Source organism: Tasmannia lanceolata, unplaced genomic scaffold (assembly GCF_043159265.1).
Source record: "Tasmannia lanceolata isolate RefF3 unplaced genomic scaffold, GAP_Taslan_0.1 ptg000008l, whole genome shotgun sequence".
In the NCBI taxonomy this organism is placed as follows: domain Eukaryota; kingdom Viridiplantae; phylum Streptophyta; class Magnoliopsida; order Canellales; family Winteraceae; genus Tasmannia; species Tasmannia lanceolata.
This window is the reverse complement of record NW_027518685.1, coordinates 45,771,859-45,843,947: the sequence shown is the minus strand read 5'-3', so window position 1 is coordinate 45,843,947 and position 72,089 is coordinate 45,771,859. Positions and strand designations below refer to the sequence as shown.

The 72,089-nt window shown below is 41.0% G+C and overlaps 2 protein-coding genes across 11 annotated transcripts in view; one reads left to right on the top strand and one right to left on the bottom strand.

The window, feature by feature from the left end:
- The first annotated feature begins 14,400 nt into the window (after positions 1–14,400).
- On the top strand, positions 14,401–53,069 carry LOC143885333 (Tetratricopeptide repeat (TPR)-like superfamily protein). Of its 10 annotated transcripts, none has more exons than XM_077389459.1 (5): positions 14,401–17,198; positions 17,542–17,609; positions 37,528–37,648; positions 43,304–43,388; positions 51,101–51,378. In XM_077389459.1, exon 1 carries the CDS (start codon positions 15,221–15,223, stop codon positions 17,195–17,197), a length of 1,977 nt encoding a protein of 658 aa, XP_077245574.1. In that variant the 5' UTR covers positions 14,401–15,220; the 3' UTR covers position 17,198; positions 17,542–17,609; positions 37,528–37,648; positions 43,304–43,388; positions 51,101–51,378. The 10 variants fall into 10 exon arrangements, with proteins under 10 accessions (XP_077245574.1, XP_077245573.1, XP_077245575.1 ...); XM_077389453.1 differs by lacking the exon at positions 37,528–37,648 and adding an exon at positions 52,048–53,069 and having other exon boundaries at positions 14,402–17,198; positions 17,464–17,609; positions 51,101–51,192; XM_077389455.1 differs by lacking the exon at positions 37,528–37,648 and adding an exon at positions 43,689–43,757 and having other exon boundaries at positions 14,402–17,198; positions 17,464–17,609.
- Positions 53,070–70,252: 17,183 nt separating this feature from the next.
- LOC143882993 (uncharacterized) overlaps positions 70,253–72,089 on the bottom strand; it is a 1,971-nt gene continuing 134 nt past the window's right edge. The window contains exons 1-3 of the mRNA XM_077386365.1: positions 71,641–72,089; positions 70,844–71,214; positions 70,253–70,767 (exon numbers count right to left, since the gene is read on the bottom strand). The exon at positions 71,641–72,089 is cut by the window's right edge and continues 134 nt beyond it. Of these exons, the coding sequence (XP_077242480.1) occupies positions 70,294–70,767; positions 70,844–71,214; positions 71,641–72,089 (1,294 nt within the window). The 3' untranslated portion in view covers positions 70,253–70,293. The remainder of the gene's footprint in view (positions 70,768–70,843; positions 71,215–71,640) is intronic.

Sequence of the window (72,089 nt, the reverse complement as noted above, 5' to 3'; positions counted from 1 at the left end):
TGGATTCTAAGCGATTAAATTCTCATTTCACATGATTTTAGCCCAAATTTCTTCAAAATTAGTAAAAAATAGCATTTTAACAGAGTTAGGCAATATCTCGAGAGATATCTCCAGCAGAGTCGCCAGCCTGTGGACCCCAATCCGAGAGAGGCGGGGGACGAACCCCACACTGAGTCTCAGGATCATCCACGTGAATGGAGAGCTCTACCAAGGAACTCTCGAAAGAAGGTGCCTCTCACAGTATGAGTGGCGATACAAAGGTGAGATACCTCTCAATTCGGGGACTAGCCCAGATTCGAGGCGTACCTTAAACAAAGAAGAGTCGACATCTAAGGAAGTGAGCCCTGGATCCCATACTATGCTCTGTTGCAATGGATAACCAGAGATATAAAAGAAGGTTCGTGCCTGGTTACGAATTTGGAATGTCCGAAGAGCACCTCGTCCGCCCAAGTGCAAACACCTGGTCTCTTATGCCATTTACTTATTGATTTTGAAGAGTTTTGGGCGAAAGTCATATGAAATGGGAACGAATATCTCCGAGAAGATGTCCATCTAATCATGCATGTCTCGGAGATGATTAATAAGCACACCTAAAAAAGAAATGAAATAAGTGTCACCTGAGAATAACTAGGTTATGAATGTCATACCTAATTGGTGTCTAAGTTCTGGTGTGCAAACACATGTATGCTACAGCTAAAGGTATAGGATCTGTACATGAAAGTAAGAAAACACAGCAAAACACACAACATAAATCAATTCTATATATGACTGGACAAGACAAATCCTAAAACTCTAATGCAGGACTTGACTCGTACCAAGATGGCCATCCATACCAGCTTCTCTACGTATCCCGGCCCCGGGAAGAATCAGAGTCAACGTAGTTCGATGACCTATTCTAACTACGATGCCTAACCATCTAGAACCGCTATCCTAGACTCGATCCACTAGACTCGACTGATTTTTAAAGCTTTTTGTACCATTGCTTAAATTCAAGTGAATTATAATTTTTAGGACTCTCTATATGCCCTAACTAATGCAAGTTAATTAGCCTTAAGCTAATGCAGGTGGGCCCTACATCCTATGTGTAACTAGGCTGTGCATCCTAAAGAAAACCATGGGCTTCATATGCTTCCTAGTGTAGCCATCGGTTCGACTAAATGTCTAACCGACCAACTCGAGGCCTCCTAACTCTAGAGACACTCACACGACAGGACACACCACGTCAATACAAATCAGGACAGCCTTCTAACTCTAAAACACCCCAAACGACTAGGACAGACTCCTAACTCCAGGGGAAGATCTTTTTGAAAAGGTTTTAAAGATTTTCGTATTTTTGGAAGGTTTTGAAATGCTTATCTTTAAAGGTTTGGCTGGACCTAGGATGTGGATCCCAAGCTGCACTACGTACGCTATGGAAAAGGAATCAAGCCAACGTAGTTCGGAAAAGACTTTCCTAACTACTCTTACGATGACTCAAGATTTTTGAGATTTTTTATTTTTCAGATGTTTTTGATGTTTTTGACTCAACAGGACAGAATCCTATCATCATAAGGGTAGGATAGAGTCCTGATATCCCGCAAAGGTTGGACAGCATCCTATGCTTTGCGGGGGAATGAACAGAATAACAACTCTGCAAGGGTTGGACAGCATCCTATACCTTGCAGGAGCGGATAAAAATCGCATGACTTAATGAGAGGTTGGACAAAATACTAACCTCTATGATAATAGGACAGACTCCTGAAAGATTGACTCTCTAACTAAAGACAGACTCCCTAGCTAAAGACTGACTCATATACGAAAGGACTGACTCCTAGTGCACAACCCTAAGAGGGAAGTGCAAATGAGACTAGGTTAGTCTCCTAAAAGAAATGGAGGTAAAGAAGGGTGCTAGTGAGACTGGAAAAGTCTTCTAGAAGAGAGAACACTATGAACAAAAAGACAAAGCCTGTCTCCAGAAGGTTTGACCTCTATGCTGAGACATAGCTTGTCTCCTAAAAGGGTTTGATTTTTCTGTTGAGACACAGCTTGTCTCTCTAAAAGGGGGGCTCCAGCTAACGCCATCATTGCCTTTGCAATGAGAGGGACCTAAGATTTAAAGAATATACATCTAAAAGATTGGGCCAGTCTTTTAAATGAAAGAAAAGAGTGTTACTTGGACTGAGCAAATCCCCTAATGATGGGCTTGGGCTAGCACCTTCATCGCCCTTTTGCAATGAGAAGGGATAAGATCAAATATCTGAGATACATGCCTGAAAGACTTAGAAAGTCTTCTAAAAGAAAGATGGAAATGCTATCAAGCCTAGAGATGTCTCCTAAAGATGGGCTTGGGCTAGCGCCTTCATCGCCATTTGCGATGAATGGAAGGATCTAATGACTTGAGGCTGTCTTTATAAAAGACAAAAGAAAGAAGGATACTACATGGACCAAGTAGGTTTCCCTAAAGGATGGGCTTGGGATAATTCCTTCATCGCCCTTGCAATAATTTTTTTTCTTTTTTATTATTATTATTATTATTTTTTTTTTACAATAACTAACTACCAATAAGCCAACTAACACTTTAAAGCTTCAACAATCTAACGCCTAAAGAAGAACCCTCTGAATAGAAAAATTGAAATGAAAGACCCTAAACAGAAAGATCTGAGGGTTGATCAAGGGATGCACATGGGGAATCTCTGCGGAATACTAGAGGACAAATCTAGCCTCTTTTCATCACCGCCAAGGAAGAAATCGATGTATGAAACCACCAAATCTGGTGTTGAACCAACCTTCATCCCTTTGTAGAGTGCTTGTGATCTGCATGAATGGAGGCATGCATGATCGTACTCTGATTTGACATATTCCTGAAGGTGATGAATCTTATTCCTCCGACGCCATTGTTTCCACGACCAGGCACAAGGGTAAGCAACCACTGAAAGAATGTTGTACACTGATCCTTCCCACCACTCATAAGAAGCAACAGAGTTAATCTCATCAATAAATCTGTTGAAAGCATCCTCATATACAATGTCAATAATTGCATCAGGTGGAATGTAAGGAAGATGCGAGGGTTCTCTGAAGGTATTAGGGCCCATAAAGTACATTATGTAGACATGACTTTGGGTTTCTTCTGCTCTGCTGCCGCTTCGCACCTTGGCTAAGGACAGGAGATATGGGAAAGGATGAGAACCCCGGCTTTCAATAGTATTTGAAGCTTGATAAGAATAATCTGATCCAACCAACTTGATTCTTAAAGCAGTTAACAAAACAGCTAGGATAACTAAAGTGAATGATAAGACAAATGCAAAAGGCCATGGTCCTCCAAATGTATATATAAGGTCCTCTAGGGGTGTATAGCAGTTTGGCATCCTATACTTCTCAGATACACACTTATACGGATAAGATGATTAAGTGGCTCCTCCTCGTACATATACAAAATCTGCACGATGGGGAAGAAGCTCAAGTGGGCAAGGAGAGCAAAGTGATGGGTCAGAACCATCAACATCTTTGTATGTGCCAACAGGGCACTCATTGCAAAATGTTCCATAAAGCCCTTTGGGACACCTCTTTCCTGTAGCTGTGCCCTCTTCCCCATGATGACCATCACTACTCCCATTACTTCCCCTTGTGCCAATTGTACCATTTACAGTAGCAACCTCAACAAATTCATCTCCAGTGGATATCTCAGACCAATCAAAATGAACTCTTTAATCACGATTATAATCAACATTTTATCACTCAGGTATCACCATTAAAACATTGAGATCAAATTGGATTCAAATTTAAGCAAAGAATAGATTCATTAACAAGTATCTGGTTTCGATCAAAGTCATATTATCAAATTCATAGCAAATAAAAAAAAAAATTAATCATGTACATCTATATCAAATATCTCTAACATTTATTAAATCAACATTTACAAAATGAGCAGATTAAACACATGAATGTGAATATAAGAAAATAAAATTGAAAGCAAGAACTAGTATACTATTTTCTAAATAAGATCAATACCTGGATAAGCCGATTCACGAAAATCAATGAGCAGAAAACAACCAAAGAACAGCCGCTGATGTCGGCTGGCCAGAGCTTGCTGGAGCTAGAGATTGAGGGAGGAGGTCAGCCGGAAAGTGGCCGGAATCCGGCTTGGGATGGTCGGAGAAGAAGAAAGAGATGAAGAGGGCCTAGAGATTTGGGGATTTAAAAGATTAAAAGCTAAAAATGGAAAGATCAAGGAAGAGAAAAGAGTCTATGACCAGAGGTTAGTCGGATTGCAGCCGCCATAATACCAGAGAATGACTAGAGACGAAAGGAAGATGATCGGAAAAAGGCAAGATTCTTGTAAGCCACCAAACAATGAGGAGTTAGGGTTTTTCTAGGGTTTCGGAAGGTAGATCTAGGGCTTGAGAGTTTGGATCTGAAGAACAAAGATTCAAATGAAATCAAAAGAAACAGAGAAGTGCTGGCCGAATAGATCTTGGCAGAAAAAATAAAAAATAGGCCGGAGAAAATGATCGTCGCCGGAGAAGATGATCGGATCTTGCCTAGAAATGAGCAAATCTCACTGGAATTTAAGAAAATGAAGGATCTAGTTGCAGATAGGTGGAATCTATGGATATTCGTCGAAGAAGATGACCGGTGGGTTAAGCTTTGGGTTCTAGATCGGAGAAGAAGATCGGGGAAGAAGAGATGAAGGTGTTAGGGCTCAAAATAAGGATGAAATCTTGCAGAGAAAGAGAAGTATAATGGCTTAGAGGAGTAAAAACAAACGGGATCTAGCTGGAGCTCCGACGAAATTGCCGGAGTGAAGGATCGGAGAAGAAATATGAAACCCTCTTTCTCTCTACTCTCCTCTTCTTTGGAAAATGAGATCTCTCTCTTTATACGAATTTTTTTTTGATTTTTTACAAGGAAATATGGGTGGTGATATCGGCACTACTGAAATGGATGAGCGCGCGGTTGCGCAGAAATTGATAAGCGCACGAACGAATCGTGTCTTGTCCGGCCTAGGATCGGTCCTCTCCAGGATAATTCGCCCCCCTCTTTCTGGTTTACGCTACGACCTTGCTTTGGTTCGATCACTAGGCAAACGCGCTCGGATTTTGATGAAATTTTGCAGGGACCTTGCTGGGACCCTAACCTACCTTGGGGTGAAATTTGGAGTTTTAAAACATTGGTTTGGTTAGGTTTTGTTCAAACATGGGAGGCTCAGGGTACGGTCAAAATGGGGTGTCTACAGTCAGCCGTCTGGCCGGCCCCAATCCATTGCCATCCATGTTACTTTGAGTATGTTGCTCTCTTCACAAACCCAAACTGAATCCCCTCTGACCGGTCTTCTCCTCATACTAAAAAACACAACCTATGATGTCCCTGCCTACCTGCAAAAGGCCATGCCCTGTACATCCCCTCCTCTATATACTCTGATTTTCTTCCAAAGAGGCACCCTATTTGCCATGCTTTTCGTAGCATTTTCCAGAGATGAGTGATGACGGTTGAAATCCTGCAACATATTAAAGTATAAAAGATAAACAACTCCTTTCTCCAACAGCTTAAGCTTTTGGAGAAGTTGGTAAGTTAACATGGTATCAAAGCCAAAGGTTTCGAGTTCAAACCTCCCGGATAGAAAAAATCCACATGCGATGGTCAGCCCAAAGTGGGATCACATGTACCACGTGTTTGCCAAGTGGGCCACACGTGCGGGGGAGTGTTAACGTATAAAAGACAAATAACGCCTTTCTCCAACAGCTTAAGCTTTTGGAGAAGTTGGTAAGTTAACACAACAGAAGATGGGACCTTATGCCATCCTTCATTTTTCATTTGTTCGAGGGACCCTCTGGTAATGGGCATAATGGGAATTATATGATATTAAGTTTTATGTCATCATGTGCCAAGCATCTGTGAAAGAATTCAAACAAGTGTGCCACAAAAAGCATCTGTCAAAGAGGAAGCAAATGTGAAAAAGGTGAAAATAGCACCTTCTCATTTCATTCTCCAAAACACCCTCTTCCTTGTCTTTTAGCATTCTCTTTTGCCCAGATTGATAAGGGCACCACTTTTCAAAGCATTTCTTTTGTTTATCCAAAATCAAAATCCAATGCTTCATTTATGGCTCGATGCTTTGATTAGACTGATAGCTTCTATCACCTTCTCATTTCACAAGCATTCCGTTGTGCTCATTCACATGCCTTTTGAAAATATCCACCAAATTTGATATTTGCACCCCCTTTTTGTACACACGATCCCAAGTTTCATCTGACCTTTGATGTTTGCCAAAAATTGGTGTCCCTGAGCCTCTAGTTGTCGTTCCTACCTTCCATTTTTTTTTCAAATCATTTCTTCTTTTCAATTTATTTTAGTTAAGGTACCTCTGTTTGAGGTGCGTGCCTGAAATAACTACTCTACTCAGTTGAGGTGCTTCAGTCCCTTGAGGTAAATGCCTTGGACCCTTAGCGTGCGTGCCTGATAGAGTTTTCTTGCCCATTGGGCTCCTTCTCGCCAATTTTGGCATTGGTCCATAGTGACCCATTTCATGTAGAATCGCCCATCAAGGCCTTGAGTCTATCTTCGTTGCTCGTCTTGCAAGCGACTTCATTTCGACAACCGGAATCTATGGACAACGGCAGGAAGCCTCAGTTTGAGTGTGTTGGGTGTTTTTATTGTAATTGTTTGCGGATTTTTATTGTAATCAATTTGGGAATTTTCATTGTATGCAAACATATATAGATTTTCAATCAATATAATTTTGAGGGGGCGTGCTAAGATTTGTCAAATCATATCATGATAAGATCTGATCGTTTATGATCTTGGTGGAAGTTGGTTTAGATTATGATGTGGTAGATTAGGGAAGTTGGTTTAGATTAGGATGATCTTCTTATCTTTACCTCTCCTGTTTTATCTTCAAGTGCTTATTTAAGCACTAGTCATTGTTATTTGTAAATATCCGAGATTAATAGAAAATCACAGAATTTTACAAATGGGTCCTCAGCAAAAAAATAAGATCATGTCCGCAAAAAGTCAGGTCAGCATCCTTCGAATAGTCGTGCTTCATCTTTGTGGGATTTGATACTCTAGAAATGAAAGGTGGATCTATTGGAACCTATTTTATTTCAAGTCATGCTAGTGGGGCCTAATGATGAAGAGTCATTTATTGAGAAGTAGAATAATTTAATACTAACTATGAAAGGAAATCTTTCTTTTTTATGGACTAAAGGCTGCATTTGGATTACCAGAATTAGGAATTACAATCGAAAGTGGTATCCTAATCCGACTCCTATTCCTATTACCTTTGGAAACATAATGGAAAAAAATTAAATTAAAAAAATTCAATAAAAATTTCATTCCATATCACCTATTGGGTGGGGAAATAGATTCCTTGTAACGACCTTATTCCGTCGAGTCGCTACGAGCAAAAGAACAACACAATAATCATGGAATTTTTTTTTAAAGAGGATAAGTAAGATAACCAACATCCACAACCAAAATCTTATTCCAAATTAAATAAGTCTACTATAACAAGAGATCCCTACAATAGTCATACTCCAAATGAAAAGTAAGGTTTTAACAACTAAAGTTCAAACTAAAGAAAGTCCTGAAAAAGAATAAGAACAGAAAATTACGCTAAACGTCATAGCGCAATAATCCATGACACGAACTCGCCGATCACACTATCCCTTATCCCACGGTTTCTTCGTTTGCAAACGCTCCGCCATCTAACGCCTCAACTCCTGTGGTGGAGAAAACAACGTTAGAGCAGGGTCCTCCAGAGACCGAGCGGAGTAAAAGAGACAATATAAAAAGTGCATGCAATATAATCCAAATCCTTAACAATATCTAGAAACAATAATAAAGACTGGAAAGGAATTACACTATCCATGGCAATATAAATAAAATGAATGGCAATGATGCAAGATTGTACTATGTATGCAACGAATATGTAAAATGAGACAGCACATTCCCCAAGTACATCCGGCTTTTTCCCCATTTACTTTTCTATCAGTTCTTTTCTGACCTTTCCTTTTTACCAGTGCCCTTGCTGCACGATTACCCACTACCCCTGTTCAAAGGTAGTGGCGTTATGGACTAGGATTTCGGTCTCACATTTAATGCCGAGCCGTTTCGGGGATTTTATCCCTTTTTGATGGTTTGCCAATGAAAGGCTGTATGTGCTTCTCGCGTTGGCCTTTGGACCTTAGGTCCTAGGATGATACCAACACCATTAATTTCTCCTTCACTCTCCCCATGTATGATATGCAAATGGGATTTTGAAGTACATTACATTTGCCTTCTTTTCCTGCATTCTTTCGCATAAGGGTTAGAAACAATTTATTTTTCATTTCATTTCAGGTAAACAATTAAAATAAGCTAAGCAGGTATCATTAAGACAAAATTGTATACGTAGAACTACATTGCATATGACAAATTATATCGGAAACCATTACAAAGCAAGATCTAGCTGTCACCTGCCTTCAAGTTAGAGTTGTGGATAAGAACTTGACGAGCCCCTAGAGGAGGTGGGAAGATTGGTAACCTGGCAAGGATGAGATACATACACTAAGATCTTGCTGGCATATTTAAAGTTTCAGTCAAAAGGTCCGATTGTGCAACAAAGATGGCCAATTCTTGTCTTAGCTTTCATACAGAAATCCTTACATCTATTTAACATGATCAACAGTTATAAGTTATCTAATATACGAATTTACTTATTAGTCACAGATGAAGTTTATGATCTCTATTAAAGATAAACCCAAATGTTGATCGGAGTATAAAATCAAATACAAGAGGAACCTTTGATTAATACTAGTTAGGGTCAACTGTTATTCACATGAAAATAGGACGAGACAATCTTAATTTGTGCAGTTATCAGAACGTTGTTGGGCTGAAAATCAGCAACTGTTCATCAATCAAGAAAGACAAACCGAGTCTGTGTATTTTACAAGATTTTGGAGTGTTAAAATCAGCCGTTTGCTACACTATCCTAAGAAAAGACAAGCTACTTTTGTGTGGTTATCAAAACATGTAGTATAAAAAAATCAACTGCTTGTTATACCAGAAAAGACAAATTGTTGGTGTGTAGTTATCAAAACATGAGTGTGTTCAAAACTGACAGGTTTGTGCGATGGAAATAGGAAAAGACAAGTTGATGATGTGCGGTTATCTAAACATTGAATTGTTAAATCTGCTGCATAAAAAAATACACTGCTGCCAAACATGGGAATGCCCACATCAGTAGCCTCCCTGTTCTTTTCTTTTTGGAAATGATATATTACTCCCCCCTATAAGTTACCCGAGGCAGCCCCCTGTAGTAAAAGAGGTAAACTTGTTATTACTTTAAAGGGTTGCCCAAGGAGGAAAACGGGCTGGATATATCACTTTCCGTTAGTATATTCCATTATCTTTTTCCCTCTATGTTCATTCTATTTGTCTTCCATCTTAAATATTTCCTTGATTTACAGGTTTTAGGATTACATCCGATTGAGATGTGAAGATATGGAAGAGGGCATGAGGCCATGAAGGTGAGGATAGAAAAGGTTCGAATAGGTCTGATTCATGGTGGTGTGGGGTTTTGGGTATATTATTGAATGTGCTTTGGGCACAAGATCAGAGGAAGACAAATTTGGGGTTTATTTTCTTGTTTGATTTGGGGTGGTGCATGAGTAAAACGAATTTGATTAAGCATAAATCTGGGCATGGTATTTGTAATACATGTGATGTGTAAATCCAATAATTTAAAATAAGAATACTTAGTTGCTATAGAAGAAGGATGAAGGTTGAAGAAAAGAAGGACCGATGGTTTCTTTCCTCTAATCTTTAATCTCTCCCTCTCTTTTTTCCAAGCTACTGCTGCCGTGAGAATTTTGGGCGTGAAAGCCACACGGTTGGATTTTTATGCCCTAGATTATATGTATGTATATTTTTAGTTAGTTGCCTCCTAGCTAAATTATAATAGATTGCAAGTTTCCAATTTAGTTTGGTCTCTTTTAGATCTTATCTTAGTTAATAAAAGAAGCACAATATAAATCCTTCCCTTCTTTTTTTTTATAATGGTACCCCCAATTGTGGTCCACCATTGCAAACGTACACTCCCATATTGGGAGATTGCATACAGCCCTGAAAATATGGGGAGATTTTAAATCTAAAAAAAAAATCTTGCAAAGAAATCCCTATTTATTCTCCTTTACATCTTTACTTATATACCCCTATTTTTATCTCTAAATTGGGTTTTAATTTTGGTTTAGGGATTAAAAGATGTATTTAAGTGGTCCCACTTAACAAAAAAAAAGATTATATAGGAAATAAGGGGTTGTTACATTCCTGCATTTTCCCCATTTAATTCCACCATGGTGTAATTTCTGCCCCTTCACTCTGTTCATTTTTTCGACTCAAACACTGGAATTAGAATAAGATACCGATTTTGACAATCCAAATGCATACTTAGGGTCCTATCTTCAAGGTGAAAGGAGGTAAAATTATTTTGATTAAAGATTTTATATGGCGAAAACATACTTGACAAATACTCTTATTTATAATATTAACGGAATTTTTGTATATTAGTAACCTGCTCTATCAAATCATTTACTATGTTAGGGTTCGATCTTGAAATTTGTACCATGTGCAAGCTCTATTTGTTATGGATTTTAAGAATTGTTTGTCCAAAAATGATTCCCTATTTGTTATCTCAAAGTTGAGTATAATTTTGAGTTCAATAATCAGTTTCGAACTCAAAATCAATTCTCAAAATCCAAAACAAACAGGGCCTTCTTGGACTCAAAATTGCCTTTATGTTTAATTTTGAGTTCAATCATCAGTTTTGGTCCTTTCTCATGAAATATAAGTGTTCTAGGATATTTTTTTTCTTTTTTAATCAGGATTTTTTTATAAAATAAAAATAAAAATCTTTGCCACAAAAAATTATGATATTGTTTCACTTTGAAAAACAAAACAGAGCATTTCTCGTTTTTGCATGATTTGCCATGTCTGGCAGCAAGGATATATATTTTTTTTCATGATAAATTGGTGTCACCACTTGACAGTGGGAGGAGGGAGATTTGAGATTGCACGATTGAGATGAGCCTTAGAAGTGGCTAAAAATCTAGAAAAAGTCCATCCTATTATTTTGAGTAGAGTTTTTTGTTTCTTGATTTTCAGCTGCTAATGTTTATGTGAAATGGGAGTTTTTATAGGGCTGCAACTCGAGCCGGGTTTTACCCAACCCGCATCGACCCGACCTGAAATTAGCCTGGGTTGGGTTCAGGTTTCATGGGTTTCGGGTCGAGCCAGGTTGAGCATTCAAAAGCCTGCATGAATCTCGGGTTGAGCCGGGTTTGAAGGGGCCCGACCCGACCCGAGTTACATAAGTTATAGTATGTACATTTTTTTCTATTGTTAGTTAAAAGTTAAAAGTGAAAACCCACGCACCCACTGTTACTGCATGTGAGTGTAATTTATGCTTCTATGAGTTGAGTTGATTCAAGTGTTTGATTCAGCATTGTTTAATTGTAATTACAACATTGTTTGATTCAAGTGTAATGTGAGTGTAATTTCTGCTTCTATGAGTTGAGTTGCCTTGCCAAACATGAATTTTCCTTAAAAAATTGCGTCAACATGAAAAAGCCCGACCCGACCCGAACCAACCCGAGATTTATCATGGGTAGGGCCGGGTGTGGGAATCGTGGGTTTTCCGAAAAAAAACCCGACCCGACCCGACCCGCCCGACCCGAGTTGCAGCCCTAAGTTTTTATATGGTGTAAGTAAGTATAGCCGAGTATTTTTCAAAAAGTTTTGTACGACTCAAACCATAGGATGATCCAAACTGTCCATTTCATGGCCCATAACAATTCTTAAAAAGTCAAATCTTTGTCATGCATCTTATGGTATAAGTTGTACGGTACTTTTTGAAAATTACTGGATTGTACGGGCTTACACCATATAAAATCTCGTGAAACCATATCCAAATGCAACATATATATTTTTTGCTTTCTACTCTTATTTTTAAAAGAAATTATATGGTCAAAAGCCATGAATGCATGTACAGCCCTAAAAAACAGTGGGGCCCGCATTATTTTGGTGATCCAAACCATTCATTTTGTTGGGCCATGGTGTAGATAGAATGTGGCTAGAAAACCTTGTCCATAGGATGATGCTAACCCTCCCATTTGCGAAGGTTTAAAATAGACAGCCAAATATGATAACCTCAACGAATCAAAGGGTTAGGATCATTATAGGGAGAACAGTTTTTGGTAGACCTGGCAAAATGGGACCCGTACCCGCGGGTACACCCGGCCCGCGGGGTTAAGGGTACCAATTTCATTACCCACGAAAAAAAATACCTGCACCCAACCCGTACCCGTGACCTGTAGGTGGGTCTGGGTCGGACGTTGGTGCCTGCGGGTTACCCGCCATTTGGTTTTCAACTTTTTATTTTTAAGGCCTAAACACTAAACAGTAAAAAATAGACTATGTGGGTGGGCCAACAAAACAAGTCAAACCAATCAGACCATGTGACTGGTATCTTTGGTTGTACCAAAACAAACACTTGTTAAAGTAAATGAAAAATTGTACGATGAATGGGCATATAAACATGTACTCATCATCCCATCCTTGAAATTTGATCCAACAACAGCTGACTTGTAAAGAAGCAGTTGTTGGGTTAAATATCAAGGCTTGTACATCCATTGTACCACCTTTATGTGTTCATACACCCATTCATTATATAATTTCTTTTGGTAAATTTATATATAATTTCTTCTTTAAATTTGCCAAGTTACCCGCGGGTATACCCGTACCAGCTCGGGTGGGTTCCGAGTTCATGAAAGGCTACCCGTACCAGCGCCGGTATTTCTTACCCGTACCCTCACGGGTTGTACCCTTACCCGTGCGGGTTGCCCGTTTGCCAGATCTAGTTTTTGGGCACAACCTATCTAAGTAATGGCCCAATAAATGAACGGTTTGGATCACCTTAATAATGTGGGCCCCACTGTTTTTTGGGTACATTTTTTAAAAGCAGGAGGGAGAAAATGAGGGGTAATGTCATCGGATCAATTACCAATGGGGGACAAAAATTAGGTGAAATTATCAACAGGACCCATGCTTTTCAGAAATTATCAACGGGGGACAAAATATGTCTTGTCATTAAAAGCTGGACGAAAATGCCCTTTTCTTAAGCAACACGTTTTGCTTTTCCACTTTTCCCTCTTCTCTCTTCTTTTCCTCTTTTTTTTTTCACTTTTCCATTTTCAACTTGTTTTTTTACCCTACCAGTCATCTTCTTCATCATTTTAGCTCCCATTGGAGGAGGGAAAGCTCGAAAACTTGAAACGTGAGTTCATTCCCATCTCTCTCTATATCTAGGTTTTGTTTTTCATTTGTTTTAGGGTTTTGTATTTCTTCTTCTCCCTTTCAATGGAGGATGAGGAAGATGAATCGTACGGTAGAAAGAAAAAAACGTGAAAATGAACGAGTGAAAAAAAACAGGAAGTAAAAACGTATTCATAAGGGACTTGATAAGCCCATTCGGAATTTGGTAACCCCATTTTTATACTGGATAACCACAACCCCAGAGACTTGAAAACCCCCTTCCAAAACTCTAGTACCTTTGGGCAATTTTAAGGGACTTGATAAGCCCATTCGTAAATTGCTAACCCCATTTTGATGCTAGATAACCCCAATCCCAAATACTTGAAAACCCCCTTCCAAAACTCTAGTACCCTCGGCCAATTTTCAGGGGCTTGATAAGCCCATTCTGAAATTGGTAACCCCATTTTGATACCTGATAACCCCAATCCTAGAGACTTGAAAACCCCCTTCTAAAACTCCAGTACCCTCGGCCAATTTTCAAGGACTTGATAAGCCCATTCAGAAATTGGTAACCCCATTTTTATGCTAGATAACCCCAATCCCAGAGACTTGAAAACCCCCTTCCAAAACTCTAGTATGCTTGGCCAATTTTTAGGGACTTGATCACCCCATTCGGAAATTGGTGACCCCATTTTTTATACTAGATAATTCCAATCCTAGAAACTTGAAAACCCTCTTCCAAAACTTTAGTACCCTCTGCCAATTTTCAAGCACTTGATAAGCCCATTTTGATACTAGATAACCCCAATCCCAAATACTTGAAAACCCCCTTCCAAAACTCTAGTACCCTCGGCCAATTTTCAGGGACTTGATAAGCCCATTCTGAAATTGATAACCCCATTTTGATACCTGATAACCCCAATCGTAGAGACGTGAAATCCCCCTCCCAAAGTCAAAACGTGTTGTATATGCCAAAGGGTATTTTCGTCCGGCTTTTACTGACAAGACCTCCTTTTTCCCCGTTGATAATTTTTGAAAAGCATGGGTCCTGTTGATAATTTTGCCTAATGTTTGTCGCCCATTGGTAATTGCTCCTAGAAATTATATACCTCCGAACCCTATACCTCAAGCCCATCTCTTCATCTTCTCCTAAAACTTCCTCTCTCTTCACCCCATCCGAATCATCGTCGGAACGTCTAGAAATCCTTATGGTAATCCACCATGATTATATCCGACACGCATCTTTTTTTTTTTTTTTTTTTGATTTCGAATGGTAATCCAAATATGTTAAGTATGTTGTCAATCCACTAATTTACCCTACTTTTAGTTTTTCTCAACAATCAGGACTTGGATTGCTTTCTTTGCAAATTTGGGATGTGCCTTTTTTTAATAAATTCCTTCTTCATCAGCTGTTAATGGTTTATGACTTTCATGTTGCAATGTTCTAATCCCAACGTTACATTTGCCTCTGTGATTGAATACACTTGGATATTTGCAATTCTCATTATAGATCACATCTTTAATGAAGATCTCAACAGATGCCTCCTCTTTGAAATGTCTGCTACTGTATCTCTTCAGGCCAAACATTTGTCATTTTCCCCCTTTATATTGAATATATTACTATTAGACTGTAGTTCTCATATAGGATGGGCACTCTGTGGGATTAATTTAACACTCTGGGATGAGGTAGGAATCATGTTGCGTTTCGGCCTGTAGAGAAAGGCCATGAGTCACAAAATAGAGTTCAGTAGACCTTCTGAAATTTCTCCCTTTGTGCCTTGGCATTTGAAATTCTATCAATTTCATTTTGGGATTTACTTCTATCAAGTTCACTTCCTTTTTCAGGACTTTTGAAGTTGCCAGTGTATTTGAATTTTGAAACTTTTAGCTGATTTCATGTGTCATTATTTATTTTTATATGTGGTGTTTTTGAACTGTCTTTTGGGGTTCCACCATGTTTCATTTTATCCGTTGGAGCTGCTCTCTTGCGTCTACTGCCTTAAACACCAAGAGAAGCAGTTGGGACCCACTTGCTTCACTTACTCTTGGACACCCCACTCTTGTTTTGCTTGAGAAGTGTAGAACCAGGGAACACTTTAGGCAGATCTTGGGTCAAATGATGCGAATTCATCTCATCACCCAAACCTTTCCCATGAGTAGGCTCCTTCACTTCTCTGCTGTCTTGCACCCTGAAAACTTAGACATGGCTATCCTCCTCTTCAATCACCATACTCCTCAACCCAACCTCTACATTTACAATACCATGATTTCTGCACTATCCTTCTCTTCAAAACAATCCATGGCTCTCTACAAAAACATGCTTCAATCTTTCATCTATCCTGACAAACAGACCCTTATTTTTCTACTCAAGGCCTCTAAATGCTTCTCAGAAGGGAAGCAGATTCATAGCCATGCCATTATTACAGGCTTTTCATCATATGCGTATCTGCAAAACTCGCTGATCAAGTTATATTCTGAGAATGGACGGTTGGATCTTGCTTTCCAGGTCTTCCAACAGATGCCTGAGCGAGATGTCATTTCATGGAATATCATGATTTCTGGATGCTCCAAGAATGGATGCAGCTTGGAAGCACTAGAATTGTTTCGTGAGATGGGTTATTCAGGACTCAAGCCAGATGAGTTTACTATGGTGAGTCTTCTCAGAGCTTGTGGGCAGCTGGGAGATGCACGTCATGGAAAGTCAGTTCACGCATGGATAGAGCGGGGGAAGTCCATCTGGGATTGGAACTTGATTGTGTGTAATTCCCTTTTGGATATGTATGTGAAAAGTGAGGAGTTAGAGCTAGCTCAGAGAGTTTTTGATGAACATGAAGAAAGGGATGTTATATCGTGGAATATCATTATCGCAGGGTATGCCAATGCTGGAGAAATGGAAATTGCATGCAGGCTTTTCAACCAAATGCCTTGCAGGGATCTTGTTTCATGGAATTCTCTGATTACTGGATATGCACAGAAGGGAAATTGTAGAGTTCTGTTGAAATTATTTAGTGACATGGTTGCTGAGGATGTTAAACCGGATAAAGTGACAATTGTTGGATTGGTTTGTGCGGTTGCAGAGATGGGAACTTTGAGTCAAGGGAGATGGATTCATGGGTGGGTGGTTAAAAGCCATATGAAACTAAATTCTTTTCTTGGCTCGGCTTTGATAGATATGTACTGCAAGTGTGGGAGCATTGAAAGAGCTCTTAAGGTTTTTGAGAGAGATTCTGATAGAGATGTTCTGGTATGGACTGCTATGATTTCCGGGCTTGCATTCCACGGTTATGGAAGCAAAGCTTTGGAATTGTTCTGGGAGATGCATGAAGTTGTAGTGCCAAATGGAGTAACCTTTGTTGCTGTTCTTACTGCTTGTAGTCATGGTGGAATGGTGGATCAGGGTTGTAGAATTTTCAACAGTATGAAGGAAAATTACAGTATTGAGCCAGGAGTCGAGCACTATGGGTGTTTGGTCGACCTTCTTGGACGAGCAGGGAGGCTAACAGAGGCGAAAGACGTGATCGAGAAGATGCCAATGAAACCAAGCAGGTCTATCTGGGGAGCAATATTGAGTGCTTGTAAAGCTCATGGAAACGTGAAACTAGCAGAAATTGCTTTAAAGGAGTTGTTGAAATTGGAGCCTGAGAAGGAGGGTGGTTATGTTTTGTTGTCTAATATATATGCTTCATGTGGGAGGTGGAGCTATTCAGATAGAATTAGAGAAATCATGGAAAGCAGAGGTGTCAAGAAGATTGCGGGTTGCAGTTATGTAGTTGTCAGTGGAGTTGTTCATCAGTTTGTTGCTGTGGACAAGGGGCACCCGAGATGGGTAGATATCTATAGCATATTGAACATCTTGAACAAAGAGATGAGATTTGGTGTAGAGACCTCTTCCAAATTGATGCAACATTTGCTATTCACTCATCTAGATTGAGGTTAGTATTATTACATTTGAATTCTGTATTATTTGTAAAGATGCCATTTATTTTTTCTTGGATTTGCAATAGGTAGAACTTTTCAAACTTATTACTTTCATCATGCCATATTTCAAGATTGGATTGAGATGCCAATTTGCTATATACTGTTTAACTAGCATATTCATTGGCAAGCTACCATTCTTCTAGTTTAAGCTATGCTGAAATTTGCCATAACTTTCAAGAACATTTGTTAACTAGTGATTTTACTTTCATTATTTTTTAGGTAACCATTGATTTTTCTTCGGAAATAGCTGAGCAATCACATAGAAGCACCTCACATATTCGTAGTGTCATTTCTCAGATGAGATCAGGTGCAGATATCTCTTCCAAGATTATCCAACAGTTGCCATTCAGTCATCTGGATTTTAGGTTTGTATCATTCCATTTGAGTTTTTTATTTTTTGCAAAGATTCCATTTATTTTTCCTGGATCTGCAATAGCTGGAAACGTTCAAGCGTATTGTTTTCATCATACCATAATTCATGATTGGATTGATATGCCAATTTCCTATATACTGTTAACTAATATATTCATCCGCGGGCTACCATTCTTCGAGTTAAAGTTATGCTGAAATTTTCCGTAACTTTCAAGAACATTTGGCAACTAGTGATTTTTACTTTCATAATTTCTGAGGTAGCCATTGATTTTGCTTCGGAAATAGCGGAGCAGTCGCATAGAAGCACCTCACATATCTGAATGGCTTCTCACCGTTTCTAAGACTTCAGAAAACAAAAGAAGACAAGAGACAAATTAAGCATACTTTCTAATGGAACTCAGAGAGTAAGTGTTACCACCTACGTTGCATCAGTACGGCTACGAATGTCGGAGTTAACATAAAAAAAGGATTAGTGGATTCACTAATATTTTAATCATTTCTAAATTTATTTCTTTTACATGTTAATATGGTTATAATAGGTAATATATTGGAATTTTTTGTAGGCTAAGTAAATATAATATTCTATAAAGAACATTTGGCAACCAGTGATTTTACTCTCATGATTTTTGAGGTAGCCATTGATTTTACTTCAGAATTTGCTGAGCAATCGCATATTGTTAGTGTCATTTGTCATCTGAATAGACTGAATGGCTTCTTACCGTTTCTAGGATTTCAGAAAACAAAAGAAGAGGAGACAAATTAAGCATACTTTCTATTAGAAGGAGAACCCGGGAAGTCAGTGTTACCACGCACATAGTTGTCAAACTCTTACGAGTCGTACGAGTCAACTCCTGGGTCGAGTTGGTGCAAACCCGGAGGCTCGTGATTTCTACATGACCTTTAAGAACTCAATGGAACTAACTTTCACAACTCATATACTCATATCCATGCCCGAAATAAACAAGCAAATGATAAAGTGAATAATAGCAACTTACAGATTCATAAAGTTAGCTCTTGTTAGACGTATATACCCTTCATTAAGGGTATTTCAGTCATTCATTTTATTAAATATAATAAAAAAACACACTTTCGTGGGAGGGGGGAGTAACTCTCTCATTCTTATGACTCTCTTTCTCTCTGTCTCGTGTATCTCTCTCTCCCTCACTCGTGTATCTCTCTCTCTCTCTCTCTCTCTCTCACACACACACACACACACACACTCTTACACCATGTAATATAACATGGTATCAGAACTTCAAGCTAAGATCATCCTAAAAAAAAAAAACCCTAACACTCCACCCGTATCCCCTCTCCTCAAATCCCAAAACCCTTACTTCAGAAAACCCAAACCCAAACCCAACCATAGCCACCACGACTAGAAGTGACCCAAATCAATTCCTAATATACCCAAATCAATTCTCAAAACCCACACCTAAACCCAACCATAACCACCACCACTAGAAGTGACCCAAACCAATTCCTAATATACCTAAATCAATTCCCAAAAGCCAAATCCAAGCCTAACCATAACCATTGGAAGTGACCCAAATCAATTTCCAATATAACTAAATCAATTCCCAAAACCCTTTTACATGATGCGCATAACCCAAAATCCAATTTCTTGATTTCGTATACCCAAAACTCAAAACTTTTGTGCGCATATCCCGAGAAAAAAAACTCTTTCTTTTGCAAATCCTAAACCTAGCCGTGACACCTACCACCTAAACTTAACCCTAACCACTTGCACCCCTTTCCTCCACTCAACCCTAACCCTAACTCCTCAAACCAGTCCACAAATTCCTTTTTTTTCATGGTTTAAACTTGTTTCTTCTCTATATTTTATTCCATCGTTGGTTCCGGGCAGTTTGTTGGTGTCTCTCCTCTCTTTCTTCTATGTTTTTGGGGTATTCTTGCTTCTTTATTTGTCTTGGAACCTCGTCTTGGTGCCTTCGAACGTGATTTGTTAGTGGATTTGATTGTATATTGAGTGTCGGTAGATCTGGAAGTGGTGGTGATTGTGTCGTTGGTTGTGAGTGATTACTGTTGGTGTCTTTATCGGTTGTGGGTGACTATCCGTGGTAGATGTGGTGGTGCTTATTAGATGATGGTTAGTGGTGATCATTCTTGTTGTTTCCTCTTCACATGAAAAATGTACAGTTGGTTGTTGGAGATTTATCAGTGATTGGTTGATTGTTGGTTGATGATTGTGTTGTTGACTATTGGTTGTTGGTAGTGGATGATTATTGTTGGTGGTTTATTGGTGTTCATCTGTGGTGGCCATATGTTCGATTCTGTTGCCTCTTGGTTGTTTGAATATGTCCCTCGAGACTTGGTGCTCTCTATGTGTGCTTTCGGTGCATTGTTGGTCATGATTTGGTGATTGGTTGTTGGTGGTTCTCAGATTCTTTACCGGCTGTTCTCTTATTGGTGGAATTTGTTGTTGGTTGTTCTTGCCATTATTATTACGATTGCAGATTGTTGTAGTTGGTGGTTATTATGGCTTCAGAAGATTCCTCATCAAAGACGATGGTTGATGAGGCCATTCTTCTCCCTTCATCCCATTCATCTAGTGCTCCTTATACTCATGTAGAGGCTCCTCTACAGATGACCTCCATAAAGTTTGATGGGCAAAATTATCCTCCTTGGCGGAGGGCAGTTCGTACATATCTCCTTTGTAGGGGTAAAGTTCGTTTTATTGAGAGTGCCTCCCCAGCCACCATAGATCCCTCCTATGCGAGATGGGAACAGAAGGATGCCATGATTCGTTCTTTTCTATGGAGTGCTATGGAACCCCAGGTGGCTGCTAATATGATGTATCTTGATTCCTCTAAGGAGGTTTGGGACCATGCAACAACTTTGTACTCTGGCGCTGATAACGTCACACGGATGCGTGATCTTTTCTCTGACTGGCTTGTTTTCAATTGTGGGGAGATGACCACTGCAGATCATTACAGTTCTTATGTGGCTCTTTGTTAGCAGCTTGACCTGCTCATGCCATTCACAGTAGATCCTGTTGTTTTTGCCAAGCGTCAGGAGAATTTACGTGTTGTTCGCTATCTTGACTCTCTAGCCCCGACTATTTTCAACTACGCCAACAGATCGTCGGCTCCGGCTCTCTTCCGTCTCTTGCTGACACATTCTCTCATGTACAACGTATGAGGGCTACTCCGGCCAGTGCTTCGCATATTGATGGGTCTGCACTTGCTACTTATACTGGTGGTGATCGGGGACGTGGTTTTGGTAGGTTTGGTCATGGTCGTGGCTGTGGCTATGACGGTCTTGGCCGTGGTCGTGATTCAGGGGGAGTTCATGGTCGTGGGTCTCGTTATTGTACCCATTGTCGTATGGATGGCCACATTATTGATTATTGTTATGATCTACATCCAGAGCTCCGTCGCCGCCATAATTCTACTGCTTTGGTAGCTGCTTCTGATGATACCCACCCTCCCCACCCTGCTCCTACTGCATCCCCTTCCGGTGACTTCATGGTGGATAGTTGTGCTGACTATGAGGAACTTCTGCGCATCCGTGATAAAGGCAAGCAGCCTATGGCCACATTCGCTCAACCATGTATCTCGTCCTGTTTTCTTTCTGGTTCTACCCCTGGATCATGGCTTATTGATTCAGGGGCATGTCACCACTTGACTGCTAATTCTCATATTCTTCCGTCCTTCCAGGCAGATATCTTTAGGCTCCCTCCTACTGTTACATTGGCAGGTGGAACCAAGTCCCTTGTCTCTGGGGTTGGTATGGTGTCCATCTCTAATGATATTCATTTATCTTCAGTTCTGCATATTCCTTCATTTCCTATTAATTTGCTATTTGTACGTCAATTAACTAAATCTTTAAATTGTTATGTTTCTTTCTTTCTATCTTATTGTATATTTCAGGATCTGAAGACTGTGACGAGGATTGGATTGGGCCGTGAGGTTGGTGGCTTGTATTATCTTGATTTGACCACAGCTGGTGTTGCTCTTCGAACATTTGTTGATGCTTATCAGTGGCACTGTCGATTGGGTCACCCACCCTGTAGAGTAGTTTCAGAAATCTCCTTTTCTTACTAGTTCTGTTGAGGAGTTGTCGTGTGAGTTGGGAAAACACCATCGAGTGTCCTTCCCTTCGCGTGGTAGTCGTAGGTCGTCGCGCCCATTTGAACTTGTTCATTCAGATGTTTGGGGCCTGGCACAAACTCTTTCTTTATCTGGTTTTCAGTACTTTATTGTCTTTGTTGATGATTATTCTCGTGCAACATGGTTATTTTTGTTGAAAGATAAATCTGAAGTATTCAATGCATTTAAGTTATTTTACTTTGAGGTAGAAAATCAATGTAAGTCTTCAATTTCTTGTTTGTGTACTGACAATGCAAAAGAATACTTTTCTAGCTCTAATGGTTTTAATGACTTTCTTGCTTCACAAGGAATTATGCATCAATCTTCCTGTGCTCACACGTCCCAAGAGAATGGTGTTGCTAAGAGGAAGTTACGATACTTATTAGATATGATTCGTACGCTTATGTTCCAGATGAGAGTTCCTAAACATTTTTGGGCGATGCAGCTCTTACAGCTTGCTTTCTAGCGAATCGTCTGCCTTCTTCTATTTTATCTAGTAGTACTCCGTTTTCTGTTTTGTTTCCTTCAGGTGATCCATTTTCCTTGACTAGTGTTTTGCCCACAACCTAAGCCCTGGTTGCGACCATGGTTTTAAATTTCGACCGAAATTTCAGATTTCGGTGAGGAACGAAACCGAAACGTACCGAAATCGAAATTCCTGAAATTTACCAAATTTCGAAAATTTCGTCGAACTTTATAATAAAATATTAATTTTTTAGTCCGTTAAAGAATTTTGATCGAAATTACCGAAATTTCGATTGCAATTTCTTCCAGAAAAATGGGATTTCACCCGTTAATACCAAATTTTGCCAAAAATTTTGAGATTTCGACTGAAATTTCGGTTTCGGATAATTCCAAAATTCTAGCCGAAACCGAAATTTAAAACCATGGTCGTGACAAATTGGACTCTCGAGCGAAAAAATGTGTCTTTTTGGGTTACTCTTGTATTTAAAAAAGATACAAGTGTTATAGTCCTCACCTGCAGAAAACATATGTTTATGCCGATGTGACATTCTTTGAGGATACTTCTTATTTTAGAGAGGGTTAATAGAGAGAAAAAAGAGGGTGAGAATGAGAGAAGTGAGTAGAGAGAGAGAGAGAGAGAGAGAGAGAGAGGGAAAACGCATGCCCTAGGCATGTGGGAGGGAGAGGGCCGTCGGCTCCTTTTTCTTCTTTCACAAATTATTTTCAAAACTAGGACACTTTCTCCCATTTATTCATATTTATATGCTTCTTTTGGTGAACCCTCTTTGATAACACCACTTATCAAGTGAAAAGACTGCCCTACCCCTGAAACAAAGGAAAATAAGCTCGTAAGGGCATAATAGGAAAAATAGGATAAACAAATTAAATAAGGGATAAATGGTGTGTACAATGGTGGGTTCTAGATGATGAGGACATCCCCTACATCTAAGCATATCATATAAACATAAATAAGTCCTACAATCCTCAATAAAAATAAAATAACAAGTTCAATAATGGAAAGAGAACGATCCAATGGCCGGATCACATCACAAGTCGAGTCGAGTCACTGGGCTTTCGAGGTGAGTCGCATGGGTGACTTGCAAATTGTCAAACTCTTACGAGTCGTAAGAGTCAACTCCTGAGTAAAGTCGAGTCGTTGGGCTTTCGAGGTGAGTTGCATGAGTGACTCTCCTTTGTTGAAGATTCCTCCAAGACGTTTGGTGACTCGAACGAGTCGCTGGGAGTCAACTTGAAAAAATAACTCTTATGAGTCAAGTCGAGTCACTGGGCCTGGGCTGTCTTGTTTTGATGGTTGAAAACTTGGAAGTTGAAACTTAGAACTTAATTATTTTTGTGCATGCAAGTTACAAGCGTATAATTGTTTATAGTTTTGGCTTAATGCTTTATCTATGTGCTATTGGGTTATATTTTTTTTAAATGCTTATTCTTTTGATATATTATTATATTTTTTGAACTAAATTTCTGTTCTTGTCAAAAACTCTTACGAGTCACGAGTCAAAAATTCAAAAAATCGAGTCCCGGGTTGACAACTATGACCACGTACGTTGCATCAGTATGGGTACGAATGTCGGAATCCGACATGACTATTGAGCGTCAGATCCAGTTAACATTAAAAAGAATGATACGTGGATTCACTAATATTTTAATCAATTCTAAATTTATTTCTTTTAAATGTTCATATGGTTATAATAGGTAATATATTGGAAGTTCTTGTAGGTTAAGTAAATAAAATATTTTATTTTCATATAAGAAATTTATTATTAAAATAAAAAAAACTCAAAACATGCGATAATTATAAATTTGTTATAGTAGCATTTAGAAAATCAAAGATAAAGGAGACCTGGAAGTATTGCAGTCAATCCTAAAGTATTGGAATCCAACATGTGTTTGACGTGGGTAGTCAGCCATTTGTTAGAATCCATGCAACATAGGTTACCACCCCGGACTCTATGAGCTTACTTTAATAGCACTTCCAAAAATGGCATGATTTGTCCTTCATTAAAAAGGGAACGAAGCAAAACTGCTTTTGTTGACGTAATTGAGACCATAGTTGCTAGAGTGGGAAGCAAGTGCGAGAAGCGATGTGGGAAGTGAGGGGTTTAGAAAAGAGAAAATGCGGGAAGCGAAAAACTCTAAAGAAAGTAAAGAGAAAATGTTTTGAGAAGCGTAATTGAAAGTCAAAGTGAAGCATATACTAAGCCTCATTGGATGCGAACAAGTACATAGAGTAGGATTGTAGTAGGTCAGGGAGGAATAATTAAGGTAAGGACTACAAGTTGACAAGAAGACTTTGCGACTAATTAGACTTACAAGTTTTAGGAAATGTTGTATACATAGAGTAGGATTGTAGTAGGTCAGGGAGGAATAGTTAACTTAAAAAGTAACATGCCCCAATAGTGTCCACATTTGGAATACACTATAGTCATGCTTAGATGTAGTGCTCAGTTGGTGTGGAACTAGTGACAAACTGACATGTCATGTAATACCCGGTGAAAATAACAGTTATTTATGCATAAAAACTATTCACATGTTACTATTCCTCTCAGTTTTGCCTATAAATAGAGCAGCCAGGAAGAGAAAAGGAAGAAAGAGAAAGAAAAGGGAGGAAGAGAGGGAGAAGAAGGAAAAGGCTAGGAGAATCACTTCTCCCTGATCGTTGTCATCTTCAAGGTCAAGCATCTTCAAATTCTCACTTCTCAGGTTTGACAAGGCAGGTGATTGCTAGACTCGACTGGTGTCTTTTCTCAATCAAAGTGATAGAGATATGATTATATGTTGTTTTATTCAGATATTTCTTATCCGTTTTACTTTAAATATTCATTGTTTACATTTGGAAAATATCAAATCATATTTGTTTAAAATGATGAAATGTGTTTCTGTGGGACACGATCCCGCGAGTGGGGAATGGCCCGTGAGCCGCCTCCCTCTCTTGGTCTCTCGTACCCACGCGAATGACGTGTGCCATATTTTTATATTATTGATTTAATTCATCTTTTTCATGAACTTGGGGATCACTAAAGCAATCCGAATTTCACGCAAAAGAGAATGACAGAGTCGCCACCTAAATGAGAGATCTAGGACCTATAATTGACCAGAAATCTAGATTCGTTACCTAATTACGAGAATGGAAGGTATGGGGAGTTACCACCACATGCACCATTCTTGCCCGATAATCCGGTCTTCAATTCCAAAAGTTAACTCTCTTGAATTTCTTTTAAATGGCTTATTTAACTCTATATTAATGTGTGAACTATATGACATGCATCCTAAGATCTAATTTTAATGCATTTCCTAATGTGTATCTTGATTTTCTTAATTCGTTTGATTTCAATATATGTGAAAGTTTTCCTAAAATTCTAATTTGGGGAAAAGTCCTAAGTGATTTAATCAATTTTAATTTAAGGTTTTAAATGATGAAAGAAAATAAAAACTACCCTAAAAAACCCCACTGATTGTGTGTGGGGCCGACTCGTGCTCGGTATGCCTTTCAAAGCATCCAAAGCTACCTACGTATCCAAGCCCCACTGGAATCAGAGTTGATCGTAGTTCGGTGCCTGAACTAAACTACATGCCTAAGACATCTAGGACACCAATCTAGACTGGAAGGACTGTTTCAACAGTTTTCAAGAGATTATTTAATTCAAGTTGAGTAGATTTTATTATCCTAGGACTCCATCTAAGATGCTATATGGTCTTATCTAAGTGCAAGACATCCCTTAGACTAATGCAGGTGAACCTACATCCTAGGTAACTAGGCTTGTCCTATGGGAAAAAAATGGTAACTAGTGTAACTAGATCTATGACTCAATTCCTAATAATAACAATCGGTCGTGATGAGGCTGAACTCCCTAACTCTAGGACACCCTAAAACCTAGAACATGACATGACATAAGTGTTCCTAAAGGGGCTCTAAAGTCTCTTACGGTGGAGACCGCAATCCAACGGTTCCGAAAGACATGGGATAAATTGATTCAATTTGTTGAAGTTAATGATTTTCAGTTCCTTAAAGGTTTCCGAATCCTAAAATCTAAGGAATACCAATGGCTCTAATATTGGCAAGTTTCCGCCTTGAGTTGCATCCATGGAAGGGAATCATGCTTTCCACCCTTGAAAATTTAGCACGTAAGTTATAATATGTTATTGTCTGGCATATTTCTCAGGATTTTCGTGGACAATGGACCTCAGAGCCAATAACATACTATAATTTAAATGCGCAAATCATCGAGAATTGATCGCAATTAGGATACGATTATGAATACAATCTTGGCGGTTAAACTATCTTACCTAGGCCATTTTACAAAGGAAATCTATGACCCCTAAGGTTTCTGTTTCAACGGCTTAAGGAATGAATACATGATATAAAATCAAAGTTTTCATGAGGTTTATGATTAATTTCGATTTTTAAGAGATTTTATCAATTTCAAATCAAGTGGGTGATTTTACATAGCAACCCATTGCAAAAGAATCCCAAACAAGTTGAAATTTATACAGTAACATGATATGGACGAATATAGCTTACTGAGAAAATTGCCTGGATTCATATGATAATTTGCTATTAATTTCTGATTTAATAATATTGAGACCAGATTGTTTGAATTACAAAGAAACCCTTAGAAATCGAACTCCAAATCAATTACAATTTTGACAGTAATAAGGAATGAATGAATATAGCATACTGTGAAAATGTCATGAATTTTGAATACGATTTACTATCAATTTCCGATTTTTAAAAGATTCAAGTCAGATCATGGATTTACACAGTATCTTATAATAAATCTAGTCCAAATAATCTCACATTTTTACAGTAGTTTCATCTTGACAAGAGACGATTACTGTAACATTTTCATGAATTTTGGAGGTGATTTACTATCAATATTGGATCTCACAAAATCAGACTATTTCGAAAGAAAAATCACAAACACATGGTTGCTAACATCCTAAAATGATGGAAAAATCATATTTGATATAAAATGAATTATAAGATTTTCTACCAAAATTTCAGAATCTAAAAATTAAAATTCCTCCATAAAATCGATTTTAAAAGGAAAAAAGATCAATATGCTTTCTTGTAATCAAAATCCGTTTATTATGAATAAATAAAAAATTATATCAAAACATTGTAAAAACCTTTGAAATTTTTTTTCTAATGTTCCAGTAACCTAAGTTACTCGTTTGTAAAGAAAAGGTTTGAAATTTATTTAATTTGATATAAAAAGAATTATGGCACGCAAAACTGGGCATTGATTAGAAAACAGTAAAGAAAATATTTTTTTTCAAAATTTTATTTCGTGAAAAATTCAATTTATAATTAAACTTAAACTCTGGAAAATTTCATTAATTTTCAAAATCATTTGATATTCATTAAAAATAGGCTAAATTTAAAATAATTTAAATTCGGACTAAATAAATTTGAAAAAATATGAAAATTTTTGAGTGATCTAAAAACCCTAAAAAACCACTGGAAATAAAATTTCACAAAGTTTGGACTTAATTTGATATACTCTTGGTTTCATTCATCGAGAAATAACCCTTTTCGGGGTTATTTTTCGAAAAATAGAACGAAAGATGAAATGATCAAACCGTGGCTGAAAATTAAGTTTCCAGTGGTTTTTTTTATTTTATATTAAACTCAGAAAATATCAGTTTTTTTAAAAATCCATGTTTTCAAACACTTGCTTTGAAAACCCGATTCAAATCCATATTGAATAAAGAATGAAAGAAAATCATTATTAAATGGTGGGGGGAAATTAATTTTCCCATAAAATTCTGGATTTTGAAAACTTATTATTTATTTTATAACATACTGAAATTTCATTGAAAAATTCATTGATTTAAATCATATACGAAAATAAAAACCCTAGCATGCTTTTCTACTTTTGATATTACAAAGATGAAGGAACCCACCGTTGATCGCGCTCATTCTCTCTAGGATGCGTAGATCCGAGGTATACGCTTTGTCGCACCCTTTTATACGCTCTAGAAACCCCAAAGAATCATAAACTAGCCTCCAATATGTTGAATGTAATGAATATGTGAAAGTTGTGAAGAACCAAGTGGAAAAGATGAACACAAAAGCAACAAAAGATAGGAATGAATTCGAAGGAGGAAGAGAGAGATGGATCAATTTTCTAGAGAAAGGCCAAAGGTTGTGCTTGCTTTGTTTTTATAGAAAAAGTTAGGGTTAGATTGGATTTGGAAGTTTCCAATGTGAGGACTCCTACCTTTAATTAGTTTCTAATTTGTGCTTTGACTCTCATTCTTTGATTTTCATATTGAACTTATTTCTAAACCTTATTTCTTGCAAGCTAAGAAATGCTAAATTACACAATGGAGATCCTTCAAGATCAATCTAGAAGCATTTTCACATAGGAAACTAGCTTTTATGAATGATTTTCGTCCAAAAAGGGGTCCCCGAAGTTTGAGCTCGTTTTTGACCTATTTAGAGGGTGATTCAGGAAAAGTCATAAACTAGAAAGTTGTAGATCTTTTCGAGATGTTCGAAACATGTATAATTGCAAATTTTTTGGACGAGAAGGTAAAACGTTATGACTATTTTACTAACCTGACCATACTAGCCCTTTCTAATTATAACTCTTATTTTCTTTATTATTTTTTTCAAAACAAATATGATGTCACCAACCACGTCATCCCATGTTGGATGTTTTTGCATCTGGCCTCCCCATGTGGGGAGCCCACTTATGTGGCCGACCCACATGGGTGGGTCCACATGGACCCCCACCTTGTGGGCTTTAGCCCAATGGGCCTTATGACATGTATTTTGGTTTTTTTTTTCAATGAAAATTCAATAAAATCCTTTAAATTCAAATTTTTTATTAATGAACTCAATACATATGACATTTATGGTGCACCCTCGACATATGGTCGAACCACCCCCTTTAGAAGAAATAATTTTTCGGACCAAAATGCACCTGTTTGATCATTACGCACCCATAGGCGACTAAAATGACCTTAAATTGGATTGCCCCCAAAGGAAAAAGTTAAAAATAGAAAGTCTTCATGGTCAAATCTAAAAAAATAGAAAGTTTTAAAGTTTGCTTCTTTTGGTGGGTGATATCAAACAGGATCACTTGGAATCCCCTGAAAATGCCCAAAATGCCCTCGACACAAAATTTTCAAATCAAACGAAACCCCTGAGAAATTTCAAATTTAGCAGGTTTTCCAAAATTCATGAAATGACTCGTGACTCCTTAGACACACTCTAGAGATCAAATGAAACACATTGGAAATGACCAAATTACCCCCGAGGTGCAAAAATAGGCAAAAATGAGGGAAACCCTGAGAAACAAAAAATAACAGTTTTTCCTACTTGATTGGAAACTTGAATTCTCATCTTTCGGAGACTAATGGAACCCCCTAGAGACCTTCGTGATTGCGAATCAACTTCAAAACACTTAAAATGAGGTGAAATTCAACCTAAAATGCAAGAATGCCTAACCTAATGCAGATGACTGACACAGACCAAACAAACCTTTCGCTACTTAAAGCGTAGCAAAATGAGGGTGTCTACAGTTTCATTCTGGAGAATGAAATGAAATGTTGGATTTCATATGCATGAAAAGTTTGAACGAAAATGAGAAATGAAAGAAATGGAAGAGGTAAATGTACGAGTTTCTCTCTCGTGTGACGTGTTTGTACCTCTGAGCCTTCGAATTACCCAAAAGCGGAAGCGGGTCAAGTCCAAAGCGGACAATACGAGGGTGAGGAGGATCGTTACAGGAAACTTTAGAAATAGAAACAGTTGGAAACTATTGGGCTTTAAATGGTTTGTTTTACTATTTGGTTAAATTGTTTCTATTAAAAAAATCCTATTAGTATTAGTTTTAAATTCACATTATGTTTTATACAAAATACTGCGTATTTTTATAGTACTGTCTCTTATTATTGATTTCAGTTACTTGTCGAAGCTTTTATATACCTGCTCTCCTAACCCACTTTTTCCCACCAGGATTTGAAAATTTGGATGAGGGAGTATTTCTCAATGAGGAACCTTAGTTATGAGAAGTGTGAAAGCAACTTGAGGAAATACGGAAATGATGAACCTAGTCAATCTCCTCAAATGTAAAAATGTTTTAAATATGTCATACTTGGGATTTTTGTAAATTCGGGACTGCGTAATTACAGAAATAAATATGTTTTGTTGCCCGTAGCGATCCGTGCAGTAAAAATCCGGGTCGTTACAGTTGGTATCAAAGCTGTATCTTCTCTAGTAGGGTGTGTTGGTCCCACACCGGAAGCGGAGAGAAAAAGTTCTCGGGCTATTTGTGTAGATCCCTCACCTTCCCTGTGTAGAGGCGTCTTCTGCGGAAAAATAAAACCAGGATGGCTGCAGTCTAGAACGAGACAATATCAGAGCCACCAGAATTAGTCTGTGAGGAACCTGATTGCACGAGTCTTGGGTATGTCTTAGGAAAGGGGTTAGATAGATGAAACATAGACAATAGATCGAGCTTGAAATATATCTAATCCTCCGTGTGTTCGTCTTACAGATGCAGAATGTAACCATTTCTTGTTGTTACGATTATGGTAGAACCATTTTCTCCTAAGAGTATGGAGAGGAGTTTCGGGGACGAAATTCTTTTAAGGGTGGTACAATGTAATACCCGGTAAAAATAACAGTTATTATGCATAAAATCTATTCACATGTTACTATTCCCCTTAGTTTTTCCTGTAAATAGAGCAGCCAGGAAGAGAAAAGGAAGAAAGATAAATAAAAGGGAGGAAGAGAGGGAGAAGAAGGAAAAGGCTAGGAGAATCACTTCTCCCTGATCGTTGTCATCTTCAAGGTCAAGCATCTTCAAATTCCCACTTCTCAGGTTTGATAAGGCTGGTGATAGCTAGACTCAGCTCGTATAATTATCAATTAATGTGATTGAGATTGTGATAAGTATCTTGTTATTTTATTTCATGTCAAGACTAATTCCATTTTTGTGGTTTGTTTTACTCTCCGGTTAAATTGTTTCTATTAAAAAAATCCTATTAGTATTAGTTTTAAATTCACATTATATTCTACACAAAATACTGCATATTTTTATAGAACTGTCTCTTATTATTGATTTCAGCTACTTGTCGAAGCTTCTATATACCTGCTCTCCTAACCCACTTTTTTCCACTAGGATTTGAAAATTTGGATGCAGGAGTATATGTCAATGAGGAGCCTTAGTTATGAAAAGTGTGAAAGCAACTTTGGGAAATACAAAAATGATGAACCTAGTCAATCTCCTTAGATGTAGAAAGGTTTTAAATATGTCATACTTGGGATTTTTGTAAATTGAGGATGTAATTTAACATTCCGCTGTGTAATTACAGGAATAAATATGTTTTGCTGCCCGTAGCGATCCGTGCAGTAAAAATCCGGGTCGTTACAGTTGTGGTATCAGAGCTAGGCTAGGTTTAGTCAGTGAGGAACCTGGATTGAGTATTGGGTAGGTCTTAGAAATGGGTTACGCATCACAATTGAATACACATCCCTTACATGTATGAAAACACCCACCAACGTTGATCACTTAGATGACATTAAATAAAATGTACCAACCCACCCTAACTTATTGTCTGTTGCATTAAGGATGATATCTCTCATAATAACACATGATTGGAATTATTTATCAGATGTATCAAAGGAGGAGAGCTGCTAACCAGGGTAATGCCCTTGAAAATGATGGACCTGATCCAGCTGCGGCTTCTAATCAGGGTGGGTTGCAGATGCTTGCGACGATTCTGCAGCAGAATCAGGCTTCCCTCCAGGCTATTACAGCTTGCCTTGCTGCTCGCCAGGAATCGAGGCCACGTGACAATGCCTCTCTAGTGCATCGCCACTTCCGAGACTATCAACCATCTGAGTTCATTGGAGTAGGCGACCCCTTGGCGACATATCATTGGCTTATAGAAATAGAGGGGATTTTGCTGTGATGGAGTCCACCGACACTCAGAGGATACATCTTGCTTCCTTCCTACTGAAGGGAGAGGCAGGTGTCTGGTGGCGGAATGTGGTTCAGAACTATCCCGCAGTCAAGACTGAGACTTGGGAGCAGTTCAAATCCCGCATCAACAATCAGTTCTTTCCTGTGCGTGTCAGAGATTAGTTGGCAGGGCAGTTCGCAAATCTTAAGCAAGGGGCGTTATTGATGGCTCAGTATGGGGCCAAGTTCAGGGGGCTTTCACATTTTACACCGGGATATGCAGCTATCGAGGCAGACCGGGTTCAGAAATTTGTTAGCAGACTTCGCCCTTCTATCCAGGTGAGTATCATTAACCTAGCTTCTCGGACTTTGGCTGAGGCCTGTGAGAAGGCAGAAGTGGCGGAGGACTGCGTAAAATTAGTACAGGCAGCCAGATCGCAATCGTTTGCTAGCAAGAATGAGGGACCCCCACTAAAGAAGGCCAAGACTGAGGCAAGTTTAGGGCAGTCTAAGGTGTTGTGCCCTCATTGTGGGAAAGTTCATGTCAGGCAGTGCTGGAGAACGTTGAACGTATGTTACCATTGTGGAGATCCTAACCACAGGAGGAAGGACTGCCCAAAAACCTCGCAGTATGCTCAGCCTCGTCCTTCATCCAGCAGCAGAACCAAGGGAAGGGAAATCAGTACCGTTCTCTGACATAAGACAAAATTGCGCCTCAGGGAGCTGAGAGACGTTTCTTTGCACTCGTTAATGGCACTACTGAGGCAGCAGATGCGGCGGCTGAAGGTCAGGATTTTAATTAATGTTTTCCTTTGTTATTTTATTCTTGTTGTAATTACAAGCTATGTTTAGCATTGGCGTAGGAACGATAGGTCTTAATTCTGGGGGGATCATACGAGTAGAGTATTGGCCTAGGGTAGAAATTCGTAGAGTTTTCACATCCGTGATTAGTACTTCAGAATTTTGGATATGAAATAGTAGGATTTGTAAGAGAGATAAGATCTGTGGAGCTTAGGGAGTTTAAAAATGATTTCATTAATGTCGGAAGAAAATGATTAAACCTCTTGCGCTTAAGATCACTTTATAATAGGGTTTTGAGGATAACCCGAAGGAGTTGAAGATTTAGATGGATTTCATGGGAAGTCAATTGTTAATCACAATTGGAGCTGGCAAAGTAGAGGGAATGATTTTAAATTGTCTATTGGATGGTAAATATTAATGTACCAAGAGGTGCGATCATAGTAGAAAGATAATTCTTGATGTTTGATTTTTTACGTGATTATAAGATTGTTGATGAAAATATATGAGTATGTTTATGAAATTTGATGATTATGAGAATGAAAATGCACCAAGATTTTATCAATGAAAGAATTCTTGACTTGTGAAAATTTCCTCTACACATGGTGGCATTTTAGAGATAGTATATTGCTATATCTAACGATCTTGTCATAAAATTGTTGAAAATTCAGGATGGCTCGCACAAAGTTTACCCCAAGGAAATTTACCAACTAGACTCACTTCAGATATTTCCCTTCCGAGGAGACCGAGCCCGAAGAAGAGATGCAAATCCCAGTTAATGCTAAACCCTTAAAACAGAAATATAGGGATCATTCTTTAGATTCGGAAGAAGAACTAGAGGAGGATCCGGAAGAAGAACCAGAGGAGGATCCGGAAGAAGAATCGGAAGAGGAACCAGAAGAAGAACTTGAGGAAGAAATTCCCGAACTTGAAAGGGAAGCATCAATAGAAAGGATTGTCCATATTATCTCATCCGATTCTGAGAGTTCATGGAGGAGGGAAGATCAGGTATCACTTCACTCAGAAGAAGAGGTCACTAGTGCAAGGAGGAAGAGGCCAAGGATCGAAGTAATCGAAGGAGAGTCAGTAGGCGATAAGTATTCGAGCACTGAAGGTTTCTTAAACTTTGGTATTTTAGGTTAAAAATTTAGACCTATCATATTAATGTAGTTTCAATTCATGAACTCTCATTTGTTTATGTCGGGGGTAGAAAAAAATATATAAGTAAAATCAATTCAACTTGGAGTGCTGAATTTCGGGGACGAAATTCCCTTTAAGGCAGATGGAATGTAATACGTGACCCCGGCAAGGGTCGGTAATGAAAAAAAAAGGATTAAATAAAAAAGGAAAAAGTAAAATTTCGGGGACGAAATTCTTTTAAGGGGGATGGAATGTAATGCCCGACCCCACCAAAGGTCGGTGAAATTGGTAAAAATATAATTTAATCTTGGCCGTAGATTCCTCGATCGAATATCAATGGTTTAGATCTTCGATTTGAGCCTTTCGATCCGTTGCATCCATAATTGGACCCTTAGGATTGCCGATCGAACTCGAGTAGACATCAGATCATGTCACTCGAGCATCGATCTTGTTTGATTTTAAAAGATCAGAAGAGTTAGTAAATCTATTGACCATATTCAATTATCCTAAAAACAATCACTCAATTTAATCTTGAGATTTTCCATAGAAAATATCTTCCCAAATCCACATAGATTGGACAAATTTGCCATAATGAGAAAGTGTGCCCAATCATGGGATTTGCTTAGATGGCAAATCTCCCATGGTTGACTTTCTTTCCCTCCTTTTTGGTAATCATAGGTGGCACATAAAACATTTGGAAAGATATTCAACTTTCAAAATCTAAATTAAAGGAGGGAGATATTCTTTTTTTATTTATTTTCGTCATTTTTATTGTAGCTTAAATTCGAGACATCAAATCTTGTCTGTTTGACTTGATTTTGGTCTCATTAGATAGGTTTTTCGATTCCCTATCCAACGAGCAGAAGATCAAGCAATTTGGACATGATTTGATGAAGTTATGGCCCATTTACCATTATGGTATGGGTCAAATACGGGATTTATGTTTTAGGACTCTTTTCAAGCAGGTTTAAAGATGTTTTATGTTATTTAAATTAGAAAATAAATTAGTAGGATTGTGTATATCTTCCAAATATTAAAGAGTTGACTTTGCTTTTCTCATTTTAGTAAGCCATGCTAGTACATCATATTTCAGGCATTTTTAATTATAACTGAAACTTAAAATCCTTGGAGGGAAAACCAAAAGGGAAAGCCAGCACAATAAATGAGAAATCACTTAAATCATGTATGAGAATTAGGAATCAAAATGAAAGAAAGAAATCTTTGATTTGAAAGAGAAAAAGAGAGGGAAAAGAAAAATAGAAAGACATTATAAATAACTTAAGCTCTCCCCTTAGGTTGGAAAAAAATTCGTCAAAGGGGAGAGAGAGAGAGAGAGAGAGAGAGGAGTTTGTACGCGTGGCCGGTCTTGCTTGGACTTGTAGAGGAAAGGCTCAATGGATTTCTTCATCCACAAGTAAGTAGCTTTCTCCCCTCTTTTGTTCATGTCCATATGATTAAACAATGGTTTTCATTAGTTCCAGGGTGTATTACACCTTCACGTTCATACATGTGCACTCTTGGTTTTCAGCATATATATATATATATATATACCAATTAGGGTATTTTCATAAAACCGATGATTTTCATATAGATGTACTGTTGATTTTGGTGTACCTATACATATTCATATCAATCAAATGATTTTGACTGTAGTGTGTACCCATTAAAAATAATGATTTCTATGTATGTGTACGGATGATTTCAATGTGTATATCTGTATTAGTATTAATCCAAAATTTTGGCAGTTAAAGTATATTTAGAAAATCAATGATATTTATGCATGTGTACATTTAATTTCGATGTGTATATATGTATTAGTATTAATCCCAGATTTTGACAGTTAAAATATATTAATAAGATCAATGATTTTTGTGTATGTCTACTGTTGGTTTTCGGTGTGTGTGTGTGTGTGTATGTGCGCGCGCGCACATTCGTATTAATCCAAGATTTGTCAGTTAAAGCATACTCATTAAATCGGTGATTTTCGTATACATATACAAATACTACTGTACATTAATTCATAAATTTTGCCAGTACTTGTATGCTTATAATATTGTAGATGAATCTTTTAATTTTCGTCAGTAATAGTATGCCTATTGTGATGTGTATAAATCCACATTTCATCAGCACTTGGACATCCATATGAACGCGTCTATTTTGTCAGTACTTGTATACTCGTACAAAAATATTTATAAAGCATTTGATTCCATTAGTAATGTATACTCATACTAGAGTATATGAATCCTTTGATTTCCTCCCATACTTGTATGTCTTCACCAGTTTACATATGTATGTAGTTTGGATCCCAAAACAGACCCGTTTTGCACGCCGTAAATGTGTGTTTTGCATTCCAAAAGCAGGACAACAGTGTAGTATGTTTATGTGTGTGATTGTGTCCCAAAAACGGGGCAGTGGTTTAGTATATTTGTGTGTCTGATTGCATCCCAAAAACGGGACAGCAGTGATCAATGTCTGTCTACGTGCTTTATGCCCAAAAACAGGGAGCTCCTAGCATTTGTCTGCGTGTGTTGATGCCCAAAACAGGTAGTGCATGTGTGTGGACTTTTGTGCCAAAACTCGGCAGCATTTAGGCATTCTAAGTGTGTGCTTTAGTGCATGTGTGCAGCAAGGGCAAATATACATGAAATTGGGACCCTCAAAACGGGACCGCACTATGTTGTAAGCTTGTGGGTATTTTGAGTCCCATCTTGAGACAAAATCCAGACATGTGTGTGTGTTTGGAGAACTTAATCATAAAACAAAATTTGACATTGCTTACACCCTATCACTTGACTCCAGGACCGTCGCACTCCACTCCCTTATCGGAGCCGTTCCATTCGTTCACATCCGTAAGTAAAAATGGTAGGTGATAGCTAGACTCGACTGGTATCTTTTCTCAATGAAAGTGATGGGGATATGATTATATGTTGTTTTATTCAGATATTTCTTATCTGTTTACTTCAAATATTCATTGTTTACATTTGGGAAATATCAAATCATATTTGTTTCAAAATGATGAAATGTGTTTCATTCTGGAAAATGAAATGAAATGTTGGATTTCATATGCACGAAAATTTTGAACGAAAATGAGAAATGAAAGAAATGGAAGAGGTAAATGTACGATAGTCTCTCTCGTGTGAGGTGTTTGCACCTCTGAGCCGTAGACTTACTCAAAAGAGGAAGCGGACCAAGTCCAAAGCAGATAATACGAGGGTGAGGCGGATCGTTACGGGAAACTACAGAAATAGAAACAGTTGGAAACTATTGGGCTTTAAATGATTTGCTTTACTATCTGGTTAAATTGTTTCTATTAAAAAAATCCTATTAGTATTAGTTTTAAATTCACATTATGTTCTATACAAAATACTGCGTATTTTTATAGAACTGTCTCTTATTATTGATTTTAGCTACTTGTCGAAGCTTCTATATACCTGCTCTCCTAACCCATTTTTTCCCACCAGGATTTGAAAATTTGGATGCGGGGGTATTTGTCAATGAGGAACCTTAGTTATGAGAAGTGTGAAAGCAACTTGAGGAAATACGGAAATGATGAATCTAGTCAATCTCCTCAGATGTAAAAAGGTTTTAAATATGTCATACTTGGGATTTTTGTAAATGCAGGATGTAATTTAACCTTCCGCTGTGTAATTACAGGAATAAATATGTTTTGTTGCTCGTAGCGATCCGTGCAGTAAAAATCCGGGTCGTTACAGTTGGTATCAATGCTGTATCTCCTCTAGTAGGGTGTGTTGGTCCCACACCGGAAGCAGAGAGAAAAAGTTCTCGGGCTATTTGTGTAGATCCCCACCTTCCCTGTGTAGATCCCCATCATTTCATTGGGGATGGAAACAGAAACATTTTGTCGTTTTGTGTAGGTTTCAGCTGAAATTTATAACCATGCCCACAATTTACCTTCCTCACATTGTGCCTAATGGCACAAAAGTCATCCTCATATAACTCCACCAACATATCAAAAATATTCACCATCACCGACATTTGCTGCTCAATTATGATTGTTCGCTTTATATTGAAGGACGAAGGTGAATTCTTGTACGTACGCAACCCACCACACATGCCAACTATTCAACTTGTGCTTCCCATTTATGTGCTTCGATGCCTCATGTTGAAGTAGTGAATGAACTCAATTTGAAGCAAGTAATTCCACCTATGACGGAGGGCCTGGATAATGGCTTACAACTCCATGTCGTGAGTAGAGTATTTATGTTTGGTATTCCACCTATGACGACATAGATGCATCACAATCCACCTTGAGTATTTATCAAAATCTGATAATGCAAAAATTGATGCCTCTGAGTTTTGCTTTGCCCAATGGAAGCTCTTCTTTACCTTTACAATCCACTTGAATGGCCCACAAACCATCTTAATGGGTGTAATAACAGGACTGGATTTTCTATCAAACCGTCTGTAAAGAGTTGCTAGAACAACCCAGGAATGGATGCTCTCTAACCTTTGGCTATTTGACCATCTTTTGATCAACCATACGACATTGTCTATCTGCTTGAAGCTTATCCTTATCTCATAAGGAATGCGCCCAACCATATGGCGATACATTTTGACATTAATCCTTTTCTTTTAAACTCATTAAACCCCTTGAGCCAAGTATTATTTTGCCAAATTAGTTTGATCATGTTGGCGGAGGGATCCAAGCCCGTAATTTGACAATCCACCTTGAGTATTTATCAAAATCTGATAATGCAAGAATTGATGCCTCTGAGTGTTGCTTTGCCCAATGGAAGCTCTTCTTTACCTTTACAATCCACTTGAATGGCCCACAAAGCATCTTAATGGGTGTAATAACAGGACTGGATTTTCTATCAAACCGTCTGTAACTAGAACAACCCAGGAATGGATGCTCTCTGAAGTTTGGTTATTTGACCATCTTTTGATCAACCATACGACGTTGTCTATCTGCTTGAAGCTTATCCTTATCTCATGAGGAATGCGCCCAACCGTATGGCGATACTTGTTGACATTAATCCTTTTCTTTTAAACTCATTAAACCCCTTGAGCCAAGTATTATTTGGCCAAATTAGTTTCAAAATATAGTTTCAAAATATTGACGGGGGGATCCAAGCCCATAATTTGAGAAACAGAGTGTTAGGAACCCGTGAGCTCAAATAATACTTGACTTGCCGGAGGACGGTGATGAGGCAAGGTTTTTCACTGTGGCTCGACCAACTGACAGAAAGACTGAGGCCCTAGTGACGCCACTCACAAGATTGTCCTTTATCCTCTTCTTCGAGGAATATTCTGTTCTTGCCTCAAGTTAACAAAAACTAACAAACTTTCTTTGGTAGATCTTGATTGGTTCTCAGAGGATAGGAATGGCTGCGACCGTCAGATAGTCTCCTTTTCCGATTACCGAGTTATGAGTCACCATCTTCTCGATAGCCGAGGGTTCCTGCTACTACACGCTGCCCATGGAAGAGTAAATGCATTTTCAAGCACCAACAACAAAACCTTATAAGAATTTCCTCCAAAATCAATTTGGAAATCCATCCCCTAAGTGCTATCCTCTTGAATCTCGATCCATGAGCAGGCAATGTTCAAGTGCGTGAGAGACAAGGTTGTAGTCATAACCCTTACCAATTGGCTGTCTTTTGGCCATGGTTGTGAAAATTCGAGGCGTCCAACACGGAAGCCTACCACCTTAACTGACTCAGCTGTGTGGACTCAATCCGTGTCGTTGTTGGGAGCATGGTTTTAAATTTCAATCGAGACCGAAACCGAAATCGAAATCGGGTATACCCAAATGGTATATTTTTTCGGCCGAAATTTCGTTTTTCCGAAATTTTGCCCGAAAATCTCGCTTTTATAAATTAAATAATATTTTTCCGAAATTTTAGGTAATTTCGGCCGGAATTCAGCACGTAATTAAGTAATATTTTCTTATGTTTACTGGATTTTGGGGGCTACCGAAATGGGTACCAAAACCGAAATTTAAAACCATGGTTGAGAGATAGGTGGGGGTGGCACCAATTGAGGAGAAGATGAGAGAGCACCGCTTAAGATGATTTGGACATATCCAACGTAGGCCTTTGGATGCTTCGGTGAGAAGAGGCGACTCGTGCCTGATGGGGCACAAATACGGCTACGCTCCCAGGTATCGCCATGTGTCATCCATGCACGAGCAGAGCCCAACCATCATGAAGAATGGCGTTGGAAAACGGCAAAGACCACACATTCACGACACGTGTCGCCCTCTCGCCGCCCAAGCCTCATCATCACAAATTATGGAAGGAAATGACCACCAAAGCCATGCGCGCCGGCAAAGTAGGAGGACTGCCCAATCCTGCGAAAGAAGGTTTTCTCTCCATAATGATGAAAGGGGCCGCGCGCCTCCCTTTAAAAGGGAGGAAAATGAAGAACAGGAGAGGCCCTTTCGCTGAAAAGAGGACTTTACCCATTCTCCACTCTGGACACCGGAAAAAGAGGCGAGGCAACAACAGAGGAGGCTAGGAACCCAATCCTACTCTCCCTGCTAGTCCCCTCCGACCTACTCACTCACACACCCAGAAAAGAGCCCGCGTGCTGCCCCTGGTAACCCTGATCGAAACTCCCTTCCCTCTCTCGCTGTTCTTTATATTGATTGGTCGAAGGATCTGACTTGGGTGTCGAAGTGGTCGTCCGGGACCCACCCCGGACCCCCTGACCCCCTTTGTGATTGCAGACCCCGCGGAGGTCCTCTACCAACCGCGCAATCGCAGACCCGGATTCAGACGCCATCAGTGCCGAATTGGTGGAGTAAAAAGAGTTAGGGGTAGACCGAAAATAACTTGGGTAGAAACAGTGAGGAAAGACTTGATAGCTAGGAACATAACAGTGAACATGACCTTGGATAGGATAGAATGGAAGAAAATGATCCACGTAGAAGAACCTAACTAGAACGAGGATTAGAGCCGGGTAGATTCCTTTTACATTCTTCATGAATTTTTTTTTCTAAAGGATTCATTTAGCCGACCCCAACTAGTTTGGGACGAAGGCTTTGTTGAGTTGTGAGTTGTGAGTTGTGGTTGGGAGATAGAAGGTATATGACCTATGGAGAGCTCTGTCAGCAAGTCAGCTGTTATTACATACATGATTGTAGCAAACACATTCAGAATAGGGTTTCCACCACAAGGTGCACTGTGGTCACTGTGGAGTTGAATCTTGTGACTTACTATGAAAAGAGGAGTTCTCAATATGGTTGGGAAAACCCATGAATTTTAGTTTTCGCTGAGCTTGCATACTACTATGTAAGGCTGCACTAGTATTCACAGTCCTGTAGTTTATCCCTTGTCTTTACACCAGTCAAATGCAAACTAAACTGGTACAAAGTAGCAGGAAGTTGGTCACTGGCTTATTACCATAAATAGAAGTCCGCTAGTAGTGGACTGTTCTAATTAGGTAACAGAGCTCAATGCCTGAATTCATCGAGTGTTCCTCCTCTTAATCCAATTCCATTCAATTCCAGCTACCTCACTCTTGGGCCCCAAAAAGCGAACCCATTCCTTTAGCTTCAGGTCCTTCTCCAAAGTATTAGTGAGGACAGATGGGAACACGTTTTTGAACATGTACTAGCTCCAAGAATACTGCTCAAGTGTGTCTAAAAGTCTAACTGTTCTCGTGTCAAGTTCTGAGCAGACTTCCTGTGGGTTTGGTGAGCTGCCTTGGAGTTTGCTGTCCAAGGACAGGAGGAGAACTTCCAAGGTCTAGAATTTAAGTTTCCCACTAATAAACTCCAGAATTGGTTTACCTTGCAGGTGTTTCTTAGTTCTGAATAAGAGATTGTACGATTCAAGAGCTAACAGAGAAGACAAGGGAGTTTGAGGACGGAGCTATAACAGTTGGCCGGACCTTGGGCAAATTCAGGTAGGTACTACCTTGGAATTTAGCTATGGATTCACTTAGTTTCAGGAGGTTCTGAGAATGTAGAAGCTTAAATTTTCGTTCCCGGGCCATTGCAGGAAACCTACATCAATGGGTAATGGCCTGGATCAACGTCAATGGTTATGGGCTGTTTAAATAGGCTTATTAAGTCCTGGGGTCTACCCATCCCCAATGAGAACAGTTCTAGTGGGTATTGTTCATGGACAATTCACCTCAGGAGGTTGAGCGCTTGAATAGCTCACTCCCAATGTTCAAATCCGCTTCAATTAAGGTGGCTGAGCTTTCTGAAACAATACCACGAGCACTCCATAGATTTTTTCCAGATCCGACCATGTCTCAACCGGATCAAACAATATGGCATTCATTGTTTCAATTCCAGCATCAGACGACTGTGCTCTCAATGAACGGGAATGGCTATAGCCAAAACCTCAAAATTGATCATGAATTCAATTGGATAACTGGATTCCATGACAGATTTGTCTTGAGGTTGTTTCTGTATACCATTAGTAGACTTGAAAGGCTAGCTACAGACTTAAATTCTTTTGTAAGTCATGGCACACAAGAATCTCAATGAATAAAATTACCTAGAATTTATTGAATTGAAAATTGGACAGGTCGACTACCACAGATCAGTCATAAGACAATTTCCTTTAACAAAATGTAGATGGGTGAAGATAACCAAAATTTAGATGAGATTTTCTATTGAGGGGACAACAGAAAACAACTGAATTATACAAAACGAGTTCCTGCTTGGAACAAGGTAGTGAATGGACAGGATCAGAAGAAAGGTACTCTCGTACGTACTTCTGAAGTCCTCTTCAAGGTTTTCTGCTAACAGAAGTCTGAACTCTACGTCTTCCTCAGCTCTTATCAATGCAGCTCCCCCTTCAAATCTTCCTTAGATTTCTTTTAAGGCCTCATTAGGGATATTGGTAAAGACTGAATTGCCCCTTGTTTCATTTTATTTGTGCAAGGGGGATCCTTGGACAGAATTGTGTAAGATCTCCTTGGTGTTTCAGCTCGGCGGCAACTATTCTCCTTGGGCAGCAACCATATGGTGTGACTTGAGCCGCTCTGATTCCAACGCCACGGCTGCGTCCTCAATACTCTTCCATACCCTTTGCATCCAATCCATCAAGAATCTAAATTTTGGGTTATGAAGGGAGAATTTCCTGATGAAGCAAAAGATTTAAGTAGTCACTACTTGTTTGGGTAATTTGTGTTAGTCAAACTGCACCTATTACTATGAGTATTTGTGGAAATTGGATTTTAGTATGTTTGCTATTGCCGTATTCTTTTTAGTTCAATAGCATATAGTGAGTTGTATTACATTTGTTTTGTTTCCAGGTGTTCTTCGGGTGATGTTACAAACAATGATGCTTATTATGAGAAAGCTTTGGAAGTTTCCAACAAAAGATCTTCTCATGCTAAGGTGATCTCAATTCTGTACACCCATCATTATTTATACATTTCTATTTTGGTTCTCACTAGCTTTGCTTACTTGACAACGATCTCGTAGTGCATACAATAGGGGGACTATGAAACATCCAAAATTCTTTGGTATTTCATTTTGAAGCTTGATCTTGTCAATTGTTTTTTATTTCCAGTTGGATAGGTTTTTTTTTTTTTTTTTTCATAATGAATTTTCCTAGACCTATCTTTACTTGACTTCATCGACTTCTTTTGGTGTTGAATAATGTTACTGATCTTGCTTTTATAACAATTAATTCAGGAATTTGCAATGGCTACAAATTCTTTGTATCTTGATGGCTGGTTTGCACTTGGTGCTGCTGCACTGAAGGTAGAACATTTATTTTTTCCATTACATTGTGTAGACACCCCATTTTGACCGAACCCTAATAGCGTCGTTAGGATAAAAACCCTATCAAACTAGTGTTTTAGTGTCCCCAATTTGTTCCTGGAATAAGTCAGGGTCTCATTTAGGTCCCAATAAATTTTCATCCGAATCCGTCGTGGTTTGCCTAGCAAACGAGTGAAGTTTGTAGTGTAGTGTAGGAATAAGGGTGGCGTTTTAGTCAGAAAATGGGGTGTGATGGAGCCTGGAAAGCCAGTTCAAATTTACTGCGTTGGGGCTGTCTAGGGAGATATACGGGTGTGCAGATTAATGTGTAACATAATCAGAGGGTGCATTATCCGGGAGCAGGGCAATTTGGTAAATAGGGAAGATTCTTTTCTTCGTTTTCAAGTTATGTTTAAGACAGAATCTGAATTAATGAAAGTTTAAGAGCTAGGATTAGTTGAAGGAAATCATTAGGAAGCTTCCTTCCTAGGTGGTTAAGGTTTCTTTGATCTTAATCCTTGAACAAAAAGGTGATTTGAAGGGTTAAGATCAAAGGAGGAGAAGATATTTTTCAAAATTTTTTCCTTTTGTTATTTACTTGGGCATCCCCTGCCAGTATAAAAAGTCTTAAAAATACACTAGAGGTGGGCTGTCCATAGAAAGGGAGGGGGGCCGAATGCATAATTTTCCCTTGGGCTTGTCTTACCCGAGACCCCCCTTTGTAAAGTAAGATTTTTAAAAAAATACACTAGAGGTGGGCTGTCTAAGTAGAGAGGAGGGGGTCAAATATATCATTTCCTTTTATACAAAACCCAACGAAATAGGGTTTTGAGAGGAGCTCATTTTTGTGAGAAAATTACAGAGCAGAGAGTGGGAGAGAATGAGAGTCTCCTTCTCCGGTCATTTAGCTGGAGCTCCGGCAAATCCCATCCCCACAACCACCGGCCACCACCATCTCTCCCATCTCCATTAGCTATCAATTTCAACCCCAAACCCTCTTCAGTTACCCCTCACCATCATCTCCAACCAAGCACCTCCGACCACCATTTTTTCCGGCGAAACCCCCATCATTTCCATCATTTTCTTTCCCATCCATCATCGTCTTCACCAACAGTAGCCACATCCTCCATTTCTCTTACCTGCAAACCCATTCCACCATCTCCTTCTTCACATCCCCATTAAATTCGGTCATCACCCTAAACCCATCTCCACCCCATTCCGGCCGCAACCACCATTAAATCCGACCCCACCACAACCATCTGCAACCCTCATCCCATTTCTATCAAATCCATTTCAAAACCCTCTTCATCAAAACCCTCTTCTCCGTTCGAATTCTCGCCGGAATCCGGCCAAGCCACCACCTCCAATTCACAAACCCATTTTCTAAATCAACCCCCTCCATCCTCCATTAAATCCGTCCCCACCTTCATTAGCAATTATCCACACCTCCAAAACCCATTCCTAAAACCTATCCTTTGTTTATTCAAAACCCATATTCAAGCCCAATTCCACCAACCATATCTCAGCCACCATTGTCAAGACCCTAAACCTTATTTCATTTGTTGAGAAAAATCAGCAGAGAGGAGCTGTAACAAAAGGGGTTTTCCCATTTTTTAGAAAAGCAGAAAGAGGGAAAAAGCAGAGAAGGCAAAGAAAAAAAGAAGAAGAGGGAGTCAGCCATTGTTGGAGCTCCAACTCTGGCCTCCCAAGCTCCCACTCCGATCACTATATTTTTATCATCACCCTCTTTGGATTTCATTAGCAGAATCAGGTAATTCCATCTCCCTCTCATTTTTACTTATGATTAGATCATAAATGAAGACAATGATGCAAGTTTTAGTTCTGTGTGTTACATGCTTGTGATCTTTCAAGAAATTAAGACTCCTCTCCTCTGTTCTTTGTGGAAAATGGTATTATCATGTTCTGTCTTGATAATTGCACGAGTTTACCTTATGTTACCAGTGAAACAAGATAAGGTTGGTGTCATAGGAATTACCTTGTCGTTTCATCTCTTTTAATTGTTTTTATCACAGGCTGTTTCCAAATTATAAGAGCATTTGATGGCTCTGTGTATAATAAAAAGGAAGGCAGGTTGATACCATGGTGAAAGCATGGCTGTGAGAGTGTCATTTCCATAAGACATTCATTAGAGACTGATATTCCCACAACCATGTTTTACTTATGGAGAATTTTCTTTAGTTGATTAATTGTTAACCATATACCCATCTGTGATTTTTACTGAATGTGTCTTAGCCTTCTATGGAGCATGTAATCTAATCATTCAAGAAAGCAAGCTTAGTTCTATTGTTTTTATTTCTCTAATCTAATTGTGATGCTTAAATGTACCTTGGGTTTGGTGTAGCTCTTGTTCATGAGAGGGTCTTGAGTTTTCAGTATGGGTTCTGAAGCCATTTCTAATGTTTTGTTGGGTGTATGATCTTCATAATGATTGGTGTCATAGTCAAATAGAAAATGAACTAGATATCCTTTTGTAGGCAATTTTCGAGAAAAAGCATTAGTGCAGCCATGGTTTACCATATCCATTGTCCTAGCTTGTATGGTTTGTTCACTTGGAATGGATATTAATTTAGCTATGTTCTGGATAATAGTAAAGATGTCCCAATATGGAGATGCTACCATCGGTGCAACAAAAGTAGTTCTCATAGCTATGTTTGATATAGTGTATGCCTGCAACAGGGGTAACATCTGGACAACTGAGTTAAATTTTCAACATGAACATTGACTTTATTTCTCTCAATTTTAGATGCGTAGAATATGGGAATGTGTGTAAGTCTATGAAAGTGTAAATGGGTGAGTGTGTGTAAGTCTGTGAAAGTGTAAATGTGAATGTGTGTGAGCAAATGGGTTTAGAGATCAGTTAATGCATAATACCAACCCATAATTCAGTCCTTATTTTGCACAGTCCAGATTACCATCCGCAGTCCAGATTACAATCCAATCTATGTTCTGTGTGATACAAGGTCAGCTTGTTCACCCAAGATTCAACCCATATTCAGCCCCCCATTTTTAAGCACAATTCAGCCCATGTTTAAGCACATTTCAGCCCCTGTTTGAGGCGCAAATCTGTCCACAGTTTGGCCCCAGTTTTGGCAAATCTGTCCACAGTTTGGCCCCAGTTTTTGGCACAACTCTGTCCGCAGTTTGGCCCCAGTTTTGGCACAAATCTGTCCATAGATTAAGCCCCAGTTTTGGTTCAATTCTGTCCATTGTTTAGCCCCAGTTTTTGGCATAAATCTGTCCCATAGTTTAGCCCCGGTTTTATGCACATTCTTAAGCACATTTCAGTCCCATTTTTAAGCACATTTCAGCCCTTAGTTTTAGCACAATTCAGCCCTCATTTCAGCCCCTCTTTTGCGTGCCATCAAATCTTTGTGCCATAATGTCCCTGCACTGTGCTTTGAGAAAGTATTTAATTGTTTTTAATGCCGTGTCACGGACTTATAATCCTTTATTTTGTTTATTTTCCCTTGTCATTGGTCTGTTACTTTCAATATTTAGAAAACAAGATGAAGTTTTGGGTAGACTGGTGTATCTCACATGGAGTAGGGTCACTCTTTTATATGGAAACTTCATTGCTATATCTGACATTCAAATTTTTTTATAAACATGGTGATATGATCGTGAATTGATCATCTTAGCAGAAAATTGAATGGTTAAGTCAATATGTTTTTAGCTATGTTGATCAGCTAGGGCTATTAAACTTGCATGGGTCAAAATGCATATGGTTTTAACTTGTATCTGCACCATTGGAAATGGTATTAGTTCAGCCCTGTTTCGGATAATAGTGTCGATGTCACCATGTAGCGTACTGTATGCTCTTGTATGTTCATTTTCTTTCATAAGAAATTTTCCAGTTTGCATAGTGAAGGAAGGTTAATGCTTTGTGATGGAGTGTTTATACATATGCATGGGTTGTGGTTTTGATTGGCAATATTATTATATATCTGAAGGTATTTCAATGTCTCTTAGCACTTTAAATTTTTTTTAGCAGTTGGTACAGTCATAATTGTGTTTGGTTGTCTAGAACTGTAATCGAATCATTATCTTTTAGGATTCTTGTTACTATTAAGATCTGATAATGTCGTTCTGTTATTGAAAATGATTCTACTGGTTCCTTAGTTTTAGAAATGAAAATCTAGGGATTATTGTTTCTCTTCTAGGTTCCAATATGCATGCAATCAGATTCCGTACTTATAATTGTTTATCAAAATGATTAGGTTAGGATCATTTTCTTCCAACTCATATTCCAAATTTTATTTATATATGTCGATGTGGTTAGGTATTGTTTAGGTTCTCAATGGTTAGCTTATGTCTGATTCCTGATGATACTTTTTATAATTTGAGAAGTGAATTAAGATTAAGACTTGACTGTCTAAACCAATTTAGTTAGCATATTGAAGTGGCAGGAATAATGAAAATGTCATTTAAACCTATTCTTTTCTTTCACATTGTCCATTCTGAGATTTGCTTAGTCTCATCTTTTTTCTTTTTTATCATTTCATGGGCCATGAAGGCGCTAGCCCAAGCCCATCCTTAGGGGACTTGCTCAGTCCAAGTAGCGTACCCCTCCTTTGTATAGTAGACTTGCCTAGCCTTTTAGGTGCCTTTTAGATATTAGAACCCTTCTCATTGCAAGGGCAATGAAAGAGTTATCTAGAGCCCCACTAGGAGACACGCTTTGTCTCATTTAGGCAGCTCTCCTTGGAGACAAGCCTTGTCGTTTAGAGCCCATCCATTAGGGAGTCTGCTTCAGTAAAGAGTTTTCATATAGGAGGCATGCCTTGCCTGATTTATAGAGCCCCTATTTGGAGACAAGCCCTGTCTCATTTAGAGAGTTTCCCCTTTAATAGGCTTACCTAGCCTCATATTAGAGCGACCTTTTCCTCTAGAGCGAGGCTTTGAATTGTTTGCCTCCCTTCTGTAACATTGCAACGTTTAGCAGTCTATTTCATAGACTGTTAGTTTATCCTTGGCTTAGGAGTTAGTCCTTTAGAGTCGTTGTCCCTTTCTTTGTTATTAGAGCCTTGCTGGCTTGGGATCTTAGATCCTTTTCATTGTTCTTGGGACTCGTCTACTTGTTTGTGGATTGTTGCATTTTGTTTTGGAATACTAGTTTGTTGGTTTGGGGTTTCCTTTTTACCCTAAGGGTTTTACCTTAGGGTGTTGCTTTGTGTGTTCCCTTTGGCCTTTGATCAAAAGGGTGAAAGTATTTAAAATTTTAAAATCCATAAACTTTGAAATCATTTACAATCACAAGAACATTGAGATCATTTGAATTTACAAAAACATTGGAAAACTTTAAACTCCAAAAACATCAGAAATTTAAAACATAAAAAACATTTGAAAGCTTAAAAGCCATCTAAAGTGTTGAGTGTTTTTAGAAGCGTAGTTTAGGAAGTTTCTTTCGAACTACGTTGGCTTGATCCTCTTCCACGAGGTACGTAGTGCAGCTTGGGATTTTTATCCCAAGTCCAGCCAAGCTTTTGTAAATAACATTGAAAATCTTTTTCTTGAATAAAAAACTTTAAAACCTTGTTTTCAAAAAGCTCTTCCTCTAGAGTTAGGAGTTTGATCTAGATAGAAGTTTTTTAGAGTTAGGAGTTTGTCCTTGTTTTGTTGTGTGTTTGTTTTGTATTTGTGTTAGAGTTAGGAGTTTGTTACGCCTCCGTCCGATCAGTTGGCGATTCACATTGCCGACTGATGACTAGGTCTAGGATGTGTTAGTGATCTCATTATTTTCCTTAGGACACATAGCTTAGTTACACATAGGTTGTAGGAACCACCTGCATTAGCCTAGGGCTAACCTGCATTTAGTTAGGGCATATAGGGTGTCCTAAAATCCCCAATCCATTGGAATTTAAATAATTGCACAAGAAGCTTTAATAACTAGTCCGGTCTTTTAAGTCGAGTCTAGGATAGAGGGTTTAGATGTCTTAGGCATCATAGCTTAGAATAGGGCGAAGAACTACGTTGCCTTGATTCTCGTGGAGGCGGGGATACGTAGGCTCCTTTGGATGAACATCAGATCATCTAAAGACTCGGGATACATTTACGGTATGTTGTTAGCACTTTAGGGTTTGTGTTTGTATTTTGATGATGATTTTTGCATAGGATCTTGATAGTGTGCGTTCATTTCTTTGATTACTTACATGTTTAGCTGTAATATTTACCTGTTTGTTTAGTTTGATCATATGTTTAGTTGCATCTCATTTATCCAGTTTATTGTATTTGATATATCTTGAGCAGACCTTATACCTATAGCTGTAGTATGCATGCGTTTGCACATTAGAACCTAGACACCAATTAGGTATGACATTCATAACCTAGCTATTCTTAGGTGATACTTCTTCCATTTATTTTGTACAGGCTTATTATTTTATCCCCGGGTCATGCATGTTTAGGTAGACATTTACTCAGGGATATTTGTTCCCATTTCATGTGATTTTCGCCCAAAACTCTTCAAGGTTAATAAATAAATGGCATAAGATACCAAGTGTTCGCACTCGGGCGAATTGGGGGTGCTCTTCGGACCTTCTCCATTCGTCACCAGGCACGAACCTTTTGTATCTCTGGTTATCCATTGCAACAGAGCATTTGTTTTTGGTTCCATGGTGTATCCATGGATGACGACTCTGAGTTATTTTTAGGTACGTCTTGGTTTTGAACCCTGGTTCTGAATCAAGAAGTATCTCATTCATTTTGTATCGCCACTCGTGCTATGCTATGAGGGTGGCATCATTTCGAGAGTTCCTTGGTAGAGCTCTACTTCACATTGTGGAGATCTTTGAGGATTGCCGGCGATCTCGTGTCCTCCGCACTCGTCCTCTTCGGATCAGGGTCCACACATTGGTTCTTGGTTATTTGGATTTGGGCATAAATGTTTATTACACTATGGATTTTATTATATGGGCTTAAGGCAACTCAAAACATACTTTATGCATGGCTTGCTACTTGTGTTATTTTATAGTTGTGCCATACAAACTTGGATGCGTTTTTGTTCAAGAACTACAAGGAGTCTCTAAAACTTGGATGTGGGACACATGCATTTTACTTTATCATAAAATAATAAGCATTCATGGAATTATCTAGAAGTGTCTTGTACTAGTTTTTTTGTATGTGTCCGATGCATGTTCCTATCTACTCGATATTGTTGCACCTTTTGCTCAATTTTTGTCTTGACTCTAAATTTATTGAAGATTTTAAATTTTTTTTGAGTTAATGCTCTCATAATTTTTTTTTAAGAATAAGCACTAGGTGACATATCCAAGATTATGTAGCCACAACAATATTTAGTTTGGATTGATGTGTCTCATTTGATGCAGACTCGGGATATTGACATGGCGCTTGAAGGGTTTACTCGTGCTATGCTACTTGATCCTGATAATGGAGAGCCTTGGAATAACATTGTTTGCTTGTATGTTTAGAAAAAACTATAAACCATAATTTGTTGTTTTGCTTTCATTGGTTTACTTTGGATTCTTTCTCAATCTTTAGGTTTCTCTTTGCAAAGTTACTAGTAAGTGATCTTGTACTTTTTTCTCTTCCAAACATGCACCTTTATAATTGACCAAAAGTATTGTTTAATGGCTTGGGTTCTTTATATCTATGGTCAAAATTTGCATTTGAATTATTTAAGAAATGGATTAAAATGTTTTTCATGAGAATATGCACGACGGATTAACATGTTTTCATGAGAGTTTTATGACTACAATATTAAATTTCTGCGCCAATTTGGCATCCAAGCTCAATGACATTATTGGTGCTTTAATGCCACATGCATTTAGCAGCTCTAGCCTTGATGAACATCGTGGCACTCTATTAAAATCTCTTTGGACGAGTTCATGTCTACCAGCTAACCACAAGGGATTCCCTTATGAGGTTTCAAATGTGACGGGTGATAAATTGATCTTCCCTATTGTGGATTTTTTTATCCCACTTGGAGATTCGATAAGGCCTCTCTTGGGAAGACCACCATTTGTAAATGTCACCAATATCTTTCTCCTAATGTAGTTGAAACATTTTTTCTAGAGGGGTTGTAAATTGGAGAGGAAGGTTCCTATGGTTGACTAAAAATAGTTGTGCAAAATTGAGGGCATTTGTGCTTCAAAGATTTTCAAAAATTTGTTTCGTCTATGAGGAAATGTTGGAGGAAGATTGTGACTACCAATCTAGTCTTTATTCTGTTACCTTGGCTAAAATCCCATCTTCTTTTGATGATTCCAAACACAGGTTGACTTGTGTTGTGTATCTAATGTGTTTGATGTTTAAGTGCATGTGAAGGAGATCATTCTCTCAAACACTAGAAGTCAAGAAAAAGCATGCATCAAGGCTTGAACCTAGAATGGAGATCTTGAGAAGCCAAACACAAGAAGGCGGCCTGGACAACTCATGAAGACCGTGGATGCCAAAGGAGTTGATCCATGACAAAGAACTTGAAGCAATGAAGACCATTTAAAGACTTAGTGATTTTCAATTTCAAAGTAGTTTGTAAATTCCAATCTCACTTAGGGTTTTTAGAGGCACCAAAAGACACCCTAGTAGGTCCTATGCAGGTTAAATAGACCATGGACAAAATGCCTAAGATCCCCAAGAAGCATGGTTATAATTGGACCTCAAATAGTGGACCAGATGATGGACTAGAGCTCTGCCCGATCATCTGATTTGCAACAGATCTCACTTAGGGTTTTTAGAGGCACCAAAAGACACCCTAGTAGGTCCTATGTACGTTAAATAGACCATGGACAAAATGCCTAAGACCCCCAAGAAGTATGGTTAAAATTGGACCTCAAATAGTGGACCAGATGATGGACTAGAGCTCTGCCCAATCATCTGGTTTACAACATATGATGGACCAGAGCTCTGTCCGATCATCTGGCTTGTAACAAATTGCATTTTTGCTCTCTGGTGCAAAGCAGATGTCTAGTGCAACAAAATATAGCTGTTGGAGGTATAACGAATAGTTGATTTTTGGGGCTCAAAATTATGGTTTTGCCCCTCAACGGCTAGTTTTGATCTTCAACTATATATATGAGTTTAAACACTCATTTAAATTCATCCAAAAACTCCTAAGCTTACTAAACACTCTCTTGAGTTGGAAAAACATTTGTGCCTCTTTGAACCTCAAAGTGAGATTTGCACATAAGATTTCGATTGTATATCTTTATTGTATATCTTTTATGCTTCGTTGTACACCCTTTGTAAAGGGATATATGTTTCTTTCTTCTAAGATTGTAAAAAGGCAAGTGTGGAGATGCATAGATATCTCCGGAGCGAGTGTGAAGACGCAGAGCTATCTCGGTTTGTAATTGGGTTGATTCCGCTCCGTTAAGGGAATTAGTTTAGTAAAGCCATCAAGAATTCCTAGGTGGAGTGGAGTAGGCCTTGGTGTGGATCCTTGGACCGAACCACTTAAAAATCTCTGGTGCACTCTTTCCTTATCTCTTTACTTTTAATTGTGTGCTTTTGTTTTCTAGCTTACGTTGTGCATTGAATGTTTTATTTTGTTCTTGTTTTTCTAAGTTGGATTTAACTAGGGTAAAAGTTTTTGAAAACCCAATTCAGCCCCCTGTCGGGATGCCATCTAAGGCCTCATAGAATTTCATCTAGGCTCCAAAATAGCCAAATGCTATAATAAAAAGGTCCTCAATTCAAAATAAGAACTAAATAAATAAAAAATCCCTAAGAACAACATAATGTCACGGTGGCTATGGGTAGCAATTTCAGTGCTGCACCATCATACAATGTGGCTAGTGAAAACTTTGAAATCCTGTTCCCTTTTTCTTTGAACATTTGTGAATATTGCCGAGCTCCTGCTAAACTATAGTTTTGGTGATTGTCAAAAGATTCAGAGTTTGACCATATTCCCAACATTGCCATGAAGCATGAGTGTAAAGATCTGAAATCATCAAATAGGGATCACCATGTTCGCAATCCAAACCAAACTCAATTATCATGGACTAGCTATTGTTCTAATCAACGGATTGTTTTTTGCAAACCAAATACCCTTCATAAGAATGTATTACCGAACCACTCTAATAGTTCTAGTATAAAGTGCCTCTTGCAATTTCCATTGAACCTTTATTTGCAAAGGACTTTGATTTTTCTGAAGTGTTTCCATAAGTTTGATGGATGGTTTCTCCTCTGATATGGTAGAGAAGACCTGGTTAAGGGATTGTGTGAGTTGACTTCAACTAAGGGAAGCTTCAAGTCTCAAGAATGATCCATCCACTCTGAGTCCACGACGGGTGCATGGAATGGCAAATATTTTCTTTGGGGCTGTGTAACCTACAATTCTTCTGCATTTAACCATGAGTAGGATGTTGTTGGACAGGTCCCTTTTTAGCTTCTGCTTGTAATTGAATGTTTACTCCATATTATTATCTATAACCAATGCTTTTGGATATTGATTTAGAATTGTCTTATATATATGGAGAGGAAGGGGGATGAGGATCTCAGACGAGCAAAATGCACAGCCTCATGTCGTTACTAGGTCTTCCAAGTACATATTATTTTCACCCCTTGTCCTTGACCCAAGAATATCGAATCCAGATACTCAAGGTTCTTTTGCTGTTCGTTCTTTCTTCACAGCATGTTCAAGGGAAAAAAAAGAAAGATATACACTTCAAAAGACTCTCAAAAACCGTCGCTCCTGGACAAGTGACGGCCTTTGCTTGGAAGATGGCAACTATAAAGATTAACACATGTACTTGACTCAGTGAAGGAAAACATGCATTTATAGATGGTGTAGATCACCTTGTGGTACATTGTCCTTTCGCTATGGGTTTTTTTTTTTTTGATGACGTAGGATGTCCCCACCCCCTTCGGGAGTAGGACTAGTCCCTACGGATACACGCAACGACCCACTCACCACGGGTATCAGGTAAGTCGGAGGCGGGATTCAAACACTCGTCAATAGGGAGCAAACCCATGACTTTATGCCGAAGAGCCAACGCCTCGGTGGGTGTCTCCATTATCAGATGCTTCAGACTGTCTTGGGTATTTCAGCGGTCAATCAAGAGCATCATTCTACATTGGGCTGGAGGACCCTTTGGTAAATTAGAAAAAATACTTTGGTGCTTGGTACCTTATGTAGTGACTTGGCACTTTCCTTCGCTTCCGGTTGTTGGTCCATTTCCGCATATCCCATATAGTGTGACAAACCCTCACCCTCTACCAAGCATTTGCATCGACCTGTGTGTCCTGAGATGGAGAAGGTTGTGACACAACCTTTGGCCAAGTCTCATTCCTTTTTCATAGGGCATTGTACGGGCCATGTTGCGAGCGAGATTCAGTAAGTTCTGTTCTTAGCCGAATGACTACCAGAACCATCAAAACAGAATGCTCTCGAGTCAACTCAACAACACATTCCTCGGCAAGGATATCAGGCGATAGGGTAGCAAACAGCCAACCCGTCTATAACATGTTTTTCTTGGCGTAAAAAACAAATGGAAGGAGAGAAACAACTGAATCTTCAAAAGAAAAAAAAAAGGTGATTGGGAAGGATAGTGCTAGAGATTATTAAAATAGATCTCAGGTGAAGAAATGACAAGAATTTCACATGAGGCATACTTAGAAACTGGAGTGCTATTATACGAGAAAAAGGTTTGGAAAATAGAGTTATTCTCAAGTAGCGCCTCCCCCCTAGTAGATAGATCAAGCTTAACTTTGACGGAAGTTCTAAAGGCAATACAGGTCGTGCGGGTATTGGCATTATATTTTGTCACTAAGGGCAACATTTTTTATTTTTTTTTGAATGATAACAATTTTATTAACAAACAAAAGGATTACAGGCAAAGATTCCAGGGACAAGATTTAGGGATGCCAAATCCAAGTGGTAATCCCAGATATCGGATCGGCAACTCCTGTACCTTACAACCCAAAATCCCAGCATATTGTTGCACATAGAGAGGAACAATATTAATCCCCATGATGGCACTTTTATTGAAATTTATATAGAGACCGGACGCATTTTGAACCATCTAAACAGTTGCTTCAGATTTCGCACTTCCGAGAAACCACCTTTAATGAACATCAGTGTATCGTCCACGAACTGTAAATGAGTGATGGGCGAATGATGATGCAGATGGTTTCAATCCCCAAAAGTAGCCTTTGCTTTCCGCATGAGAGATGAGCATACTTAGGGCTTCCACAACCAAAATGATTAAGGGGATAGAGGGTCACCTTGTCGAACACCGCGACCATTGCGAAAATAACACCGCGGCCATTGTGAAAATAACCAGAAGAAACCCCGTTGAATAAGATGGAAAAAGATGCCGTGGATAAGCATGATGTTATCCATTTTCTCCATTTCTCGCCAAACCTCATACGCCTCATGATGTAATCAAGAACAGACTAACTACATGATCATAGGCCTTTTCCAAACCAACATTAACAATAATCCCGCTTTCGCCCGCTCGCTTCATAGAATCCAAAATCTCATTAGCGATGAGGACACCATCGAGGATTTGTTGCTGTTGAACGAAAGCACCTTGAAATTTTGATATGATTTTGCACATCACTGAACAGATCTTTCGCGTGAGAACTTTTGCCAACAATTTGTATATGCCGTGGAAGAGGCTAATAGGCCGAAAATCGCTGATCACCACAGCACCCTCTTTCTTCGGTATAAGGGTTAAGAAGGTTGTATTTGCAGCCCTATTTAGAAAGGCCTCGCTCATGAAATTCCATAAAAAAAGCCATCACATCCCCTTTTATGGTCTCCCAGTATCTGCTATAAAAAGCCATGGAAAAACCATCGGGTCCCGGGGCTTTGTCTTTCGTTAGAGATCAAAGCGCCTCTTCAACTTCCTCCATGGTGAAAGGTGTTACGTGCCTAATCGGCCGTAACGGAAATAAACAAAATAAAAGAGAAATAGAGGGGGGGAATGGTTGATTCGAGGCAACCGGACCTCCTAGCCGCTCGATTCAAGAGGAACCATGACTCTCCAAAACAAAGTCTCCCTTGCTGTTAATTATCTTCTCTTTTCTCCTTTCATTAGATTACTACTACATAAATACAAGCAAGAGGGAGTGCCACATTACATGCATACTTACCCACTAACAAGACACATCATAAGTAACTAACTCCCACTACCCTAAACACATTAGCCACAACTAATGGCCATTACAGTAAAACACACACCCAGCACTATGCACTAACTAACCCCATATACAACATAATAAAATACACATAACATTCCTTTCCCCTTACCAACGACCTTGTCCTCAAGGTCAAATTATTGGAGAAAAACTTATTCCACCAGGGTCCCAAATCTTAATGGTCGCGATCAGTTGAACCTCGCCTCCAAAATCCACAATGATCAAAGTTGGGACGAAATAAGATTTTTCATGAAGCCGCTTCAAAATGATGAAATGATCATGATGATCCTTGGTGGTGTCTTCAGCAAAACTATTCTTGTCATCGTCGATTCTCACATCTTTCTCCACATGAACATCAACACTTTCAAGATTTAACATTTCTCCTTTTATACGCATTTCTTTGATCTTTGCTGATTTTTTTCAAGCTTTCCGCAAATTGCCGGTGTTCTTCCATCATTTTCAAAAAAAGCACTTTAATTTGCTAGAAATCATCACGTAGAGATTCCAAAATCTCTGAAGGTGCAGGATCTACGGCTCTGATACCAAATGTTAGGTACCTTACCGATACGCCAAAAGCTCCAGAGCTGATGGAACGCGTTAGGCAAGGCCCTTTAAACCTGTCCCATACCAGACTGGGTCCCAGCCCTTCCCATACCAAGGTAGGCCCCCACTCAGGACCGTAAGATACCACTACGCTTCCGAATCCGCCATTCTCGGCGGCCCACTCTGTGACGGCTTTCACTCTGGCCTTTTTTCCAGGTAGCCCTTTCCACAGGTCGCCCCTTCCGCGGCGGCCACTCTGTGGCAACTTCACTCTGACGGCTTTGACTCTAGCTTTTTTTTTCACTAGGTAGCCCTTTCCAGGTAGTCCTCTCCACAGGTTGCCCCTTCCGTGACTCGAACATGGGACGTGGTGGCTGCTCTGATACCAATTGTTACGTGCCTAATCGGCCATAACCGAAAGAAACAAAATAGAAGAGAAATAGATGGGAGGAATCGTTGATTCGAGGCAACCAGACCTCCTAGCGGCTCGATTCGAGAGGAACCATGAGTCTCCAAAACAAAGTCTCCCTTGCTGTAAATTATCTTCCTCCCATTTCATTATATTACAACTACTTAAATACTAACACAAAGTATTTACACATCACCCATCCACTTCCCCACTTACAACACACACCATCAACAACTAACACCCACTACCCTAAACACATACCCCATAACTAACACCCATAACTCTAAAAACACATTCCCACAACTAGATAGTAATTAGATTATAACTACCCCTATACACCATAATTATACGCACATAACATTTATCTGTTACATGCCTAATCGGCCGTAACGAAAATAAACAAAATAAAGAGAAATAGAGGGGGAATGGTTGATTCGAGGCAACTAGACCTCCTAATAGCTCGATTCGAGAGGAACCATGACCCTCCAAACAAAGTTGCCTTTGCTGTTTTAAAATTCATCTTCCTCCCATTTCATTATATTACAACTACTTAAATACTAACACAAAGTAGTTACACATCACCCATCCACTTCCCCACTTACAACACACACCATCAACAACTAACACCCACTACCCTAAACACATACACCATAACTAACACCCATAACTCTAAAAACACATTCCCACAACTAGATAGTAATTAGATTATAACTACCCATATACACCGTATAATACGCACATAACATTCCTTCCCCCTTAGAATCGACCTTGTCCTCAAGGTCGAATTATTGTAGAAAAGATTGTATTCCGCCGGGGTCCCAAATCTTGTTGGACACACTTAGATTGAGAAACACGGTCAACTTTAGACCTCTGTTTTCTTCAAAAGTAATGACCGTGATCTTTTGAACCCTTCTTTCAAAATTTGTTGCTCTGAAAGTTGGAAGAGAATATAATTTTTCATCCTCGTCGCCATTGATTTTCACAATTTTCTCTACATGAGAATCAACTTTCTCATGATTTAACTTTTCTCGGTCTTTACGTATTTCTTTGATCTCTTTGCTGATTTTTTCCAATCCTTCCGTGATTCGCCAGTGCTCCTCCATCATTTTAAAAAACTTCACTTTGATTTGCTAAAAATCATCGCGTAGGGATTCCAAAAGCTCTGACGGCACAGCCATGGCATAGGATCTACCGCTCTGATACCAATTTGTTACGTGCCTAATCGGCCGTAACAAAAATAAACAAAATAAAGAGAAATAGAGGGGGGAATGGTTGATTCGAGGCAACCGGACCTCATAATGGCTCGATTCGAGAGGAACCATGACCCTCCAAAACAAAGTTGCCTTTGCTGTTTTAAAATTCATCTTCCTCCAATTTCATTATATTACAACTACTTAAATACTAACACAAAGTAGTTACACATCACCCATCCACTTCCCCACTTACAACACACACCATCAACAACTAACACCCACTACCCTAAACACATACACCATAACTAACACCCATAACTCTAAAAACACATTCCCACAACTAGATAGTAATTAGATTATAACTACCCATATACACCATAATTATACGCACATAACATTTATCTGTTATGTGCCTAATCGGCCGTAACGAAAATAAACAAAATAAAGAGAAATAGAGGGGGGAATGGTTGATTCGAGGCAACCAGACCTCTTAATGGCTCGATTCGAGAGGAACCATGACCCTCCAAACAAAGTTGCCTTTGCTGTTTTAAAATTCATCTTCCTCCCATTTCATTATATTACAACTACTTAAATACTAACACAAAGTAGTTACACATCACCCATCCACTTCCCCACTTACAACACACACCATCAACAACTAACACCCACTACCCTAAATACATACACCATAACTAACACCCATAACTCTAAAAACACATTCCCACAACTAGATAGTAATTAGATTATAACTACCCATATACAGCGTATAATACGCACATAACATTCCTTCCCCCTTAGAATCGGCCTTGTCCCTCAAGGTCGAATTACTGTAGAAAAGATTGTATTCCGCCGGGGTCCCAAATCTTGTTGGACACACTTAGATTGAGAAACACGGTTAACTTTAGACCTCTGTTTTCTTCAAAAGTAATGACCGTGATCTTTCGAACCCTTCTTTCAAAATTGTTGCTCTGAAAGTTGGAAGGGAATATAATTTTTCATCCTCGTCGTCATTAATTTTCACAATTTTCTCTACATGAGATTCAACTTTCTCATGATTTAACTTTTCTCGGTCTTTACGTATTTCTTTGATCTCTTTGCTGATTTTTTTCCAAGCCTTCCATGATTCGCTAGTGCTCCTCCATCATTTTAAAAAACTTCACTTTGATTTGCCGGAAATCATCGCGTAGGGATTCCAAAAGCTCTGACGGCACAGCCATAGCGTAGGATCTACCGCTCTGATACCAATTTGTTACGTGCCTAATCGGCCGTAACGAAAATAAACAAAATAAAGAGAAATAGAGGGGGGAATGGTTGATTCGAGGCAACCGGACCTCCTAATGGCTCGATTCGAGAGGAACCATGACCCTCCAAAACAAAGTTGCCTTTGCTGTTTTAAAATTCATCTTCCTCCCATTTCATTGTATTACAACTACTTAAATACTAACACAAAGTAGTTACACATCACCCATCCACTTCCCCACTTACAACACACACCATCAACAACTAACACCCACTATCCTAAACACATACACCATAACTAACACCCGTAACTCTAAAAACACATTCCCACAACTAGATAGTAATTAGATTATAACTACCCATATACACCATAATTATACACACATAACAAAAGGTCTCTCCAACCACTTAGAAGTCCCGCTGGGGATTGTTTTAAAGTTCAACCCCTCCATCTTCGGGCGCCAATTGTGGTGATTTGCATAGAAATCACTATAGAATGATATAATGTGATTTTTAATAATAGATTTATCCTCCACCATATAATCGTTCACTTCAAGGCAATTAATGGTGTTTTTGCGCCAACGTGCACTTGCCATTTTATGGAAGAAATGGGTAGGGTATTCCTGTCCCCAGCAATTAACCAGAGAGCATTAGACTTTTGCCTCCATCTAATTTCTTGACAGCAGAGAATTTCTTCGTATTCCATCAGTAACTCTTCTCTTCTCTGTTGATCATCATTCCCAATGACATTTATCTTCATTCCGTTCCAGTGACCCAAAAATTCTGACCTGATTTCATCCTTACAACGCTCTTTTCTTTGGTTTTCAAGCTTCGCCCATTCCTTTATCTTACCCTTGGGATATTTAATTTTTTGGCAGGGATATACCCCTTGCATCCCTCGAAATCACACGCACTCCACCAATCACGGACACGCCCATCAAATCCATCGATTTCACACAAAGACATATCCATCTTGAAAGGCCTGGGATCGTCTGAAGGCTCCACCATCTCCAAAAGTAATGGATTATGGTAGGATGTTGGTTTTGGCAGTGCCCGCTGAGCAATGATTGGGAACAATTCATCCCATTCATTAGTGGTGAGGACTCGATCCAATCTAGATTTAATGAGTCTGTCTCAATTGTTCGACCACGTGAACTTAGCGCCCTCCAAAGACAGATCAATGAGTTCGCAGCCCAATATAAAATCAGAGAGTTTCCTCGTCATTTTTTGTGACTCTCCCCGGCATATTCTTCTAAAAAGGGAATCGGATTGTATTGAAGTCCCCACCAATGATCCATGGACCCGGCCAGCCATCACATATGGATTGAAGTTCAGTCCACAACGCCCTCCTTTCCCTTGGTTTTGCCGGCCCATAGACAGCCATCATCAGCCATTTCCAGTCTTGCCTGGCCGGTTGATATATGATCAAGATGCAGTGTTCTCGAATTTTGATATCCGCCACACGAAACAGACTCTCCTTCCAGATTATAATAATCTCACCGGCCGTACCTCTTGCTGCCTTGGCCTCCCACATTCTGTTTCCCCTTCCCCATATCTCATTAATAATTGACTCAAGTCACCGTAGATAACTTTGATTCAAAACTGGCGATAATGTCCGGTTTCCGCCTCCGGCAAAGATCTTTAACGACCAATTTTTTCCTCTCCGACCACAAACCCCTGACATTCTAGAATATAATCTTCATTTTGAGTTATATTCACCCAACCCTTGATGACCAGATGACGCTACCTATCGCAGCGCCCTCAGCTCCTGCAAATCCCGTCCAGCTTTTTTCGAATTAGAGTTTGACGGCCTTCCCTGGTTCTCAATTTCAAGAAACATGTCATGCGTTTTGAGGATGTCATCCTGATATTGGATCCCTAAATCAAACCCCATATCAGTCATTGCAACAAGTTCATCCGATACACCGTCATCACCACCATTATTTAGACCTTCTTCCCCTCTTTGCAGACATAAGCTGATGTTTTTCCGGAGGCCTTTATCCAGAATATCACCAGATGAAGAGTATTCCGCATTTGATGATGGTCTTCCCATACGGCAAGACCGATTTTGGAATTAGGATCTGATGGGGTATAAAAACAGCAGCCAATTAGCTGTCGACACGTGGCCCAAGTATGGCCCACTGCAAACCCCGCGTCAGCAGGGGTAGCTTGGTAATTACAGCGAAGTAGGTGAGCTCGAACCTATCGCTGACCGACAACTGTCTTGGAGTAATAACTCCTCAACTACCCCCGTTTACCTCTATAAAAGGGCTTCCAAAGCTCATAAACAGGGTAATAACTTCTGACCCACCACTCTAAAAATTAGCTCTGCACTCCTGTCCATACTGACTTTAGTGTCGAAGGGCCTGTCCGGAGCAACACTCTGGGTTGGTCATTCTGACCTCGTTTGCTCTTTATGCAGGGCTTAGCTACTCAACTCCCTCACCTCGGCTTCTTGGGTCCCCCAGCTCGGCTCTGACGTCACTGTCATATCTGTTATCGATTTTAGGCCTAACAGATTGGCGCCATCCGTGGGACCTCGAACTAAAAGCTGTTCAGATCCCCTTACAAAAATGGCGGGACGGAGGAACGCTCGAGTACCAACTGCACGGACTACTCGAGCCGTGCTACCTCGCGGGACTCGTAGTGAGCGAATCGCCTCACAGGTGGTGGCTCCTTCTGCTACGGCCGAACTAAGTCCGGCTCATTCAGACCACCTCAATCCTACTCCTACTCCGGACCAAGTTCAAGCTCTCTTTCAGCAGATGACCGCCCTCGTCGGTCAGTACCAGCAGCTTATCCAAGCGCCTCCCCAGCCCCCTCCAGAAGCTTCATGACATGCCCAAGAAAGGTCAAATATCCACAGGCGAGAGTCAGCGCGCCATGGTGAGGACCGAACTCACCACTCCACGAGACAAGTTCACCACTCCAGAGCTCAGTACGCTCACACCGAACCCCACCGCCGCCGGAGATCGCGATCCCGCTCTGCACGAAAGCATCGAGCCCAGGAAAACCGCGCGCCACAGGAAAAACTCCGACCTCATCGTAGGAGTCCGGAAAGCTAGTCCGGCTCCATGGCGAGCCAATCCGTGGAGAGAAACAGGTCACTGGACCGCCCAGACCGTAGAGCTGATCCGATGCTACGGAGGATGGAAGAGATGGACCACCGAATAGAAGAGCTGGCGAAGGATCAGAGCCGGCCCGCTTCTAGGGCGTTCTCAAGCAGAACGCCATTCACCGACTACGTCATGAGTGCCCCAGCACCCAGAGGGTTTAAAATACCAACAATCCCACAGTATGATGGGACCTTTGACCCTGTGGACCACTTGGAGACGTTCAGGACAATGATGCTCCTCCACGGCGCGTCAGACGGCTTCCTCTGCAGAGGATTTCCGACCACACTGACTGGTGCGGCCAGGGACTGGTACTCAAGGATCAGACCGAACTCCATCAGCAACTTCGATGACTTCGGGGAAGATCTGGTCCGCCACTTCATGAGCAGCCGTAGGCCAAGGAAAACGACAGCATCCTTGATGGCCTTGCGGCAGGAGGATAATGAACCTCTGAAAGCCTTCGCCAGCCGCTTCAACAGGGAGGCACTCCAAGTGCCGAATCTAGATCCCTCAGCCGCTACAAATGCGCTTCTCGCGAGTGCTAGATCTAATGATTTCCGCCGAGCAGTGGCCTGCCGGAATCCGCGCTCTCTAGCAGATCTAATGGCCGGGGCAGAGGAATATATATCAGTGGAAGAAACACTGGCTGCCCTAGACTCAAATCGGAGGAGAACCTCTGAGGACAAGAATCCTACTAAACAGCGTAGGGATGACAAGGCCGTCAAAAGAAAAAAGTCCCCCCAGAGGAGGGAGGAGAACTTCACCCCTCTCAACACCTCCCGGAGACACATACTGGCCGCTATCAGTGGAGAAGAGTTCGTGAGGTGGCCGGCCAAAATGCTCTCCAAGGGAAACAGAAGAGACAAATCAAAGTACTGTCGGTTCCACAGGGACCACGGTCACGACACGGACGAATGCTGGCAGCTCAAGGAAGAAATCGAACAGTTGATTGGCCGGGGCTATCTGAAAAAATACATCCGAAGTGACGGCCACAGAAGTGAGCGCAAAGGGAAAAGTCCCCAGGGCCGGAGCCCTCGGCGGTCACCACCGCCCCCTGCTCGGGGTCAATCTCCTCCGCCATCCAGTCCACCACCAGAGGCACACCGATCACAGCCAAGGGGAGTCATCGGCACGATTATGGGCGGACCCGCCGCTGGGGGCACATCATCGGCCGCCAGAAAAGCATATGCATGCCGAGTCAACGCCGTGCACACATGCAGCAAGAGGATGAGGACGGAGAATGAGATCTCCTTTTCAGATGCGAATCTCGACAATTTGATACTGCATCACGACGACGCACTGGTCATAACCATGCTCGTCCCGAACTGGGAGTTGAAGAAAATCCTGGTCGACAATGGGAGATCGGCCGATATTTTGTACTATCATGCTTTCGAGAGAATGATGATAGGAGATGACCGCCTCAGGCCGGCGAACTCAGATCTATTCGGTTTCTCGGGAGAGGTCGTCAAAGTGGAGGGACAGATTGAACTCCCAGTCCTCGTCAGAGAGCCGCCCTGCCAAGCTTTTACCATGGTTAACTTCCTGGTAGTGAGGGCCACTTTGGTCTATAACTCTATCTTGGGACGACCTGGCCAGAACCTGATCCGCGCCGTCGCGTCGGCGTATCACCAGAAGATAAAGTTTATTACACCAAACGGCGTAGGAGAAGTCCGGGGGGATCAGCCGCAATCCAGGGAGTGCTATGCAATGGCACTCAAGGGAAAAAACGAGGCGGAATCGCTCCCGATTGAGTTACTCGATCTGAGGGATGAAGCTCAGGGAACTCAGCCCGCCGAAGACCTCATCTCCATCACCTTGTGCAAAAATGATGATGAGAAGGTCGTTCAGATCGGCTCCTCTCTAGACAGCGGCACCCGGCACAGCCTCACCCAATTTCTTCAGGACAACGCAGATGTCTTCGCGTGGGTTCCTGTTGACATGCCCGGCATAGACCCAGAAGTCAGCGCACACAGGCTTGGTGTCGACCCTACCTGCAGGCCGGTGAAGCAGAAAAGAAGACACTTCGCCCTCGAAAGGCGGCAGACGATTAAAGAAGAAGTGGAGAGGCTCCTGAGAGCTGACTTCATTCGAGAAATCCAATACCCGGACTGGTTGGCAAACGTAGTCCTAGTAAAGAGGACAAATGGAAAGTGGAGGACCTGCGTTGATTTCACTAATCTGAACAAGGCCTGTCCCAAAGACAGCTAACCGCTCCCAAAAATCGATCAGCTCATCGATGCCACCGCAGGTCACGAACTACTGAGCTTCATGGACACCTTCTCCGGGTACAACCAAATCAGGATGTACGAGTCCGACATACCAAAGACTTCTTTTGTGACGGATCAGGGGACATACTGCTACCGTGTCATGCCCTTCGGCTTAAAAAATGCCGGAGCCACGTATCAAAGGCTCGTGAACAGACTCTTTCGGAACCAGATCGGCCGCAACATGGAAGTTTATGTCGACGATATGCTGGTCAAAAGTCGAAGTGCACAGGATCACGTCTCCGACTTGAAAGAGACATTTCAGGTCCTGAGAGAACATAGCTCAATCCCACCAAGTGCACCTTCGGCGTCCACTCAGGAAAGTTCTTGGGGTTTATGGTAAGCCAGAGAGGGATAGAGGCCAATCCAGAGAAGATCAAGGCCGTGGTGGAGCTCACTCCACCGAAAACAGTCAGAGAAGTGCAACGGCTGACAGGAATGGTGGCCGCTTTAGGGCGCTTCGTCTCAAAATCCGCCGAGAGGTGCCTGCCCTTTTTCCACGCGGTCAAAGGACTCAAGACCACGCCCTGGACAGAGGAGTGCCAGGCCGCGTTCGAAGAGCTAAAGCAGTATTTGTCCTCTCGACCACTGTTAACAAAACCAGAACCGGGTGAGGAACTACTCCTATATCTGTCAGTGAGCCACATGGCTCTAGCAGCTGTCCTAGTTCGTGAAGAGCACAGCCAGCAAAAACCGGTCTACTATGTTAGCAAAGTACTGCACGATGCCGAAGTCAGATACCCAGCAGGTCGAGAAGTTGGCCTACGCCTTGATCATGGCAGCCAGGAAGTTGAGGCCGTACTTTCAAGCTCACACCATAAAGGTCCTGACTGATCAGCCACTCCGGCAAGTTCTCCATAAGCCAGACACCTCGGGACGACTCGTCAAATGGGCTGTGGAGCTTAGCGAATTCGATATCCAGTACACGCCAAGACCAGCAATCAAGGCTCAAGTACTAGCAGACTTCGTGGCAGAATGCACCATCCCCCAGCAGATCACCGAACCCGAAATTGCCCAAACCCCAGCTGAGGATAAGGTAATCACAAATGAGGAACGACCAGAAGATAGAACTGAAGAAGAAATCATCTCCGTACCAGCGGGATAGGATCCATCGCCTGCCGAACCGCTCTGGGAAGTATACGTCGACGGATCTTCAAACAAGGGTGGCTGTGGAGCCGGACTGGTTTTAACCGGGCCGGACAACTTCACTACAGACTACGCCCTGAGGTTCGGATTTTGCGCATCCAACAATGAAGCTGAATACGAAGCCCTCCTCGCCGGAATGAATCTTGTAGTCCAGACCGGCGCCCAAATACTGAAAGCTTACTGTGACTCTCAGCTGGTTGCAAACCAGATTCAAGGGGTCTATGAGGCCCGCGACGAGCGCATGATCAAATACCTCTCCAAGGTCCACCAGTTATCCACCAAGTTTAAAAGTTTTGAGGTCATCAGAATCCCTAGAACGGAAAATGCAAAAGCAGATGTGCTGTCTAAGCTGGCCGCGTCCGGATAGACAACTCTCGGGAATATATGTATGGAATTTCTCCAGAAATCCAGTATCGAGAATAAGGCCGTTGAAGTGATGCAGGTGGAGCACGAGTCCTCCTGGATGGACGAGATCATCAACTACCTACGTAGTGGGAAACTACCCGAAGCCAAGAAAGAAGCCCGCAAAGTGACACAAAGAGCGGCCCGATTTTCCCTGGATGGTGAGAACCTCTTCAAAAGGTCCTACACCCTCCCATACCTAAAGTGCCTCCGACCCAGTGATGCCACGTACGCCTTGCATGAGACGCACGAAGGTATTTGCGGCGAGCATCTGGGGGGCAAGGCTCTGACGATCAAAGTGTTGCTGAGAGGTCTGTACTGGCCCACGTTAAGACAATACTCACTGACCCTGGTCAAGAAGTGCGAGAGATGCCAGAAGTTCTCTCCCACCATTCACCAGCCTGCTGTGTCTATGGCCCCGATCATCAGCCCACTCCCCTTCGCAGTTTGGGGGATGGACATCTTGGACCCCTTTCCACCGGCCTCCGGAAGGCGCACGTTCGTAGTAGTGGCCATCGATTATTTTACCAAGTGGGTGGAGGCTGAACCTCTAGGCCACATCACAGAGCAGAATGTACAGAACTTCTTTTGGAAGTCAGTGGTTTGCAGATTCGGGATCCCACGCATCTTGATAACAGATAACGGTAACCAGTTCGACTATCGGAACTTCCGGAAGTTTTGCTCCGACTTGAAAATCGAGCAGAGGTTTACTTCAGTAGCGCACCCGCAGACTAATGGGTAGCCAGAAGTGACGAACAGAATCCTGCTTCAGGGAATTAAAAAGAGGCTGGATGATAAGGCTGGCCGATGGGCAGATGAGCTTTATCATGTCCTGTGGGCGTATCGCACCACCCCGCGCACATCAACGGGTGAATCGCCATTCAACCTGTCCTTTGGAACCGAGGCAGTAATACCAGTCGATGTAGGCACCCCGTCTCCTAGAGTCACCAACTTCAGCGAGCAGCTCAATGATAATGGGCTTCGGGAGAACCTCGACTTGCTGGAAGAAGCCGGGAAGAGTCTCGAATCAGGGTCGCGGCTTACAAGCAGAAAGTGTCCAACTATCATGATTCGAGGATACGCCCCAGAGAATTTCGAGCAAGGGATTTAGTCCTAAGAAAAGCTGCTATCTCCCAGCCGAAGAAGGTCGGAAAACTTTCTCCGACCTGGGAGGGACCGTATCGAGTGAAAGAGGTGATTCGCCCGGGTAGTTATAGGCTGGAAACGCTGGAGGAACACCTATTACCCCATGCATGGAACTCCAAGAATCTCCGGAAATACTATCAATAGCCAATCGCCGGGCGTAAAAGGTGACTTTGTAAATATAAATATTGTTGAAAATGTGAATGATATAGAGACCCTTTTGCAGATCTCCGCGTACTCTTGGAAACCCAGTTCACTAAAACTAGGGTAGTCGACGCTTGGTTCGCCACGGCTCGTCTCCGCAAAGACCGGGAGTGCACTCCTGGTCCGGGACCACTCCGGATGCAAAAACCAAAGCTCCTCGGAAACCCAGTTCACTAAAACTAGGGTACTCGAAACTTGGTTCGCCACGGCTCGTCTCCGCAAAGACCGGGAGCACACTCCTGGTCCGGATGCAAAAACCAAAGCTCCTTGGAAACCCAATTCGCTAAAACTAGGGTACTCGACGCTTGGTTCGCCACGGGTCGTCTCCGCAAAGACCGGGAGCGCACTCCTGGTCCGGGACCAGTCCGGATGCAAAAACCAAAGCTCTTCAGAAACCCAGTTCGTTAAAACTAGGGTACTCGACGCTTGGTTTGCCACGGCTTGTCTCCGCAAAGACCAGGAGCGCACTCCTGGTCCGGGACCAGTCCAGATGCAAAAACCAAAGCTCCTTGGAAACCCAATTCGCTAAAACAAGGGTACTCGACGCTTGGCTCGCCACGACTCGTCTCCGCAAAGACCGGGAGTGCACTCCTGGTCCGAATGAAAAAACCATAGCTCCTCAGAAACCCAGTTCGCTAAAACTAGGGTACTCGACGCTTGGTTCACCACGGCTCGTCTCCGCAAAGACCGGGAGCGCACTCCTGGTCTGGGACCAATCCGGATGCAAAAACCAAAGCTCCTCAGAAACCCAGTTCGCTAAAACTAGGGTACTCGACGCTTGGTTCACCACGGCTCGTCTCCGCAAAGACCGGGAGCGCACTCTTGGTCCGGGACCAGTCCGGATGTAAAAACCAAAACTCCTCAGAAACCCAGTTCGCTAAAACTAGGGTACTCGACGCTTGGTTCTCCACGGCTCGTCTCCGCAAAGACCGGGAGCGCACTCCTGGTCCGGGACCAGTCCGGATGCAAAACCAAAGCTCCTCAGAAACCCAGTTTGCTAAAACTAGGGTACTCGACGCTTGGTTCGCCACGGCTCGTCTCCGCAAAGACCGGGAGCGCACTCCTGGTCCGGGACCAGTCCGGATGCAAAAACCAAAGCTCCTCAGAAACCCAGTTCGCTAAAACTAGGGTACTCGACGCTTGGTTCGCCACGGCTCGTCTCCGCAAAGACCGGGAGCGCACTCCTGGTCCGGGACCAGTCCAGATGCAAAAACCAAAGCTCCTTGGAAACCCAGTTCGCTAAAACAAGGGTACTCGACGCTTGGTTCGCCACGACTCGTCTCCGCAAAGACCGGGAGCGCACTCCTGGTCCGGGACCGGTCCGGATGCAAAAACGAAAGCTCCTTGGAAACCCAGTTCACTAAAACTAGGGTACTCGACGCTTGGTTCGCCGTGGCTCATCTCCGCAAAGACCGGGAGCGCACTCCTGGTCCGGGACCAGTCCGGATGCAAAAACCAAAGCTCTTGGAAACCCAGTCGCTAGAGCTTAGGGTACTTGATGGTTGGAACACCACGATTTGCCCCCGCAAGGACTAGTTTCAACCTAAGCTCGAAACGCGCGTTTAGGGTGTTATCTACGCAGCATAGAACCAAACAGTATAAACCTAAGGTAGACAGGTGGAGAAAGGGTAGAGAATAAAACTTTACTTTCCATTCATGAAGTAGGGCCTCGAAGGACCATTACAAGAATAATGCCTCAAAAGGCTGTTACAAGGTGCCATTACAAAAAGAAATCGCCAAAAGAGAAGGAAGAAGGGTAGCTCAAGGCACCCCCTGGCTACCATCCAATGTTGGATCCGTCCCTGGGGCCACGGGTGCGGCCGTTGTGACCAGCTCGTCACCGCCAATCGTCGGAGGGTCAGGGAGAACCATTCCGGTCAAAACCACGGCCGGATTGGATTCCTTAACCTGCCCAAGACAGTCAAAGAACTCGATCTTGTAGGCCTCGCTGGACAGAGTGAGGAGTTCGTCCTCCTTTGCCTGAACGGCCGTTATCTGCCTCTCTCGGGCTCTCTCTCTCTGAGTGTTGAGGGCTTTTGCTGACTTCTCCTTCTGTGCGGCCAACTGAGCGGCAAAATCCTCCTTGAGCCGCTTGTTTTCCTCTGCCGCCTTTTCGATGGACTTCCGCAGCTCTTTCGCCTCCTGTACCAATTTCCCGTTCTCCTCCTCGGACTTTGTTATAGCCTCAGAAAACTTCTGGCTCTTCTCTCGGAGGTCGTTATAGTACGATAAAATCTGCAGACCAGCCAGTGTTAACACGGGAAAGCGAGGCAAGGAATAAAGATAAACAAGCACTCGAGGGCCGTCTCACCTGGTAAGCGGACGAAAAAATGGCCTCATCAGCCGCAGCGGGAGGTTCGCTGAGAACCTGAAGTTTGTCATTGCTAAGGAGAACTTTGCTGAGAAGCTCCTTAGCTACCCGGCTCTCACCAAGGCCGGTGTCATTTTTTTGAACGGCCCAATTGGGCCGAAAAACATTGTCTCCGGACCTCGCCGGGGGAGGACGGGCTCCAACAGATGTCCCCCCAACTTCGAGGACCCTGCACCCTGGCCATGGGTGCCCACCAACTTCACTGTACTCTTGGCTTTGGGAGGCGGCGGCGTGTCCTGGGTCTGGGCCGGACTCGCTACCTCTATAACCTTTCTTTTTGGCCCTGCTGGACCTTCCCGAATGCCCCCTTCCTCATTTTGTCTATCAATGACTGCTGCTGCATCTCTGAAAATCGACATAGACAAACAAAACCAGTCAGAAGCAAGGAAAAGAGGAAAAATAAGTTTTAAACAAGACTAGCCACGTACGTGCCGGGGTCGCAGTACTAAGGCCAAGCCCAACCAGAACCTCTTCCTTGTGGAAATTCGAACAATGAATGGGTCCCTCACGGTCCAGCAACTCCCGGAGTAAGGCAAACGTCCTCACATCCTCGCCCTCAAGAAACGGTTTGCGACTCATAGCGACTGTATCCGGGGTGCCCCATTTCAAAGGAACCGGCCAGGGCTCGCTAGACTCCCTGTCCTCGACGTAGAAGAACCTGTTTCTCCATAAGTGTATCGAGGAGAGAATGCCAGTGATCATTTTCACCTCCGGGCGCTGGCTAATGTAAATCCAACCCCCGCCCTTGTGCCTATTTAATTGCGCACACGCGTGGAACAATGGCACAAACAAGTTCCTCTGAAGCCGGCCATGGACGAGGTATACGAACCCCGTCAGCATCCTCCATGAGTTTGGCGCCACCTGAGCCGGGGCCAGCCCGTAGTGGCGAAGCACCGCAGCGAAGAATGGGTGCAGAGGGAACCTGAGTCCGGCCCTCAACGACTCATCGTATATACAAACATCAGAGCTTTCATTACAGGCCCTATCTCCCTCCGTCGCCTCCCTCAGCCCAAACCTGGAGGGAACACAGTACCTATCCCTAATGTCCGCCATCATGGACTCATCAAGGTAATTCTCCTCGTGAAGAGCCTGTACGTTGTATTTAGGACCGGCGTCCATCCGGGCCCTCGCCACGACCTCAACGGCCCAGCCCGGGAGAAACGTTGTGGACGCCTCGCCGGCGTCA

Excerpts from the sequence above, each read along its gene's own strand:
- LOC143885333 (XM_077389453.1), top strand. The coding sequence starts at position 15,221 with ATGTTTCATTTTATCCGTTGGAGCTGCTCTCTTGCGTCTACTGCCTTA.